The following is a 71,512-nucleotide window of genomic DNA, read 5'->3' on the forward strand; positions in this document are numbered from 1 at the left end:
CTGCTGGGTGGATGGATGGATGGATGGATGCTTGACTAGGTGCTCAGTAATGGTTGTGGAATGGACCCAAAGGTGTCTCCCCTAGACTTCATTATCTGAGTTCCTTAAAGAAATGCCCTCTCTGAGTTATGATTTAATGTTACGCTTTATATCTTCAGAGAACCCTGATGTGAGAAACTGACCAACTTAATGGCATTTCTGTCTTTATGAAAACAGATTTGAATATATGGCCCACTATGTCACTCAGTGTCCTTTATACAAGGACTCATGATAAATTCATGCTTGAGGTTATTTCCAGTAAACATTTTGTCTCCACAGATGAAGATGTGTATTTTCTGCTGTCAGAAAATAAAAACTCTGCCTTCCGACGTGTTTCCATTTTTGCTTTAGCTGACAAATAGGGATACCCAGTTTTCTTATTACCTCAGTACGTTCTGACCAATTCAGGTGCTTGAAAGCAGCAACTCTTTGTTTTCTTTAGATGAAGTCAGTTCTTGCTTTATTCTTCAAAGCTGTAATTTTTACTTTTTTTTTTTTTAAAGATTTTATTTATTTGACAGAGAGAGATCACAAGTAGATGGAGAGGCAGGCGGAGAGAGAGAGGGAAGCAGGATCTCTGCCGAGCAGAGAACCCGATACGGGACTCGATCCCAGGACCCTGAGATCATGACCTGAGCCGAAGGCAGCGGCTTAACCCACTGAGCCACCCAGGCGCCCTAATTTTTACTTTTTAATCTGAAAGCTGCCTCAGATCATCTCAGCAGTCGGCTAGCATAAATCTTAAATGAATGCATACTGGTGACCAACCTCTTGGCATGGAAGTTATGGAAGGAAGGGCAGAACACCAAGCTTCTAGTTGAGAAGGATCCCACATACAGGCTCTCCAGAAATTCTCGGGGCGCCTGTCACAATGAGTCTGGCAGGAAAGCCAGAGCAGGAAGTGAAAGGCCAAATGAGTTCTGACTTTTTTGCTACCTTACTGGGACACCACTGCCAAGTCGTATTCTTTCCTTCCATCAACTATGGCCTTCCTTTTCCCTAACTTAACAATAGACATCTCATAAGCTACCACTTTCACTTTACTAGCTGGTAAGAACAATAATCAGGAATCTGTGCTGGGAACTTTGCATTTTCCTATCTGAACCTCTCCCCCTCTGCGCCCGTCTCTTGTTTCAACCCCTTTGCAGATGATGAAATGCCAGAGGAGTTAAGCACGTGTGAAGCCATCAATAGTAAGTAGCAGAGCAGGAATTCAAATTCAAGTATATCAGCTACCACAGCCTCAACTCTTTTTTTTTTTTTTAAATAAAGATTTTATTTATTTGACAGAGATCACAAGTAGGCAGAGACAGGAAGGCAAGCAGGCTCCCTGCTGAGCAGAGAGCCCATGCGGGCTCGATCCCAGGAGCCTGGGATCATGATCCGAGCCAAAGGCAGAGGCTTTAACCACTGAGCCACCCAGGTGCCCCTACCACAGCCTCAACTCTTAACAATCTCCTCACAGGTGGGCAAGGAATGGGGGCAAGAATAAGAGATGAAATCCCCTGGGCGATGGCGAGGATTGCCGACGGTGTTGCCAGGAGAGAGAAGCCAGAGTCACAGGTTTGTTTCCAGAGCATTCTGGTGTCCTTTTCAAAGTCCTGGAAATGGCTGGCTGCTCTGTGGCTGGGTTCAGTTGCCAGGACAATATCCAGGAAAGCCTGTTCCTGTGACACATGGCTGTACCCTCCTTTTCCTCCAGTTCTGATGGTTTGTCCCTCAGGAAATTTACCTGGGATCTCCCTATGCATGCCCCTCCCAAATCTGGGTAGCCTGACCCATTAGGGCATCATTGGCCTGGGAATGAAGGGGGGTTTTTCTATGGGTTTTCGGGGGCATACAAGAAAGTCTGAGGCCTAAACATGTTTTTATTAGCTCCACAACACAAAGTAGAAAACTGCAACCTTAAAATCAGTAAATATTTAATTAAATGCAAAATGTAACATCATGTCAACTTCATTAATGGTTGAATTTAGTAGTCATAAAAATTTCATTACATTTGATAACAGTCTGTAGGTTGGAGTTTCCTCACTGTGCAAGACATCCCAGGTAGGCACCAAGCACAGTAAGAAATCACAGCTGACCATAAATTAAATTACTCATGGCCAAAAATTTTCAAAAGCAAAATGGCAAAAATCCTTTCAATTTTTCTTTTACAGCCAAAAAGTTATATTTGTGGTGAGAGGTGGGTGTGTTTCAAATATGTTCGATGAGCGATAGGGCCTGCAAGAGGAAGCTGCTTTCCAGCCTGTGAAGGTCTTCCTGGAGCACTGGCTATGCCCACCTGGAGGAGGGTTCCATCCTGGCCATGTTAGTGTCTGTGATGGAAGCCAGGTGAGTGGGGGCTGGGGAAGAGGGAGGGACAGTTGCTTCTTCCTGAGGCTTTCTTGCTTCCAAATAGAAAAGCAAGAACCTCAAAATCCTAAATATGGTAGCTAATATTCACTGGGTCCCTGTCCTAAACTCCGCACCTGCGTTATCTCAGGTGTCACAAAACAACTCTATGAAGTTGGTATTTTATTATCCCTGTTTCACCAGATGAGCAAACCGAGGTATACAGAGGTTAAACAATCTTCCCAGCGTCGTAAGGGCAGTAACAGGTAATTTAAGTATGTGTCCAAACAGATCGAACCCACCGTTCAAGGTGCTGAAGCCAGGCCTGGTCCCTGCCCTTTTCCAATGCTCGAAGTGAAGCATACAGGAGCCACGGACACTATTTCACATGCTGGGCACATAGATACATAGGCACTGGAGGAACCCACTACATATATTGAACAAAACTGGAATAAGTCCAGTTTCCCCTACATCTGCTGTTTACCAGGCACTTATGGAACGCTTTGCTTCCTTCACTTGCCTGTAGCAATGTCTAAGCCAAAGGTTTTTATCATCTCCTCGCCCTTTGCCTTGTACAGTCTTGGCCCATGGCAGGTGCTCAAAAATGCACAAAGCCCAGAAAGGCTTAGTGGATGATTTGAGTCTGTCCCTCCATCACAGACTAATTGCCCCAGGACAGCGAAAGTCCTCCCTCCCTCTACATAGCACAAAAGCTGTTATTTAGAAACTCCAGTAGTCCACATTTCGGTGTAATCAACAAAGGAACTAATACACAGCACTTTTACGGATGTCTTATATGCTCCACATTCTAGCGACTTTTCATGTGTCAATTACCTAGTAATAGTATATCTACAACAATTCTACAAAGCAGGTGTTCTTTACTATCATTCTATTTTACAGATGAGACTAAGTGTTATGAGCTAAATGGTGTCCCTCCAAATTCATATGTTGAAGTCCTAACCCCCCAGGAAGTACCTCCAAATATGACTATAAGTAGAGACAGAACCTTTAAAGAGCGATTAAAGTAAAATGAGATCATTGATTGGGTCCTATTCCAATACGACTGATATCCTTATAAGAAGAGGACAGACACACAGAGTGAAGACCGTATGAAGACACAGGGAGAAGAAAGCCATCCAGGATCCCATGAGAGAGGCATCAGAAGGAAACAACCCTGCGGACACCTTGATCTTGAACTTCCAGCCCCCAGAACTGTGAAGAAATAAATTTCTATGGTTTTTTTCAGCCACCCATTCTGTGGTACTTTGTTATGGCAGCCCTAGAAAACTAGTATCCCCAGGCCAGAATATATGAACTCAGAATTTGCATCCAGGTAGTCTGGTTCTAGAGTCCATGTGTTTCATGACCATGAAAATATTCTCTGTGCAGTCCAAAATGGTAGCCACAAGCCACAAGGAGCACCTGAAATGTGGCTGATATAACGAAGGAACTAAAATTTTAACTTAATTTATGTTAAAATAGAATTAAAATAGCCCCATGTGGTTTAGCAGCTAGCATATTGGACATAGCTTTATACTATTTCGAATTATTTCACTTACATTTTTTGCAGAATCTTCTAGAAACCTCAGCTGTGTACTCCAAGAAATATGCCCCTATCTTTATTCTGTATCCCTGCTGCATCCCCCCACCAAATCCTTTCCAGTTTAGCCCCTGCTGCCTAGTCTCCTGCTACGGGGGGCGGGGCGGGGGAGAACACGAGTGAGTGAGCTGGCCAAGTTTCCAGAATCCTGTGGCCTGGGCAGTGCTGGGTTGTTGGCGTTGTGCTCTAAGCATAGGTGTTAGCCAACCAAATGCCAAGCAGCACAAACACTGAGTGACATTTTCAGAACTATTAATATTTCATCAGAAATGATCACTTCTCCTTTAAATACACTGTCTTAAAAGGTTTTCTACATTCTTAACTATAATTTTATTCAGTCTAGGTCCTCAGAATTTTCCCCAAAGGAGCACATCTTCAATTTTATAATGAAAATCAAAGGGGAATGAAGCTTGGATTTCAAAATTGAGAGTCAACATTTCCAGGAACTCAGGCCTTTTCTAAAGAGCAAGGTTGTGTATTGGACACCTACTGTATGCCAGGTTCTTTACAAATGATATACCATTAATTCATTCCAAGACATATTTTTTGAGTGCCTACTATGTGCTGTAAATGTGGTTTTCTTAAGAATTTTTCAACACCATTTTATAGAAAAGGATTCCTTCTCCTCCTTCTGTCTCATTTTCTGTGTTAACTTAGCTCCTCAAAGAGGCCTACCAGGACATCCCTCTAATGCAGCCACCATTCCCCTCCCCCTGCCCCCTCAGAGCCCTTGTTTCATCTGTATTGAGTGCTTATTTACCTGCTTTGCTAGTTTGTGATCTGTCTCCTTGCCCTAAAATACAGGCTTCAGGAAATCAAGGACCGTGCTATCTCATTCACCTGTGTGCTTCCCCAGCAACTCACCTGGAGGTCCTCAGTTGATCCTGGGGAAGGAAAGAAGGAAGGAAGGAGCGTGGGAGAGGTTTAAAAAGTGGTTGGGGTCCCACAGCTTGGAGATGGCCATGTCGGGATTCAACCTGGCTTGGGTCTGTTCCTATCCAATCTTCTCCCAAGTCATTGAGCTCTCCCTTTTCTGGGAACCCTAGAGGAACGAGGACTGACTCTGAACAGGCAAAGGTGCTGTCAGTTCCAAGTTTAACGAAGCCCATCCAGTGAATGGGGGAGCCCACTGGGCCGCAAACTGCTAATTTAGCCCTTCTCTCTGCACCTGAGCCCTGACCCCACTCTCACCCCTAGGACCCGCTGCACGCAGCTCAGGAGGGAACTCAGGAGGGACGGGTGGATCTCAATGTCTTGAAAGCACAGATCAGGATCAATGTGGGGGGCGGGGCTGGGTTTGTTTCACAGCAGCCCTCTTCCTAGAGGGCCTTGGACATACTGACTCAGGGCCTGGGTTTCCTCAAACGCAGAACAGTCATAAACAATGGTACTAACTACATGAACTTGTTCCTTGAATATAACACAGAAAGCCCAGAGCTTGTCACAAGGTAAGCCCCAATACAGTGGCAGTTTGGGGTAAAGTCAGGCGATTCAGGGCCAGGGGCCCTTGACAGGAGCTGAGGTTTCCCCACCGAGCAGCGGGGTCACGGCGCCCTTGACTTCCAACAGGCGCAAGTGCTCTGGGGTCCTCCGGGTCCCCACCCCCACCCTGCCGGGGCGCCTTGGGCACCGACCGAATTCAGGGCGGCCCGCGCACGGAGCCGTTGCGTTTGAAACCCACAGAGGAATTCCGGCGCTGGACGGGGAGGGTGTGGGAGCCACAGGCAAGCAAATCGGCCCAAGCCGCCACGCCCTGCGCCGCCTGCAGAGACAGAGCCCTGCTCAGGCTTGGGGCCCCCGCCCAGGCCAAGCGCAGCTGGGTGCGGGGGACGCGGCAGGTGTCTGCTGGGGACACCGGGCGGGCTACCGGGGTCCACACTCTCGGGGGGTCTCCCTGCCCAGCCGCCGAGGCAGAGCGGCGCTGGACAGGTGGACAGGGGGCGGGGAGGGGGCCGAGCTAGGCGGGGCTCTGCGGGCCCGTTGGCCCTCGGAGTGCGCGGGGTTCTTTGGGAAGGCCTGACTGAAAACTTGATGGCGGGCCCCCGCCCCCACAGCGCCTAGCACAGTGCCCATCCGCGCGGCTTGGCGAGAGAGAATGGGCTGAGCCACAGTTGCCGCAAGGTGTCACGGGCGCATCACGACGGGGGGAGTGCCAGGGACTGTGGGGAGAGCCCGCCCTCCCCCTCCAGCTGTTCCCAGATGTCATTCTGCCCGCCCAGGCGCCTGGTTCCTGAGCTCAGGGGGATTCCACAGTTACTAAGCTACTGGTTTTTGTTGACTTTCAAATATTTTCTTCTAAGGGAGAGGGGGAGGGGGTCAAAAGTCAGGAAAGAACAAATAAAAACAAATCAAAATAAGCTCCCCCTCCCCAAAAGAAAGCTGTCCCCCGTCCACCACTCACACACAAATCCTAGGCCTCTGCACATAGTAACCTTGCTGAAGCAACAGCCAGATAGAACTGACCTGCTTCTGCCCATCCTCATCTCCCTTTCTGGTGGATGAGGGGTGGTGGTGGATGGTCGCCCTGTCTGCGAGCCCTGGGTGGACAAAGGGGCTTCCGGAAAGAGAGGAGGAGGATGGCCAGTGGGAATGGGCTCCCCTCATCCTCCGCCCTGGTGGCCAAGCGCCCCTCCGCCCTGGGCCCATTCCCCAGACACACCTGGATCCACCAGGACACACCCCAAGACAGCTTAGACAAGACTTGCCATGAAATCTGGAAGAGAGTTCAAGGCCTGCCCGAGGCCTTGCAACCCAGGACCTTGAAGGAACAGCTCTCCACCCCTGTGGCTGGGACTTCAAGAGACAACGGACTCAGCTTCCAGGAAGAGTGAGTGTCCCCCTCTGTGGCTGGCATCAAGGGAAGTGGGAGGAGCTGAGGTCCAACCTTCTGAGGGAATGTTCTTGCCCCTTGTTCAGTCTGGTTAAACCCTAAAGGCTGTATGCTTTTCCTCCACCTGTCTTGGTCCTTTGTCCAATTTTTATAGGGGAGTTGGGAGGGGTCCTGAAGTTACCTGGGTGAAGTGCCAGATCAGGGCTGTATTTCTGCTGTCTCTTTACCAGCCCGCTAAGGGGACAATTTTCCTTTTACTTACGCAACCCAGATGTAGATCTGAGGACCTTGAAAACCCGCACTGGCCTGGGCTGAGGGTCAGATGCCCATGGCTTTCCCTGGCGGCAACTCCGTGATACTTTCCCTTTCCCACCCCAAAGGCTAGGCATTGGCAGAGATGAGTCTGGTAGTTTTAAACCACATCTGGAATTCCCTAATACAGGGAGCAGCTGTCCCATTCAGCCTCCACGGAAGCCTCTGCAAGAGCGCACATCAAAATATTTACTGGGAAGGCATTGACATATTCAGAGGGCACAATAGAAAATTAAAGTGCGGGAAGATGGCTGTAAATAGGCCTTTTCTGGATGGGAAATCCTGTGTCTGGGAAACACAGTTTCATGTTGGGCAGATATTGTTGGGGATGGATATTCTCAAGAAGAGGAAGGAGAGAGCTCGTTAGGAAAAGCCTCTAAAGCACCTTGGTCATCAGTGCCACCGCTGAGCCCCTGTTCAATGTCGGGCATCCTCCGAGTGGGCCACGAACATTAATTACTCCTCCCAGGGTCCCTATGAGCCAGGTATTAGTGTCCCCATTTTACAGATGGATTAAGTGTTAATAATTAAATGCTAATTAAAGACTAAGTGATAATTAAGTGTCACCTGTTCCAACACATGCTCCAGTTCAGCTCAGAGATGCTAGAGTAGGGAGGCCATGTAGGCAATTATCCATTGTGTCTGGTTTCAGGGATTTCCATGAAAGAGCTAGGAGGAGAGGGGAAGCAGAACTGCTGCCCAGGTGTGCCCTACCTGCTGTCCCCTCTTGGGCTGCAGACGAAGGTGGAAGGCACTTTGGCTGTGATTGCTTATCCTGTCCTGTGCTCAGCACGACATGGCTGGGCTGGGAATGGCCCGTCTACTGCCCAAATCCTGCTGTCCAGCCCTCCAGTGGCACTGAGCACCCCTCCCCTGCCTGTTGCCATCTGTTCTGGGACAGGGCCTTGGCAGGGGGCCCTTGGGGCTGTGCTCAGCTCTCAGTGGCCAAGAAGCTGATTGTCCACTTTGTGGACCAAGGGTCAGTGGCAATTTCCAGTAGATGGCACTCTCTCTGCCAGGTCCCACTGAGTTAATAGAGACAGACACTACTTCCAGTCTGCACTTGGCCCAGAAGTGAACTGGTGCACCTTTGGCCTTGATGTTTTTCCTCTGCAAATTGAGGACGATATGGCCTGCTTGTTCCACCTCAGAGTTGATAAGGAGAATCACATGCAGTGGACCCAGGACCCTCCCCCACCCCCGAAAGCTGCATTATGCAGAGGAGGCTGTCCTTTAATGGGATTCTCAGAGTTCAGGGGGTTTTTCTTGTTACTGCTGCTGGCTTCAATCGGGGTTTTCATACTCTGCTCAAAGACCCGCAGGTGCTTCAAGGGGCCATCCTAGAATCAAGGGGCCTGGTTGCTGGGCCCTCATCCCCACTTCAGCCAGAAGGCTCTTTGGTGTTTTGGGGTGTTGCTTCCTGGAGTTCTCCATAAGCTACATTTGGGGAAAACAAACAAAAAAACAATGGTTTTGCTGCTGAGAAGGGAGCCAGAGAAACACCCCGTAAGATGAGTAACCAGTGTCAAAACAGTGTAGACACCAACTAAATAGAACCCGAGAAACTCTTCTTGCAGTCAAGGCGGCTGCAATGGCAGAGTCCGATCTCTGGCTTTAGACCGCGTGCCGCACTGCTTGGGCTGTGGGATCTGTTTAACTTCTGTGATCTTGAGTTTCCTCATCTGCCAAGGGGAGACGTTTACCGCCATCCCAGAAGGCTGGTGGGATGATTCAATGGGATATTTAAGTATTCCTGGTAATAACGGTAATGACTAGGATTTGTATCGATGTTATATCAATAACATCGATAACATTATGGACCACTGGAGCATCTTCCAGAGGTCTTCCTACCTCCTCTCTCAGGCCCACACATCCTGTCTGCGCAGCAGCTAGAGAGGTCTTTAAAAAACAGTGAATCTGCTCATGCTACTCTCCCTTCAAGCCTTTGAGCGTGTCGATAACAGTGATGATATCGATGTTATTACCTTGTAATAATAATGATGGTGATGATCTCTTTAAGCCCTGCAATTATTCCATGAGGTTGGTACTATTTTAAACTCCCCCTCTTTTTGACTTTGTATTATGCTGATGTTCCCGGGCATAAAATAGAATAGGATGATGAATGTCTGTCTGGGTGTCTGTCACCGAGGTTCCGGTTTGTTGACTACCACACTTGTGCCATTCTTGGTTCAAGTCCTCCCTCCCTGGTTTTTATTTTTATTTTTTTTAAGATTTTTATTTATTTATTTGACAGAGAGAGATCACAAGCAGGCAGATAGGCAGGCAGAGAGAGAGGAGGAAGCAGGCTCCCCGCTGAGCAGAGAGCCCGATGCGGGGCTCGATCCCAGGACCCTGAGACCACGACCTGAGCCGAAGGCAGTGGCCTAACCCACTGAGCCACCCAGGCGCCCCCCTCCCTGGTTTTTAAATGGAATCCCTTTTTGCAGATGAGGTCATGGGTTGGAGGGGTCCCTTTCTCTGCCCGAGGCCTGACAGTTAGAAAGTGGTGGAATTTCAGAAAGCAAACTCAGGTTCATCTCAGCTACTATGCGATAGATAGTGTGGGCTCTGTTCCTCTGGAAATGGAAGCATCTTTTTGGACCATTATAATATTGGGCAGCCCCATGTTCTGAATGGTCACACATAGACAATGGATTGCAAATCCTGTGTGCTGTATGTACGGCATGCCTGTGGGATGGCTTCAGGCTCATGAGATACCTCTCAGCTAATCTTCCCACTGCTTCATCTGTAAACCTAGTTTGGGTGATATTTTCTGCTATTAGGGTGGCTAGATAAGTAAATTCTAAAGCTCTTGCTAGCCAGAAATTATTTTCTTGACTCAATCCCTCTATATCACAAAACCCCAGACATCTCGAGGCTGAAAGGGATCCTGGAGGCCACCTTCTGCTGTTTGAATCTCTTCCTCAAGATCCTTGCCAAGTGGTTACCCACTTGTACACTTGCTTAGATGGAGAAGCTCACCACCTCCTAAGGCAGCCCCTTCCCTTGCTATGAATGCTGGCTATCAAAAGACCATTTTCTTCCTATATTGCGTCTATCTCTGTCAAACTCATACCCATTGAGCTGGGTTCAGATCAGTGGATTTAGGGCTCCAAACTTAATCAATCCCCTCATTCTTTCCATAGCCCTTTAGATATTAAATGATGGTGAACTATATTCTTCCTAGGATTTCTTATTTCTGTAGCTGATCATCTCTGGTTTTCTAAGATTTCCCTCATGTGTGCTGGTCCCCTTGGCAGTGAGGTAACCAGAACTAAGTACAGGAAACCAGGTATGATCTAGTTTGTGCAAACTGGATCTTCCCTGTTTTTATTTTGTATTCGTGGTAATGGTGGTTAATGCTGCATTCACTTTTCCCCATGAGCCAGCTTCATTCTGTGGGCACATTTGGAATTTATTCATCCATCCATCCATCCATTCATTTATTCATTTAGCAGATATTTAATAAGCATCAACTGTGTGCCTGGCACAGTGCTAAGAGAGAGCAGGGTAGGGCTGTGACCTGGATAAGGCTCTCCTTGGAGCTTACAGTAAAGGAGGGGACAGAAACCAAAAACAAGTAAATAAAAGACCGTGATAGTTTTAGAACATGAAAAAGACTGGTATTCTAGTTGGAGGAAACCAAGCATAAAAATCAACCAGATAATTTCAGATCACAATGAGCACTCTGATGGAAATAAAACCGTGTCAGGGCAAAGCAGTCTTCAGTAGAGGGTGGTCAGGGAAGGGCTATCCAGAGAGATGTGGTCATGTGATCTGAAACCAGGATCCCAAGAAGGAGCCAGTCAGGGGAAATCCAGGGAAGGATGTCCAGGCAGAGGGGAGAGTGACCATGAAGGGCCCAACATAGGAATAAGCACAGAGAGGGACTGAGGGACCACAGGGCTGGGGCAGAGGTGTCATGGCATGGGACAAGGTGATATCAAAGGCAGGCCGGTAAGGTATAGATGGCCTGGGGGAATCACTGTACTTAGTGTGGATTTGATTCTCGGTGTGATGGGACATGCTCAAAGGCTTGAAGGGAGAGTAGCATGAGCAGATTCACTGTTTTTTTTAAAGACCTCTCTAGCTGCTGTGCAGACAGGATGTGTGGGCCTGAGAGAGGAGGTAGGAAGACCTCTGGAAGATGCTCCAGTGGTCCAGCTGAGGCACCATGGCAGGGTGGCTGGATCCGTGCAACTGCAGGGACACAGAAGAAACAGGAGAGTCAGAGGCTATTCTGGGAGGAGCCAGCAGGCATGCTGATGTTTGGGGCCTACAAACAAAGACAGCAAGGCTCTGCTGAGGTTTTCTGCCTGAGCCACCACCAGCTGGACTGGGGGGCATTTCCTGAGGTGGGGAAGAAACTGGAGAAATGGGCTTTTGGGGAGAAAACACTAATTCTGTCTAGTATTCATTAAACTCCAGAATCTTACTCAGCTATCTTTTAAGTAGACTTAAATTAGGGCTTAGAGCATTGTGGCAAGCCTCCAGACTCACAGCCTAGAACCATGTGTTCCCTCGTTACCCCTGTCACTGACCCTTTTCACAGTCTGAGAATCGGGTTTTGGATTTATGGTTAACTCCTTTGCCCTGACTGGGACGTGGCATCTGTTCATTCCTTTATAGATTCATTCAATTAACGCTCACAGTTGCCTTCTGGGTGCCAGACCCTATGCTGGGCCCCAAGATCTACACTGGGTCCCTCAATACAGAGATAAGTAGGACAGGAGCCCTTCTCTCAAAGAGCTCCACCTCTAGTGGCTGGGATGGACCCAGAAACAGCAATGACATTCAACAGTATTTATTGGGCACCTACAGCATGCCTGATAAAGTATGCAAACAAATACAATGGTGGGAAAGATGGGACAGTCTCTGACCTTCACGGACCTTCAGTGTCTTGAGGAAGGCAGATGACAGCATATTACCATTACCATGCTGATGAAGTCGTGGTGCTGTGAGAGCTTACTGAGGGGGACACAGAGGCTGTCCTTGGGGCTCAGGGAAAGCTTGCTGGAGAAGGCGGTAGGAGGCCGTTTGGAAGGTCAAGAGAAAAGACCCCTGCATTGTGCGTGTGATGAAGGGTACAGAGATGGCCCCTTGGGAGCAGAAGATGGCAGGATTATCACCGCAAAGGGGATCCATGGTTGTGTCTCCTGGGCCGGGTCTTGAGAAGAGATAAGAGCCTACAGAAAGCATCCCTCAGGTGCACAGAAGGACAGGTAGCTCCCTGGAGATGGCATGTCATGCCTGGGGGTGGATGAGAGTGGAGAGGTGGCCTGGGGCTTGCTGGGTACCGCTACCTTCTCTGGAGGCTTCTGGGTGCTCCGGCAGCGCTAGAGAAACTTCCCACATCCCTAAGTCAGACAGAACTCGGTCTGCAGCGTCAGAAGGCTTTGGTAGGTGTTACCCTGAGCCAGACCTAAGGAGGAAGATAACTCTACCCAAAGAAAGGAAATCCACTTGAGTTTTTAAAAAATGGAAATGATTTCCTGATTAACAGCCTTCTGAAGTATCTGTCTCAAGAAGGGAGAGGGCTGTTCTGCCCTTACTTTAGGAAATCCTTACTGTTTATGCCCATTGACCCCATCCTCCAGTCTGGTGGGGCCCCTGGGACTTGAACCAAGGTGCCACCTTACTGAAGCTGTTCTCCCAACAAACCAATCTTTTGTGCTATGGTTATTTGAACATTTGAGTGAATCCTTCTTTTCTGGAAAAGTTGCTTGGGAGATATGCTCACTTTTATTTATTTATTTATTTATTTATTTTTTAAAAGCTTGGACCCTAGTGATGGGTGTGATTAGGGCAAGACTCACACATGGATATGCAGACGGTGTCCTAGAGCAGAAGCCAGCTCCGAAGACCTTTGGAGTCTGATGCTCTAGGCTAGAGTTTTCTTCTCTCTAAGAAGTCAAATGTTTCAGAATCCAAGGAAAGCTGCTGTGCACTCTTTTGCTTAAAACACATCCTTCTATCCCTTCACATTTTGTAAATGGCAGAGACCTCCCCCACCCACCGGGCAGGGACCTCAGGTTGGAATCCATTTCTCCTAGACACTAAGTGTCTCCCTCCCTTATGCTTCCTGGGGGTGGGTCTCTGCCACTGCTGTGACCCCAGTCACGTTGATATCCCCCATCTTGGTTATCAGGTGAATTAGTACACAAAATGGCAGACAGAGGTTTAAGACCTCCCAATCTTTCTCTCCTCCACTCACCTTCAGGATGGTCTTGGATTCCTTGCCTCCCTGCCACTCTCTTTTCTGCCATTTTCAGAACATCTCATCTGGCTGTGTCTGGTTCTTTTTCTTCCTGGATGTGCTTTGCCCTTCACTTGCTTCATATTCCTGAAATATGTCAACAGTGCTGCTCAGGATTCTCCCATGGCTCCTTCATTGTCTTCTGAACCCCTTGATCTGGTCTACAAGGGTCTTTGTGTTGGCCTTGCCTATGTGCCTAGGTGCATCCTTGCTGCTCTTCTCCAAACTCTCTGTAAGCCGAGATGAACCACCAGCAGGTGTACAGCTCCTTGCTTTTGCTTGGGGTACTCCACTGCCAGGAATGCCTCTCTTCCATATCTGTGCCTATTGAAATCCTATCTATCCTTAAAAACATAGAATAAGTGTGTCACCCCTTGAATGTTTCATGTCTCACCCATTCAATATTTTTTTTCTTCCTCCCTCTTCCATGTTCTTCCTTTCAATTTAAATACATAATTATAACTTTCTCTTTTTCCTAAGAGTTTCAAGGTGGCTCAGCAAACAATAAAATAAGGAGACAGGTGGATTAGAATCCCAACACACTTCCTAGCTCTAACCAAGCTGCTCAGACTTTCTGTGCCCCATTTTCCTCATCTGAAAAATGGAAAATATTGCAGTGACCAACCACCTTAAAGGATGATTGTGGAGGTTAATGAAGGAATGCGCACAGAGCTCACACAGCACCTTGCATAAGATAAGGACTCTGAGTTATTCTCCAGCATCATCATCACCATTATTGTTTTGATCAAGGATAAAATAACAGGGTTTCAGTCATCAAGAATCATACAAGGGGAGGAAACTTATATTCCTGAAAACCTAAGCTAATGGAAACCACTCAACCAAGGCTAGCATTTTGCTCTGAGTTTCTTGGCAGCCAGGGCAAACAGTGGGGACAAAGCAGTTGGTTTCTATAATTTATATCATCTAATAAGAGAAAACAGGAGAGATCATCAGGAGAGACCAGTGCTTCCCTAGCTCTAAGGACTGTGAGATAGGGGTCTTTCCATGAGGGTGACAGAATGGAAAAGTTGGTTCAGGCCCAACTCTCATGTTGACCGTTGGCCAAAGGGGAGGACACAGCATCCCATGGAATCTATTGTTATGGTTCAGGCATGAGATTTCTGATCATTAGGCACATATTGTACAGTGCCTTGTGGCAACAATCCTTCCTCCCCCACTTGACCATGGCTCCTTAAGGGCAAGGTCTGTGTCTTACTCATCTTTGTCTCCTGGTGCCCAGCGGAGTTCCTGGCACTTGGTGGCTGCTATGCAGTGTGTATGAATGAATGAGGAAGTGAATGATGGATGGACCATAAAAATGACACTGCAAAGAGGGTGAGGACCGGAGGTGGCCAGGATCCAAGAAAGGGGTCACAGTCATCAGAGGAAGCCTTGAGTGACCCAAGGACAGAATAACAATAAGGCAAGACATTGCAGGGTTTTTTCCTCCTTCTGTGTAAGCTGCAGAGAGGGGAACTAACATTTTCTTGTACATCTGATATATGCCAGGCTCTACATTTTAATTTTCTGTTTATCTCATTGTCTTAGCAATCCTTCCTAGTAGATGGTCGATATTATTCCCATTTTACAGATGATGAAACCAAGGCTCAACCTCTAGGTAACTTGCCCAGAGTCCTCCTGCTAGGAGGGGCCAGAGCAGAGATAGGAGTCCCGTGAGGCTTCAAGGCCTGAGCTCCTTCCTGGACACCAGGAGCCCATCACAATAGCCCTTCTGTGTCTGCTTAGTACCAGGAGCCATGAGAGGCCGAGGGAAGATGAAGCATGATTAACGTCCCATGTCCCGTGTCCCCCTTTTTAATTTAATTTTATGGTTTCGGGAGCTGTGTCGCAGGTTGTGGGAGCCTGCAGAGATGGGCCACCGGTGGTTTGGTTTAATCCCCTTTTTAATATCTTTGTTGCAACGTTCTTTCCAATTCAGCTCCCAAGTCACATTAAAAAAAATACCTCTTCCTTAGGGTAAGCCTTCTCTTATTAAACAGATTCAAATGAAAAGTTTTCAAGATAATTTGAACAATACGAATCACACTGAAGCTCCTCTGATGCCGCAGAATCTCCTTTACTCTGTACTCATTCCTCAGCAGGTCCGGACTCAGTCTCCAGCTCCCTGAGTCCCCCACCCCAAAACCTGGCTGGTCTGGGGACCCAGCCCTCAGCAGTTTCCTGAGGGAAGCTGAGGGACAAGGGTCAGGGAGGGGCTGGGGGGCTGGGGAAGGTGTCCCAATTCCCTGTGCTGTTCTGCCTTCTCTGTCCCACCTGCCCCGAGGGAAATTCACACCTGGCTGTCTGTCTCCTGTGCATCAAAGGCATCATTTGTGTCAACACCCACTAGGGGGTGGGAGGAGGGCTACCTATTCAGAATGCAGATACCCAGGCCCTGTTCTTGACCAATGGAGTGGCCATCTCCTCAAGAGTGCCTGGGAATCTGCATTCGGAATCATTGCCCCACGTGACTCCTGTGCATTTGTATGGAAGTTCTCTGGGTACTTTGGGGGTCAAAGATGACAGAGCCTCAGGTTTAAAAGGGACACACAGCTTTGAGAAGGTGTTCCAAAGAAGCGCAAGAAGGAAGGAGACAGAGCTTTCTGGCTGTGTTTGCCAAGGACGGACACCGTAAAAAATGGGCTCGATCAGTGTGAAGGCCTTTGCTGAGAAGTGAGAGGAACGCCAAGTCCAGGCTTGGTGCTGGGGCAGCTGAGGCATTTCACGGGGTTACCTCCTTTAAGCCCGAGTGGCGTCACTATCCCCACGGTGCAGATGACAAGACTGAGGTTCCAAGATGTCTCCCCCCACTCCCACCCTCAGCCAGCTGGGCCCCAGGAAGCGGTGAGGGGTCAGCAGCTCTCTCCTCGGAGCTGCTAACATTTGCATAGCGTTCCTTACAGTTTACCGAGTGCTTCACTTCCTGGTTTCACTTAATCCTCCCCAGCCTGCAGGGTGGAGGAGGGGCGGGAGTTGCAGCCGTCTGAAGGCCCCCTACCCCTCTGCCCACTGAGATGTCCCTGCAGACAGAGCTCAGGGGGCTCCCAGGTACCTTTGGGAGCCAGGTGTGCGGGGCCTGGGGTGGCGAGTGAATCTACCTATTCTCTCAAGTGCCCCCTCGCCCCTAAACTGAGCCCCTCAGAGCCTGGCCCGTCACAGCTGGGACAGGTGGAATCCACCCTCCTCATTCCTTTCCTTTCTGCTGGTTTTCCACAAGCCTGTGGTAGTGTGTGTGTCTGTGTGCGCTGTGTGTGTTGGGTGTATGTGTGTATGGCTGTGTGGGATGTGGGTGAGGTATGGATGTGGGTGTGCATGGCTGTGTGTATGTGTGTGCACCTGGGTGGGGGGTATGATTGTGGTACATGTGTGCATGGGTGTGGCATGTGTGCATGGCTGTGGGGTGTGTGTGTGTGTGTGTGTGTGTGTGCATGGCTGTGGTATGTGTGTGCATGGGTGTGGCATGTGTGTACGGGGAGGGAGACCCAGGGCGATTCAGTGAATCCCACATGTGGAGGAGAGGGAAGATGGAAGAGACAAGGTAGCTTTGACCAAGACGGCTGTGTCCTTTCCTTCCACACTGGGCAGGGCACCCTGGGTGCTGTGACTAATGCACCAGGGTTTCTGCTCCTCATGCAGACAGGAAGACTTAGAAATGTCCACTACTTTGGTCAAGCAGGGGTGGGCGCCGGACTGGACAGCAGAGCCTCTGCCTCCGTGATGAAGACTTCTCCTTACATGGGGCTTTTTGGGGTCTCCTCCCCACCCCCACTCACAACCACTCACCTGCCCACCAAGTTCTGCCTTCTGCCGCCTCCTCCTCAGTCCTGGCTGGTTCCCTGGCCTCTGGCCTCCTGCGCCCAGGATCAGAGAAAGGAAGTGAATTGCAGGTCACCTCGTCAGAAAGGACAGAGCTGGAGTTCGAGTGCAGGCGTCCCGACGGCAAAGACCCGGCTCCTTCTCCCACTTCTGCTGTTTGGGGCAATGTAGGTCAGTGGTTATGGGCAGAGGCTTGGAGCCAAGTAGCCTTGGATCCAACCCTGATCTTGGGTGAACTTGAAGTTACCTTTCAGACTTCCTGAGTCTCCATTTCTTCTTTCTAAATTGGGAATGAAGGTGCTGCTCACCCTTCCTAGTTGTTGGAAGGACAAGTGCTGAGCATATACCTGGCACCCAGTAGACACAGTACAGATGGTGGGTCAGGCCCCAGACCCCTCCTGTCACTCCTCTGGGCTGTTCCCTGGAGAGAAAATACCTAAGCCTGGTGCTTCCTTGCTGAAATCTCTCCACTGCTTCTCTGCCCCTTTGGAATCTAATCCCCTCTCATCACTCAGAGTCCTGGCACATACCACCTCCTGCTTTTATCTCTTTATAAATTCACCTGGCGTGACCCCATCCTTCATGTGCCCCACGCACTCGAGCATCAGTCATGCCAATGCACCAAGCCCTTTTCTGCGTCATGGCCTTCGTATGTGCTATTCCCTATGTCTGGAAAGCTTTTCCTTGCATTCTTTACCTAAATACATACTTCTTTCTTTTCTCCCCCAGCTTAAATGAAACTTCCTCAATGAGGCTTTTTTCACTCTCCTAACTTGGGTGTGTGCACCTACTATTCTCCCACGCAACTTCTCACTTTGTGTTTGCAGAACAATGTGGTCCAGCATTTGAAAAATGTAGCACGTGAATAAGATTGCCTCCACTCATTCCCATTGTTACCTCTCAATTCTGGGACCTTGGGAAAATTACCTAACTTCTCTGTCTCTTTGCTTCTTCATTTTTAAAAACTGGGAAAATTCTCTCTGTGTCAGTTATCTTTTGATCTATGACAAACCACCCCGAAGCTTGGTGACTCAAAACCATCACTAACCACTTAGCTTCCCTTTCTGTGGGTCAGCAGTCTGGCCCGGGCTCAGCAGAGTGGTTCTTCTGGGAGGGGCTGACTGCACGGGGCTCCCATTCACCCACGTCTGCGGTCAGCTGGGGGTGGCAATGGGTGGCCCGGGGGCCTTGGGGTTTCCCCTCCATGGGCTGTGTCATCCTCTGGTAAGCTTTCCTACTCCCGTGCCCATGGGGGTTGCTAAGTCCTAAGACAAACATGGGATGAGGTCCTAATGTCCAAGCACTTTGAGTCTCCACTCATTGTTCTTTTCTGTATGAAATGTATTTTGTTTTTAATTTGGATTCTATTTCTATTGAAATATAGTTGACATATTATATTAGTTTCAGGTGTACAACATAGGGATTCAACATTTATATACATTACAAAAAGCTTACCATAAGTCTTGTCACCATCTGTCGCCAAGTGAAATTATTACAGTACAATGTTATTGACTATATTCCCTATGCTGTACTTTCCATCCCTGTGGCTCGTGTATTTTACAACAGGAAGTTCGTACCTCTTAATTCCTTTCACCTGTGTTGCCCATTCCATCTTCCCCCTCTGGCAACCACCGGTTTGTTCTCGCTATTTCTGAGTCTGTTTCCATTTTGTTTTGGTTGTTCATTTGTTTTCATTTTCAGATTTCACATGTAAGTGAAATCATACAGCATTGGTCTTTCTCCATCTGCCTTATTTGTCTTAGCAGAATACCCTTTAGGTCCATCCATGTTGTCACAAATGGCAAGATTTCATTCTTTTTGATGGCTGAATAATATTCCCGTGTGTGAGTGTGTGTGTATGCGTGTGCGCTCGCGTGCACGCACGCCACATCTTCTTTATTCTTCTCTTGATGGACACTTATGTTTCTTCCCGATCTTGGCTATTGTAAATAATGCTGCAGTGAACATAGGGATGCTTATGTCTTTCCAAATTAGCGTTTTAATTTTATTTGGGAAAATACCCAGAAGCAGAATTGCTGGACTGGATGGTATTTTTATTTTTATTTCTTGAGGAGCCTCTGTACTATTCTGCAGAGTGGCTGCACCAATTTACATTTCCAGCAATGGTGCCTGATGGTCCCCTCTTCCCCATATCCTCGCCAATACTTGGTATTTTTTATCTGCTCGATAGTGACCATTCTGACAGGTGTGTAGTGAGACCTCATTATGGTTTGGCTTGAATTTCCCTACTAATGAGTGATGTTGAGCATCTTTTCATGTGTCTGTTGGCCGTCTGTATTCTTCTTTGGAAAAGTGTCTGTTAGGTTCTCTGCCCATTTTAATCAGATTATTTGTTTTTTTTCCTTTTTTTTTTTTTGGTGTTGAGTTTTATGAGTTCTTTATAGATTTTGGACATTAGCCCCTTATCAGGGCTAATAGCCTTTATTTTTACATGACTCCGAACACTGCAAATGCAGAAATCATGCATAGCGCTTACGTCTAGAGCCGCTGGCAGACACCTGTCACTCCTGGAGGTGGGCAACGCAGAGGTGGTGGCGGCCGCTGGAACCACAGCACCAATCCTGACTTCTTTCTTTGTCAGCACCTGGGAACTGGGTTAACCTTCCTGAATGATTCACTGTGATAGAGTCTGTGGCAGATTTGATGGTTTTTACCAACTCAAAGGAGAAAGCAAATAGCATGGGACAGGTGCCAGGATCGGCAAAACTTCTTAGGAGGAGAAAAGAAAAGATAGATTCCAGGAAATGCAGGGGAGCAGACTCGACATTGAACCCAGGGAAGTCGTGGGAAGAATGAAAAATCTTCCTGGGATCCCCAAGGTGCTTGCAAAGGTCAGGTAGGCTTTCTGTGGGGTCTGCCGTGGGACCGCTGTGTAGAGGTGGGGCGTTCTTAGGACTGGGCTGAACAGGTGGCTTGTGTCATCTGACCAGCTTAGGGATGTCAGGCCAGATGTGGGGGCCAGAAAATGGAACCAAAGCCACAGAGTTTGCAACCTGTGGGGAGGAGCTGAGCAGTCTTTGGCAACAGAGCTTTCGATGTCAAGAGCTCCAAGAGATGGACAAGGGTAAAGATAAGTTCATGAGCTAGTTTCCTCATTGATTTAACAAACTCTCCCTGAGCTGGAGTCAGATGTCAGGCACTGCTCTAAACCCTGAAGTTCTGTGCTGAACAAGATATAGTCCCTGCCCTCGGGGAAGTTATGTTGTTGTGGGGAGTAAAGACAAAAAGATGCTGTGGATGGTGGTTAATACCATGAAGAAAATATGCAGATTGGTGGGTCAGAGAGTGCCTAGTAAGGGGGGGGGCACTTTAAAAATGGGCAGAAAAGGCTACTTTGGGAGTAGGAAACATGAGCTGAGGCTTAAATGATGAGAAGAAGCAGTCAGGGGATGATCTAGCATTTCATAGGAAATGCAAAGGCCCTGGGGCTGGAATGAACTTGGCATGTCAAGGAATATTTTTAAGGCCAGAAGGGCTTGGATGAAGGAGTCAAAGCAGAAGGGGCCACTTTGTATCTGCCCTGAAGGTCAGGAAGGAGTTTAAATTTCATCCTATAAGTAATGAGATTCCACATGAGGGTTTAAGCAGAGAGATGGATTGATCTGAGTTCTGAGAACATCCTAACACTGCAGGCAGGCAGTTTTCTAGAACAAACAAGAACAAATGAATCTTGTTTTCTTGGGGGTTGGAGAGAAGGCAGGTAGGGACATCCTTGATCAGGGACTTGTAACTGTGTGATGAATCTTGATTGCAGAGAGGTGTTTGATAAAGGCTGTCTTAGAGAAGAAGAGATTGGATGATAGTGACTGGATTGATTTATTCCCCCCAAAGTGTTGATCCAGGATTACTGTCAGGCTGTGGGGAGGGTCTCTGGCACTGTCTCCAAGGCTCAGCCCTGGACTCATTCCCTTCAACATTTCTATCTGTAAATTGGCAGAAGACCCAGGAGACATGCTCATCAGACATGCAGCTGACATGAACCTGTCAGGGACAGCTAATGGCACAGATGACAGACTCAGGACTCACCATGATGATCTGCCCCAGGCTGGAGTGATGGAATGAAACCAGCAATAGACCTGATTGCTCTCTGATTGGGGAACAGAGCTCAGCATGAAGCAGGGAGTCCTTGCTGGATAGCTATCCCTGGAAAGGAAGCTGGATGGGGTAAGGGGAGGTCGTGAAGGCAGCTGAACCCACCCGCGTTCCCACACTTTCTAGGTGACAAGGTCCTTGGCCTCAACCAGGCTCATTTTTCCCCATCAGTAAAGTGGGGATGATGCTATCTCTTGCTCACGAGTGTGAAGAAGATTAAATTCAAGCATGTATAGGAATGCATGGCTTCCTGTCTGGCCTGTAGTGGATTTGTGACAGAAGCAAGGGAAGTACGAGTTTGTGGAGACTGGCTCAAGGGAGGGCTGGGAGGTTGGCGGCAGCATTTCAGGGGTGCATAGAGGGCCCACAGCCAGAGTGGACCCTGTATCCTTGGCACTGCGCTGCCCCTGCTGGGAGTGCCAACTTCCTAAGGGAACCCTGCTTGCTGTAATGTGCCAGAGGAGTAAGAACAGGCGTTCATGAGATGCCCTTCAACAGACCAATGGGTAGAGAGGATGTGGTCCATATATACAATGGAATATGATTCAGCCATCAGAAAGGATGAATACCCACCATTTGCATCAACATGGATAGAACTGGAGGGGATTATGCTAAGTGAAGTAAGTCAAGCAGAGAAAGACAATTATCATATGGTTTCACTCATATGTGGAACATAAAGAATAGAGTAGAGAACCATAGGGGAAGGGAGGGAAAACTGAGTGGGAAGAAATCAGAGAGGGAGATAAACCATGAGAGACTCTGGACTCTGGGAAACAAACTGAAGGTTACAGAAGGGAGGGAGCTGGGGAATGGGGTGACAGGGTAAGGGGTATTAAGGAGGGCACGTGTTGGGATGAGTACTGGGTGTTACAGGCAACTAATGAATCGTTGAATGCTACAACAAGAACTTACGATGTACTCTATGTTGGCTGAACTGTTGACTGAACTATGTTGACTGAACAGAATGGAAAGAAAAAAAAAAAAAGAACAGGGGTTCATCCTCAGTGTCTGCCTGTGTCCCAGGTTGGGAAGGGGACACAAGGGTCCTCTTGAGTGCTGAGAAAGGACGGTCTGTGGGTGGTTTTTGATACAGGGACCCCAGGGTCCTGAGGGTCTTTTAAAATCTGCTTTGACTTCTCCTGGAATTGGTACTTGAGAGGATTCAAGTGGTGAGACTTTTTCTGTGTGCATCTATTGTGCAACATTTTTATTAAAAAAAAAAAATTCCGCCAAAAGCAGAGCCAATAGTACATGATGAACCCATGTACTGATCAATCACACAGTTTTAGTGATGGTCAACCCATGGTCACCTTGTTTCATCTATGTCCTCCTCTTCCCTCTACCCTGCTAGATTAAGTTTAAAGCAAATCTTAGACATAATTTTATCTACCTCTAAGAGATAAGGACTCATTTTTTTGTTAATTATAAACCACAATACTGTTATCACAATGTTTTAAAATTGACATAATTGTAGTAGGTCTTCCTAAAAAAAAAAGAAAAAATCTATTGGTGTATAGCTTGCTTTGCAAGTTTTTTTTTTTTTTTTTTTTTTTTTCAAATGTCTGGTTTCTGTAACTCGAGATTCACCTGTTCCCTTTGAGGATGATGATGAAGAGGAAGAAGGGGGATCTCTTTATTCTGATTGTTCGCAGGGACATAGCCATGAGAATGGGTCCTATTTATAGCCGAAGTCTAGACATGGAACAGAGGAAAGGAAGGGAGTGGGAGAGGGCAGAGGGGAGGGGGAAGGGGAAGGGGAAGAGGTGAGAATGGAAGGAACGAGAGAACCAGAGTGGAAGACAGCCCCATGTCCCTGCAGCAATGCCGCCTTCGGGAGCTCCCAGAGGACGCGTGCCAAGCTCAAACCCGGGTTGCCTCCCAAGGTTCTCACCCCATCATCACAATCTTGGTTCAGGTGTCATGCCCAGGCTACAGAGGAGGCCCTGAGGTTCCAGGGTCTGACATGAAATAGGCATTAGTGCCCGATGGAGACCCAGGTCTGCTTGGCTGGAATCTGCTTTCTCCTGGCCCGTCTCTGCTTCTAAGTCTGCCGAGGCCACCTGCGGGGCTGGTGGTCAGTTGGTTAAGTGGAGACATGCTCTTGCCTGTGTTTCCTGAGGGCTCTGGCCACCCAGCTCCTTTCCCAGGTCCCCCTGGACCTCACGAGAACCCAGCAACTAAGGGGGTAATGCCTGGTGCAGCTGGGAGAACCTGGGACTGTCTGCTGTGCCCGCTCTGAGTGGTTGTCAAGTATAGTGACTTTTCCCTGGCTCCGTGTGTGCTCACGTGGGAGTTGTTTTGTACCGGTACGTGTGTGTGCTCATCAAACACATCCACAAGTGTGCGCATCTGTTCTTTTGCACAGGCGAAGCATGTGCTCACACACGAAGAGCATTACAAGGAAGGCACATCCCGGCTGGCAGGATTCATGGTCCCTGCTTGAGGGACTCACTGAGCCCTGGGGAAGAACCGTCAGGGTAGGGGTGTGTTCCTGGCCTCCCCCATGGCTAAGCTCCCCTCGTGGGCACTTTCATCTTCCCCCTGCCCCTTCCTCATTGCCTTCACCACCCTCCCCCAGGGGCACTGAGTGGTTTCCAGAATGCTCTTTGTAGACCACCTCAGCCACTTTTTCTGGGAGCCCATCACATATGGAAAGCAGATGGTTTTAAGCTAGGTTGCCATGATCCTTCTGACCGTGTCAGGGAGGAAGGTGCCCCCTGGCTAAAGACGCCAAGCCGGCATGATTGACATCCTCTCCCCCATCTGGAAAGAGCGAGCAAGCAAGTTCCTAGAGTCCCTGGGCCCCATCGGGCCCATCAGGCTGTTGTTGACCGTCAGGGGTCCAGCTGGGGCCCAGTGTTGGAGGTGTGGGTAGAGGCCAGTGTGGGAGTTCAGGGAGATGCCTGTGAATCCGTGCGGGGACCAAGCGACTCCTGGGCTCCCAAGAGGTGACGCTTAGTCCAGATGCTGTGATCTGGTCAGAGGGCCGTGCCAGCCTGCGGGGAGCCACAGGTCTCCACCCACAGGGACCACAGTGCGGTCTCCAGGATCCAACCAGGCTGACACACCTTGGGTCAGCCTCACCCTATGCCAAAGTGCTTTGCCATCTCTGATATTCTTGTTGACCAGATGAGGAGACAGGGCATGGAGATGCTGAGCGACCTGCCCAGGGTCATAGCGGGGTAATGAGGGAGGCAGGGCACCGGTCCAGCCCTCTACTCCCAGGGCTCAGCCCCACACTCTGGCCTCTGTGCTCAGGGCTGTTGACTCATTCCCAACCCCAACGTGGCTGGTCTTTCATTGCTTCAGGTCCCAGGCACAACTGAACAGGGAGGGAGGGACTGAAATTGAGGCTCAGGTTACTCAGCAAGACAGAGCATCTGGAGAGGACCCCGATGTCCTGATTCCCAGAACTGTGCTCTTGGTGCCAGGCCTGCTGGGGGCCTAGAAATGTCTTGGGAATCTGCTGTTTGCATTTTCCCTCTTGAGAAAGCAGTGGGTTTCTCTTACCTGGAGATGTGTTCTCTCTGCCCCCTTTCCCTGTGGCCTGGGGCCTGCTACAGGGACCCCCCCCCCCAACCCCTGAGTGAGCTGACACTAAAGCAACCTCTTTCTGAACTGTTTGCAGAGCTCTGGAGCTCAGCCATGACAAAGATGAGATATCCCTGTTGGTGGAGCAGGAATTCTTGAGCCTGACCAAAGAGCACCTCATCTTAGTCACAGAGACCTCTGGGGAGCTGGAAGTACCCAGCACTTCCCCTGAGGGGCCCAGACAGCCGGCTCCCTGCCTTCTCGCACCTCCCCCACTGGCAGACAGCAGTGAGTACCCAGGAGCCACCATCCTTGCCGCCGACACCCTTCTGGATCCGAAGGTGGCCATGTCCGTGATCAGCAGCCGGCAGGACTGCGATTCTGTCATGTCTACAGTCACGGGCATTCTGCGTGCTGCCAAGGTCAAGAGTGTTAAGGGGACAGAAGACGGGGGCCACATCCTGGGCGCCTCCAACTCGGAAATCAACAAGCTCCTGGCGCAGTTCCCCCTGAGGTCCACAGAGGCAGCTAAGGCTCCTGACAACAAGGTGGTGCTGGAGGAGACCAGGGCCATCAAAGACTTCCTGCAGAACAGCATGTTCCGTGGCCTGGGACCCAGGGAACCCACAGGGCTGGGCCCCTTCCTCCTGCTGCCTCCCCCACCTCCCGCACCCCCTGACAAGCTTCCTGAGCTCTCTGCTCAGAAGAGGCAGCTCCCAGTGTTTGCCAAGATCTGCTCCAAGCCCGAGGCTGAGTCCACCGTGGAGGGGCACCTCTTAATGGGTGAGTGTGGCTGGGGGCCGGGCTAGTGAGCGGGCCTTCAGGGAGGAACCTGCCAGAGAGCCCGTTAGGGCTGCAGCAGGTGCACTCAGCATCTTTGAACAGAGTTAGACACGGTGGCCTCTCTGATGCACACAGTCCCCAAGTGCAAGTGGTTTTCAGCACCCACAGGCCCCCTCTGCTGGATGCCCATGTATGGGGACACGGCTTGTGGAAACAAACACAGTGGCCTTGATCCCAACACACTTTGAGAGGAGATAGAGGCACATGTGGTAACTGGCTCGTTTTTTGAATCCAGGCATGCAGAATACATTGACGGAGGCGTTTACCCCAGCTGAAACTGCAGCATAGGGACTTTAAGATGGATAGGAGGGAAGTGTGATTAGCAGCTGGGGTCATCTGGCTTCCAATGGAGGCACCTGTTCTGACCACGAGGACTGGTCTTCACTCTGGGGCCAGGATGGGGGGAGGCATGCAAATTCTCCACGTACCATTCAGACTGCCCCAAACTTGTTCTCTGGGACTCCTGAGCCCTAGAACAGTGTCTTTCCTCCTGCTAACTGAGGAGTCCACACCCTTTCCTGAAAGCCCAGCCACCTTCCAAGTTCCCCCCACTCCACCTCCAGGTTCTGCATGTTGTGATCCAGCCACTCAGACTGAATGGTTCCAAGGCAGACTGATGGCAGAGGCATTTGCTTACAGTCTGCAGTCTTTAGGAGAGTTGATCATATGTCAACCAAAAGAAAGATCACCCCCAGGCTGTAAGCATGGATTGATAACTGAGATGCTGTGTTGGGAGGGCCCGAATCCATCTCCTTAAGAGAAGTGGTGCATGTTCTGTGTTATGGAACGTTCTGGGAAGGCCGAGGAATCAGAGCTGGGGACAGCAAGCTGGACTCTGGGTCCTGGGAAGGCCTCTGGGACTCAGAGGGCTTTTTGCGAGTTCTGCATGTGACAGTTGAGCCCTGCCCAGAGCGTGAGACCTTCCCACTACCTCCTTCTCCAGGAAGGACACCTGGATAGCTCTCTGTGGGATGGGGCTGCCGGCTTGGAGGTCGTCCTGTCCCACCCACCCTCCCCACTGTGTGTGTGTGCGTGTGTGTGTGTGTGTGTGTGTGTATCTATGTATAGATATGTGGGCAAAGGTGTGCCAAAGGACGTTTTATAGATGTGGGTGTGTTAGAGAAAAGGTGGGTGTGGGGGCATCTGAGTGTGTCTCGAGTGTATATCTCTGTGTATCCATCTTATGTGCATCGTTGTGCACACATAAGTGAGGCAGAGGAACAACAGGCAAGAATGTGTGTGTGTCTGTCTTCTGTCTGCCTGTGTACACAGACGTTGAAGGAGGGAGCTTTGGAGCTGAGTGAGTGGCAGGCCCGTTCAAGGCAACGGGAGGTGTGTGAGAGACGGCAGGTGTGTGGGTCTCTGGGGAAAAGGCTATTATTAGTGGGTACTGTTATTTCAGCACACTGGCTGGGGGCTAAACTTGGCAACCAGAGAAACTCCTGGAAGAGACTCCAGGGACATGTTTTGCTAAAAATGTCATTTTCTTCTAAATTGGCTCAGGCTAAAGCACTCTTTCCTTCTCTGGGATGGTGCTAGGAGGGCAGGCCCGGTCCTATCCAGACTTAGCCACAAGACCACTGGCCTGCAGTGGGGGCACGAGCTGGAAGGATCCAATCCATTTCCAACAGGTGACACTGGGCACAGGTCCTCTGATCCAGCCGCACCGGGAACAATCTGAGGTCCTTGCTGGGTGTCCGGCGCTCTTTCCCAGACAAGCTCCATGGAGACATGCAAAGCCTCCAGGCTGGGAAAGGAGTGGAGAGCACTACTTCAGCCAGACATTGCCTTAAAAACAAACAAACCCACATAAATACAATTTTGCCCATAGTTAATTTTGATTGAAGAATGAGTCCCTTTGCTCGAAAGGAAATCTAGGTGAAAAAATCACTGCTGTGGAGGGTCCTGGGATGGTCCAGGCAGCATCCCACACCAGGGGACCGCTCTGTCTGTTTGCAGAGGGACCCGGGCCTGGCCCCAATGGCACGCACTGTGTGGACATGCACTTGCTGTGTCTCTCTGATGCCCGCCCCTGCCATGCCATCTCCCTGTACTCCTGGACAGAAGGCCTCCTGGAAGGCCCACTTCCTTCTGGAAACCCTCTGACCCTCACTGAGAGAAGCCGTCTCAAACACCCTCTTCTCCCACTGTGTCCCTCTGTCACCTCACAGTTCCCATCTGCCTTGTCCTGGAGCTATTTCTGGGTCTGTCTCTCTCTCTCCCTCCTTGTTGTGAGCTCCTGCAGGCCTGAGTCTGGCTCTGACTCATCGGTGTCCTCAGTACTCAGGTCAGGGCCTGGTGCTGACAAATGGGCTGGATCACCCGTGAGCACCAAAACAGGAGTAGAGTCCACAGGGGCCGGACCTCAGCTAGGCTACGTGTTCTATAGAAGCTGCGGGTCTTCCCTACGGAGCCAGGAGGCGGGGCTGAAGGCAGCTCCGTATCCCAAGCTTGACACTGTGGATGAATAGAGGGAATGGAGAAACAAAAGAGGGAGAGAAGAGAGAAAAAAGGTAGAAAGGAGAGAAAGCAGAGAAAAGGGGAGGGAGGAGAGAAAGAGAGAGAAGAAAAGAAAGGTAATTGGAAGGACGGAAGTTTGGATGGAAGGAAGAGAGGATGGATGGACAGACGGATCCACGTTTGCACGCATGAGAGGGGAAGGCTGTGATGGGCAGTGGTCCATGAAGGCTTCAGGGAGGAGACTAGGACTGGCTTGGGCTGGAAGGGAGACCCCAGAGCAGTCTGAGCCACAGGTGTGTGATAGGGAGGACCTGTCACTTTGTCCACAAGAAAGTGCTCCCTGCATCCAGCCCGTGGCCTCCCAGACCCATTGACTCAGTTTCCCCTCCCCTGCCATAGAATGGAACTCTGGCATCAAGGAGCCGACCAAGGGTCGAGAGAGCCTCTTTCTCAGTCAGTGGCCCCAGAGCCGGAAGGACACCTGTGGTGAAGAGGGGTGTAGTGACTCAGTGGGCTCCGTGACCACGGCCCTACCAGCCAAGAAGCCTGCGTGGCCGGCCGAGAAGAACCTGCTCTATGAGTTTCTTGGGGCCACCAAAAACCCAAGCATGCAGCTAAAGCTTCGCAGCAAAGTGGAGGTGGACGGGCTGGAGTTGAAACGTAAGCTGGTCCTGCGGGGGGAGGGGCTGGAGAGGAAGGGGATTCCAGACACTCTTTTTTTTTTTTTTTTTTTTTTAAGATTTTATGTATTTACTTGACAGACAGAGATCACAAGTAGGCAGAGAGGCAGGCAGAGAGAGAGGGTGAAGCAGGCTCCCCGCTGAATAGAGAGCCCGGTGCAGGGCTCGATCCCAGGACCCTAGGATCATGACCTGAACCGAAGGCAGAGGCTTTAACCCACTGAGCCACCCCGGCGCCCCTTCCAGACATTCTCATAGCCCCGTGACGGCTCCATCGTCACCAAATGGCTGCCTCATCCAAGGGCCAGTCACTGGCTTTCTCTGGGCGTGTGTTTTTAAGCTCATAGAATGGGGGAATGACTCTCTCCCATGTCCCTTATCAGGACTACCACTGCTAGAGGAATGCAGGTGAATTTCAGGGTCCCAGGGGGTCCACGAGGGGTCAGTTTGAATATAGCCCTGAGCCTGCATACCTCTGTGCCCTCAAGTTGTTCAAGCCAAGGAAAAATCCATGCTTCAGATGATTCCTACACTGAGGTTATCCATGTCCCTCCTTTCTCTCCCTACATCTGTCTCCGTCAAACCTCCTTTCCCCCAAAAGATGTTCTAAGGGGAAGTTGAGGCCCCATCTTTGACTCTAGAAGCCCACAGGACAGAGGGAGAGAATCAAGGATTCGTATCCTAGAAAAACCCAACCAGATCTCATCCATTCAGACTAATTTGGGGTCATACCGTGTCAGTTATATATAACCTGGGTAAGGTCCTCAGTGTGGCCAAGTGTATGTCCTCAGGGGGCTGCTTTAATAATTTGGTTAGTATGAATTCCAACAGCATAGCAATTGTTGGTATAAAACTGGATTTTTGTAAAGCACTGAGAAGCATTTGGTTTTCTACATGGATGAACTATGGCCCTAGCAACCTGGTGTATTGTTTTCTCTTGCTAAACCACCTCCTTTACTAGCAAATAGTGGAGAAAGAGCTCTAAGCCAGACCATGCTGGGATTCGCACCACTTCCAAATTGGCCAGGTGTGTGCGAACGACGTTTTCCCGTAGTTGGAAAGTCCCCCACACTTTGAGGAACTCTCTTGGAGCTTAAAGGACCTGAGAACATGAACCCCGAGGTGGCCCTGGTGCTGCGGGTGTGTTGGCCTCCTCCTTCTGCAGTCCCTGAGACACTCTCCTTCTCCTGTGACTCACAGTTAACCCACCTGTGACGGTGGCCGACAAGAGCAACCTCAAGTACACAGGGAATGTTTTCACCCCACGCTTTGCTACAGCCTTGACCTCAGCCACCCTGAACCAGCCACTCTGGCTCAACCTGAACTACCCGCCTCCTCCTGTGTTCACAAATCACTCTACCTTCCCGCAGTATCAGGTGAGTATCAGGTGAGTGAGAGGGTCCCTCACCTCTGCTTTGCTAGTGTTGGCCTGTGAAGTGCTTGGGCTCCCAGCATGGGATGAGGGCATAGTCCTTGTTTCCCACCCACCTGCTGTGACTTCCTTTAGAGTTGGATGACATGTGTCCTAGAGTACTTGGGACAGTCCCGGCTTTGGTCTTTTTTCCCAACATAATTATTCTAAGCACCCCCTTTTTACTCCCAAGTGTCCTGGGGTGGGTGCCAATCTATATGACCACCTTATTTAAAGGACATCTGAGTAGTCTTAGCTTGTACCAGCTCCCGTGGCCTGGCATGCATTCACAGTCTGGGGCTCCTAGCCTAAAGGGAGTTCGTGACCAGATACAAAGGGACAGTGAAACACAAGGAGCAGGGCTCCTGGAAATTTTACTCATGGAACTTATTTCTGCAGGAAAATGTAGTTTCTTTAGTCTGTCTATTAAGTCAATCTCCCTTAAGAGCTGCCGCCCACTGGACAGAAGGAGGAAAAAAAATCAAATCAATGTCCACTCTGGTTTAAACCTTAGTTCAATTCAGCAGCTTCAACAGTCCCTTTAGGTTGTGCTCAGTTTCTCCAGGAAAGGTGCTCAGCATCTAGGATTTCTTGGTCTACTGGCCTCTGCCCCAGCCTCTCCAGAATGGCACGTAGATGTATGGGCAGGATACACCAACTTGTACACCCAGGTCCCTGGGGGCCTGCTGCCCTGGGCTGGGCCAGGAAAGCATGGAGAGGGCACACAGAGAAGGCAATACACCTGCAAATTATCTCACCCAGTCTCTGTGTCCCTTCTGCTCCCACGACTCCTTGGTTCCCTGTGTCATCTCCTTTACAACAGAGCGGCAAGCCTTGGGCTTAGGTGTCCCCTGTGCAGAAGGCAGATCTTCTCTACCCCACATAGAGCCTCTCTGAGCGGGACCACCAGACTCAGCCCCAGAAGCTTAAACAGAAGCTCACAGAGTTCAGCGAAGTGTCTGTCTTTCTCTCTGATGTTTTGTTTTCAAGCCTTTTTGTTTGTTTGTTTGTTTGCTAAAGGGGACAAGTGCCCACCCCCTCCCCCTGCAGGATGGAGAGCCTTGAGCTGGGGCTGCCATGAAGCATGATGGAGGGGGAGGCTAGCGTGAGTCAGTCCCGTATCTGTCTCGTCCTTTCTTAGGTCTTGAGAGAACTGCCCTGTTCGCACCCTCATCTGTCCCCAGACCTCTTCTCCAGTGCTCCCCATCCTGGCGTTTCTGTGTTTGCTCCTTCACTCTTCAGTCCTTTACTTACCTACTGAGCGACCTGTTCCTTTTTATTTGTGTTTACTTGTTCATTGAAGTAATTTAAAAGCCTTGGCTCCACCCTAACCACCGGTTGGGCGTCGGCCAGGCGAGGGTGTTCACAGATGACTGCGATGCCCAGAGTCCAGCACAGGTCAGGCACAAGTCGCAGACCAGCACTATGACTTCACCCCCAACCCAGGAAGAGAAGAAACCGCATCATTTTATACATTGTAAACTGATTCGCTCTAAGTGCACTCAGGGCTCAGCGTATAAAGCAGGTGCACGCTGGCTCACGTTATAAAGAGTGGCTAAGAGCTCCTTGCTATGTCCATTGTCTCTGGCTTGGCTTTTTGGAGGGAGTGAGATTCGAAAGTATTATCTGAGCATGAAGGTCCTTTGTTTTCAGAGATGCCAGTGTTTGCAGCGCATAGCTGCCTCTAAGGCTTCCTGGCCTCGGCTGAAGAAACTGACCCTCCCAGGTAGCAAGGGAGAACAGGGCCATTTACCTTCTCACAGCTTCTCAGCATTTCATAATGCGGTCTAACTTCAAGACGGCTCATCAAGGGGCCTGACATAATAAAAAGAAGGCAGGTTCTGGAACTGGAAGACTTGGCGTTTAAAGAAACCTGCTGCTTTCAAGCTGTGTGGCTCTGGGCAAGCTCAAGTTAGCTAAATGCTCTGAGCCCTGGTCTCCTCACTTGTGAAATGGGCTCGTAGCAATTAGCAGCAGCGACGGTGGCAGTGGCATGGACTCAGTTGTAAGGTTAATTGAGTCCACGGGTGAGAAAGGGCTTTGAAAAGTCTAAAGTATGATACAGATGTTGGTTTTTATTATTATTCAGCCCTGATTTTCCTAGGAAACAGGGTCAGGGAGCTCCACAGACCTTGAGGAGACAGAGAGGAGAAACAGGGAACGGTCTATCCTCGTCTCTTCTCCTGCGTGGCGTTAGGAATAAAGATGAGGTCCCAAATCCAATTTACTCAGAGCTCCACTGTGGAGCGATGCAGAGCCATGGAAGACTAAGTCCGCAGCACCAAGGAGCTCTGGAGGCTCCTAGGCTGCTTCTTGGCATAAAGGAACTCTGTTCCCAGTTAAGGAAGGAAGGTAGAAAGGGGCCGTGACCTCAAGCAAAGAAGAATGAATGTTTATTTACCCTTGCTTGTGATTTTACAGAATTGCAGAATTGCAATTTGAGCAACTAGAAATGTCCTGAAGGTCAGAGAGTGTGCCGCTTGTACTGATGCATGTGGTCCTGACTCCTGCAAATGCATCCAGGATGGAGCAGGGATGGGCGGCTCTTTGTCTTGCATGGGCCCCAGGAGCAGCCCAGCCCAGGTGTGGGGAGGACGGAGGCCCTGGGAGTTGGCTATGCACGCAGAGCCCAGGCTGACCAGGAGGGAGGTGGGCACATGGAACCTGGTCTCGGAGCTCGCCGTGCACCAGAACAGCTGCAGGGAACCTGCCTGTCTGACTGTCTGACTGCTCAGGTTTAGGCCCTGGTGGGGGGCGCAGACACCAGGCTATGGTCATGGTGGTGAGCAGGGCTGCCCTGGGGCCGCAGGGCTTGCAGAGAAGGGGAGCTGGTGCTCTGGCCGCAGGTAAAGGGGCTGGTGGCAGTGGGAGCAGCCAGACCACGGCCTGTGTCAGTCACCTGGGAGCAGAGAGCCAGGGCAGGCTCTGGAGGTTGTGTATACTCGGGGACCTGGACGATGGGCCCCATGTCAGCCCATGGGTGCTGAAGAAGTCATCAAGGACACAGTGTCGGCCATCAACACTTTGATAATTGGCACAGGCTGGCCCAGAATGGGGGCACCATCTTGGGGTTTGGAATCTTCTGGAAAGACATACTGGCCTGAAGACTGCTTTGAGCCGCGTCTTCGGAGGTAACTCTGAATTGTCAGGTAGAGGCAGTCTGAGCCTGGAGGGACTATGATCTGACCCCACCCACTGTAGCCAACTCTGTGTGTGTGTGTGTGTGTGTGTGTGTGTGTGTGTGTGTGTGTACACATGGGCGCCCAGGGCCGCCCCAGATGGAGTTCTGAATAAAGGTTCTACTTCCCATTCGGCTGAACTGGCCCGACCGCCTCTTCAAGGTGGGGGAGCAGTGAGCGATGCTGAAAATACCGAACATTCACAGAACCCTTGCTATGCGCTGGGCACGGTTCTAAGCTGTTGGAGGCACTAACTCATTTATCTTCCTGCCGGTCCTTGCCATAAGGAGCAGACACGGGTGAATGTGTGGGTGTGCAGACACACAGCTGCAGAGACCCAGCCTAATACTCCTGAAACACACAGCGGCGGACACAAGTGGAAGCACCCATGTCGACATGCCGAAACAAACATGGAGGCAAACCAGCACACACACACACGCAGAGGCTCATCGATGCCTCATGTCTTGGGGCAGGACTGCAGTCTTGGGAAAGGCACTTAGAAAAAGGGTATAGATAACAACAGAGATAATTTGGCTACCTTCACAGGCTCTATCTGTTTGAATACATGTAATTTTATGAACAAGCGAAAAGAGGCTCAGAGAAGTGAAGTGACTTTCCCAAGGTTACACAGCTACCAAGGGGGCGGATCTGGGATTCAAGAGACCATCAGATCCCTCTCCCCTTAAACACTCCCCTGAAAGGCTATGAAGCCTGCTCAGCAGGGGCTTCCTGTGTGGTGTGAGCTGTGCCTGCTCAGTCTGGTGGCTGGACAGACGATGGAAGGGTCTGGCTAGCAGTGCGGTGGGATGGACTCGAGCAGGCTGGCAATCCAGGCATTGTGAGCGGGAAGCTGGGCCAAGTGGCTGCTGCTCTCTGGTGGGGAGCCCTTTGCCCCCACTGCGCTGAGCCTCCCCCTTCTCCCCGCAGGGCCTATACCCGCAGCGAGCAGCCAGGATGCCCTATCAGCAGACCCTGCATCCCCAAATGGGCTGTTACTCCCGACAGGTGAGTACACAACCTCCTCACCTCTGTTCCAGTGCCATGAAGGTCAGAAGGACATCTGTTTCCTCATCTTGGTCCAGCAGGTCACTAGTCAGATTTTCTGGCCTGCCCTTGGCCCCAGAGAATAGACACGAAGGCCAGCATGCACTTGGAATCAAACCTGTGTCCCTAGGTGCTAGATGCTGGTGCTTCCATGGCCCTCACTGCATCCCAGCCCTTCTCCAAGGGCTTTATCTGCATAAACTTCACAGCCACCCTGTGGAATAGGTTAGAGATGAAGAAACTGAGGCACAGAGAGATTAAGTAACGTGTGCAAGGTCATAAAGTTAACATACTAGTTAGCTTTTGCTGTGGCGATAGACAGCCTCAATATCCCAGAGACTTTCAACAATAAATACTTATTTTTCCTTCACAGGTCTGTGGGTTGGTTGAGCTGGGCTGGGATTGGGTTCAAGCCCATTTCACGGGTCTCCCTTTGGGGACCATGCTGAAGATAGAGTAGCTTTTGCTCCTGCCTCGGGTGGGCGACAGGAGAGCGGGAGAGGTGATCAGCAACACCCACTGCTTCTGGGAGCATCACCTTGGAGCTAGCACATGGCAGCGTGCACCTGCCTTCTGCTGGACAAAGAAAACCACATGGTTTTGCCCAGCATCGGTGGGGCCGAGGACTCCTCTCCCTCTGGGTCAGTTTGTTAGTTAAAATAGAAGACATCCAGTTAAATGGTGAATAAAGTTTTGGTATAAGGAAGCCCCCAACATTGTATGGGTCCTTGTTATATGAAAAAAATGATTGCTGTTTATCTAAAATTCACACCTAACTGGATGTCTTTTTTGTTTGTTTGTTTGCTAAATCTGGCACCCCCCACTTCCACGGGTAAGCCAGGAGAGGATATCCGCTTGAAAATTACACGAGGACAGAATCGGGGTCTGACCTCGGGCAGCCTAACTTCAGAGTCCATGCTGCCAACGACCGTGGCTTGTTGCCTCTTGGACACACATACACAAAAACACAGAATCAGAATAAAGCCGCAGAGACAGACACACACAGATACAGAGACACAAAGGAAGACGTAGGTCTATGCCTGCTGCTAAGCGGCACACACGTGTATTCAGAGACAGTGAAAGTCTTGGGGCAGATATGGGGGTGTGAGGGGAGAGGCTGACACTGCACTGCGTGTCCAGGCCGGTCTTGCCCCCGCTCACACACAGGTAGACAGAAGCCACGCTCAGACTCACACCCCTACGCCTCTTTTCTCCCCTCAGGGAGCAAACTGTACCTCTGACCTGAAGTATGTTGGAATGTTCCAGAGGGTAGAGAAGAGCCCACAGATACAGGTTACTTTATTAAGTGAGCCAGAGCTACTTTTCTAACAGTAGGGGCTGTGTGGCGTCAAGAAAAATAGAGACGAGAGACAGCCTGGCTCCCAGGGTCTCCCCAGTTACTCCCATTCCACAAACAACAATACGTCCCCTTAGCTCCAGAGGGAGCATGTTGAGACAACCTTACATTTGTGCGTATATCTGAAAAAGTAATATAAGAACATGGTCCAAAGTTAAAAAATAAAAAAAAAGTCTCAGAGGCAGCTGCTGTTGCTGGTTCCTTCAGGACCCTTCCAGGGACATCTCTTTACACCAACCTTTTGTACAGATGTGGCTTTCTGGGCACGCTATTCTGTCATTGCTTTTGCCAGCAAAATATATCCCGGACATGGTTCCAGAGGGGCATTTTTTATGGTGTTTACCAGTTCCACGGAGTTAAGGACACATCCCTCCAGAAGGCTTGTGTGAGCTCCAGGACCTGCTTCTCTTTCTTGTCAATCCCCTCCCAGGCCCGGACCTCCGCCAGCCCCCCATTTTCTGCCATTTCTGCGTCTGTCCTGGGAGGTGCCTTCCTGGGTTCTGTCTGTGAGGTCTTGGCTCTTTCGGACCTTTAGCTCGTCATCTTGGGGTTTGGGAGCCCACATCCAGCATCACTAGGTCCTATCTGTCCCCTGGGGAGACATGAGGAGGGCCCAGAGGGAGGGGCTTGGGCTTTTGAAGGGAACAGGTGTCGAGGTGCGGTTCAGGGCACGGGTACCAGTCTCATGCCTTGGGGGTTCCGACCGCAACTCAGACACTTGGAGCACGCACTATGCAAGGTCAACTTAATTAGATAAGGACATGCATGGTGAGAGAAGGCTGTCAGTGTGCTGAATGCCTCGGCAGCTTGGACCCCAGACTCTGGCTTTTAAAGAGGAATCTCAGAACTTTCCCCAGTTTTGTTGGAAACTCCCTTCAGCATCCAGGAGGATGGATGTCAGCTCCATACACGAGAGGGTTTTCTGACATTTGGAGCTGTCAGGAGTAGAATACAGTGCCTGAGATGTAATGAGCTCTCCATCATTTAGGGTATGCCCTTTCTCCTAGACTCACACTGTACAATACTGCAACCACTAGCCACATGTGGCTATTTACATTTGAATCAAGTAAAATGTATAATTCAGTTCCTCGGGTCCACAGCAGCCACAGCTCAAGTGGTCAACCAGTAGACTTGTGGGCCTGGCGGCCACCCTACCACACCAGACAGATGCAGAATATCCCCATCACCTGGCACAGGCATTTCCACTGAGCTGGGCTGTCTTGGACTTGGGAGTCTGTTGAGATCCTGAGGTAGAAGCCAGGGACATAGAAATCTCAACAGCCTTTTTTTTTTTTTTTTTTTTTTTTAGATAGTAAAAGACTTAAAAATGAACAAGGGCTTTTTGGATGGTTATTGACAGAGTAAGAGGTAGGGAGGCAGGCCAGAGAATGGAAATAAAATTTATTTGCTCTTTGTTATGCACCAGTCTCTGCTTTTATCAACCGACTCAATCTCCATACAGTGAAGGGAATGTTTGCTCATTCTATAGATGATGAAACTGAGGCCCAGACAAATTAAGTATCTTGCCATTCAGATAGGAATCTGAGCCTTGGGCTTTTGCCATCCCAACAGGGTGCCTTATAGACACCTACAGTGACTGAGGGGCACAGGGGCTGAGGGGGGGTGCCAGGATTGGGTTTGGGGCTAAAGCCAGGAACTGGAGGTTTGGAAGCAATGGGCTCTGCTCGACCCAGCCCCTCTCTCGTCTCTGACCTGCAGGTGACACCGTACAATCCACAGCAGATGGGACAGCAGATTTTCCGCTCTTCCTACACTCCCCTGCTGAGCTACATTCCCTTCATCCAGCCCAACTATCCATACCCCCAGAGGACACCTCCAAAGCTGTCCACCAATCCCCGAGACCCTTCCCCCATGGCAGGAGATGGGCCGCAGTACCTCGTCCCCCAGGCATACGGGTGAGTCCTCAACTCACACTGTAAGTCCACCCTGGACCCCGAAGTCTGCCGGGGAGGTAGGAGAGGGGAGCATGCCAGGTGGGCCTCACTGGTGCGTTCTCTGTGCGTATGTTCCGTGGCTGAGGGGTGGGAGGAGACCTGTGCCGGTCGGAGGCTCTGTGTGTCCAGAAGAGACCTGGTATGGAGGTGAGGCTGGCCCAGGGTTTGCTGGGCCCCTGTTGTAGGCCCACGATGGGGCTGGGGCCTCACAGTCTGGCTGCAGAAACGTAGGCACACTAGTTGGCCGTGGAGAGCAGGTACACTCTCTAGCAGGTGGCAGGTGATGGAGCATGAACCATCTGCCTTTGTCCGTTTGATTGGTTTACAACAGGACACGGCTGAGTAATCTTCTTACAGCTCCCTCCCCTGGCCCTTCTTACTGCACCCTGAGCTCCTTCCCAGGCTAATCTCTCCAACATCCCATTGACTTTGTAACAGGCCCTGAGGAAGGGGCTTCCTGGGCTTATCATGGCTGCTCATGCTTTCCCACCAAAGGGCCCCAAACAGCAGAGGATAGGGACTTCACAGCAAGCAGCCAACACAAACTCAGCATTTTAGCTGAAAATTCCACACAAATTTTACATGCTGGTCAGCCATAAATTAATGTTCCTTGTCTCGATAGAAGAGCACACGGTCGCTCATTCGCACCCACCCAATCTTCAGCTTGTATTCATGCTCCGAGAGGCAGGCCGCGTCCCTCCTGAAGACCTGAGCCTCACACACCCTGGGGAAGCTGTGCCCCAGTTTGAGGAACTGAGCTGATAGAGTGAGGGACAAATTCCCCAGCCTGACATGGATTCCCTTCCTGTCCACCTCCCCGTCACAGACCCTCATTGTGATGTCACCTAGGTCTCCTCAAACTCTCATCTTTTCAGTGTTTCCCCTGAATGCCTTGTAAGAGGATTACATGTTAAAAAAAGGTTTCCAGAGTCGGATCTGTTTGGGCAAAGCTGTGAGAAACAAAGATAAACAGGTTTCTTAACCACTGGAATTCTCAGACTATTTAATTTCTCAAAGTTGATAGAAAATGTTCACGGGGTTGATCGATAGTGTTATTTGAACATGAAATCCATGACCCCTTTTCTTTCCTTTTTTTCCTTTTCTTCCCTCCCCCTCCTTCCTTCTTTCTTTTCTCCTTCCCCCTCCTTTCTTCCCTTTTCCTGTACAGGTTATCAGGGTGCATTTCATCCAACCCCCCCGGAAAGCTCTGTGTTAGTTCATGTGGTTAATATGAATGTAGCCTGCGGGGACCCACAGATGCCTAGGACACAGTCATTCCCTTCAGAGACTGAGAGGGGATGAGATGTGGGCACAACCTTGTTCTGGGAGAAAGAATAGAGACGACAGAGAGCCTGGCTCCCAGGACCTCCCCCAGTCATCCCATCCCACAAACAGCAATATGTCCCCATCCCCCTAGCTCCAGAGCGAGCATGGCCCAAGTCAGAGGGAGCACCCCTGCTGGGTGGTGTGCAGGGGCTCTGCATGGCGGGGAGGTTTCAGGGAGCAGCGGCTGGAGGAGGGTCCATCCCTCAGATGGGAAAGTGTGCAGCACGCTTAAGGCCTGGGGAACAAAGGCATCTTCTGCTTGAAGTATTCGATTTATCCCCAGAAAAGGTGGAAAATAGGATTAGAAAGGGAGGTTGGGCTTGGATATTAAGGACTGACTGGTGGGCCTGGGATCCCATGCAGATGAGTGCAGCCTGGAGTGCATGGATGGGCTGGAGGGGAGGAAATAGGAGGCAAGACAGGGTGCAGCCTGGAGGGGACTGGAGGGTCTGTAGCAGAGGTTCTCACCTCCCTTGGGGGTGCGACTATACAAGACAGCAGTGGAATCAAGACCTGTCCCCAACAAGTCCCATTCCACAGCATGACACCGGGCCTGAGGGAGGCGAGACTGCAGAAGCCAGAACTGTTTGTGCCGGGGAGGGGGTGTGGACACAAGTCTCATCAGTCAGCAGGTGCGAAGCACTGGGGGGGGGCTGAGGGGGGGGGGGGGGAGGCACACCTGTCTCTGGCTGCCTGCAGAGGGGCAGGGAGAGGAAAAGCGTGGCAAAGGGCTGAGAAAGGAGCTGTTTGGGGAGTGGGAGAGAGCCTGGGGTCTACCGGAGACAAAATGGGCACAGGAGGTCAGTGACATGGGGGAGGAGTGGTCAGCAGGGTGGGCTTGTGGCCCAAGAGGTTGAGAAGGTCAGGAAATCAGAAAAGTGAGGCAAGGGGGGCGTTGCAGGCCATGTCCCCACAAAGGATTATTTGTTCTAGGCAGCGTTTCCTGAAGGGAAGGAACAAGGCAAAGAACTTCCTTCTCTCATTCCAGGGAAAGAAATACACAGTAAGGAAATAAACAAACCACACACATGTCAGGTGTGGGGGGTAAGGGAGTGAGAGAATGAAGGGATGTCTCCTGAGCTGAGATCTGAATGAAAGGAGACGACAGATTTGTGTGAGGAGCACTCTGGGCAGTGTCCCCGAGGTGGAGAATGTAGCCAGAGCACGGTGAGTAGGAGAGGGAGTGGGTGGAATTGAAATCAGAGAGGAAGCAGGGCCAAACTAGATAGGACCTGGTGGGCATGGTGAGGAGTTTTCTTTTAAGCACAGTGGGGAGCTATTATAGCTTTTACACTGCTGAGGACATGTTCTAATTCTTTGTCTAAAGAAGGTGACGTTGGCCAATGTACAGAGCCTGGACCACAGGGCAAGAGCTGATGCAGGGACGCAGGATAGGAGCCCTGACAGCTATGGGATAAAGAGGTGCTGGTGGAGGGCCCCCGGGGGGCACAGTCAGCCAAGCATCCAACTCTTGGTTTCAGCTCAGGTCTCAGGTCCTGATCTCAGGGTGGTGGGATTGAGCCCTGTGTTGAGTCCTGCATTAGGCTCCCTGTTTGGTGCAGAGTCTGCTTGTCCCTCTCCCTCCCCCTTTGCCCTTCTCCTCCTCCCCCTACTTCTCCCTAACAGAAACAAGTAAATAAATCTTAAAGAGGTGCTGGCGGAGACTGTGGGAAGGAGATAAGTGAAAAAATCTGGAGTATTTATTTTCTTGGTCAAATTGACAGGACTTGATGGTGGGAAAGGGAGAAAAGTCAAGCATGATTCTTCAATGTTTTATTTGAACAAGTGGCAATGCCAAATACTAAGGTCAAGGGCACCTAGGGACTCAGTTGGTTAAGAGTCTGCCTTCAGCTCAGGTCATGATCCTGGAGTCCAGGGTTTGAGCCCCGAGTCGGGCTCCCTGCTTGGCGCGGAGTCTGCTTCCCCCTCTGCCTCTAATCCCGCTTGTGCTCGCTCCTGCTCACTCTCTCGCTCACTCTCTCAAATAAATAAATAAACTCTTTAAAGTAAAAAAAAATAAACAAAATACTAAGGTCAAGATGACTAGCGAAGGGTCTGTTGATGGGGTTTGGTTTTGGATATGCAAAGTTGGAGATGCCCATTAAACATATGAGTGGGGTTGCTGCGAGGCAGGTGGATATGTGAGTCTGGGGCTCAGAGGAGAGGCTGGGGCTGGCAATGTACATTTGGGAGTCATTAGCATATAGATGATATTTAAAGGCACGGGATGGAATGAGATGGCCCAGGGAGCATGCGTGCTTGGAGAACAGATGAAGACCCAAGACTGAGCCCTGGGGCTCCTACATGTAGGGAGCTTGGGGAAATGTGGAGGACCCAGCACAGGATCCAAAAGGGAGTGTTAGTGAGGTGAGAGAAGAAATAGGCGAGTGTGGGGAGGGATCATAGAGCGATGTGGGCACCACTGGCTGCGACCCAGTGAGTATGGAGTACAGCAGTGGTGTCCAGGGTTCCCAGTTCTGTGGGTGGAGCAGGTCTAGCAGAGGCTGCACTGGGGAGGAAGCATGCAAGGGCACTGAGGGTGAGTGTAGCCTTGGAGACAAGCAGGATCAGGAGCAAAGAGCAAACCAAGAAACTAAACTATACGAAGAGGAGAGGAAGGAGCCTGTGGCTCTGAGGGAAGGGGGGGGGTCCCAAACCCGCCCCCCCGGCCCCCGCCGAATCAATTGTGTATATTCATGGGGCAGGATAATCATATGCAGTTTATCAGGCCAACCAGGCCAGTTTGCCATGCTCAAGTGAGTTCCAGCTTTTCCTCTTCCTCCAGGAAGCATTCCTTGATAACTCTAGTCCATGGAGTTGCCTCTCCTCCTGGCCCTCTAGTGGACATCCTGTCTAGACCATGCCCTTGGCAGGTGAACCCGTCAGGAATTCCCAACCTGAATGGCCTAGATGCGTGGGGCATGGCAATCAAATATGAGGTGTGTCTTGAGTAATTTGTTACCAAAAAGTATTAAATGCTGAAGTATGGGTTCTGGTTTTTATTTTGTAAATCAGACCCGAATCCAGGGTATCCCTGTATTAACATGACTTTCAATCAGTTCTTTTCCAATATGAGTTCCAGAAGAGGGAAGAAGAGATGGGATTACAGCCAGGATACTTGTTTACAAGGGACCTGCCTTGTGCCAGGTCCTGAGCTGGGCCCTGGGCATAAAGCGGCAAACAGTCCAGATAATGTCCCTACTCTCCTGGAATTTATTTAATGAGAAGGGAAGCAAATCAACCCAAAGCCTAGCTTGCCCATGACACTTAGAGTGAGCGACGGATACCATACCAGCTGAGGCATTACAAATTAATGCGGTGGTTTCCCTCCCTCACCCCCTCCCTTTTTTTGTTTCATTAATTCATGGAAGGGTGTGGTAAACATGAACATCTTCTGTAATATGCATCTGCCCAGCTGAAAAGGGGCTGAGAATCCCTGGATTAGACTAAATCTAGCCATTTGCCCTGTTGCAATTTGTGCTGAGCTCTGTTCCCATTCATTCAAAACATCCTAACAGATGGGTGAAGAAATTGCTGTAGGATCCCAGAAGTGTGAGTAAATGATTCCATCTGGAGAGGTCAGGGAAGAGGTCACAGAGGAGACGGCTTTTGAACTCTCTTTTGAAGTATGAACAGCAGTGGTGCCAGGGGTAAAAAGCAGAAGTGTACACATTTCTATGCTTAGAAGGTGAGGCTCAAATGCTCTCAGCTTTTCCTTCCTTGAGGATCTAAGCAAAGTTCCAGGCATGCAGTGATGTCTCAATGCTTATTCCTCGCACTGGTATTTAAATGGGGAACCTGACTTAGCTGATAAGGGGAGAGGGAGCCCTGGAATTGTCTAGACTCTGGGATCTCACACTGGGACATGGCCCTGGGTTCTGTGATGTTGTGGAATTCCTGAAAGACATACCTGGCCTTCCCAGGCAGGTAGAATGGCTTTAGGCCCATAGGTAAGGGGCTAAGATCCAGAGAGGCTCCCTGCTGTGTGGTCCTGGAGATGGAGAGAACACTGGGCCCGTAGAGGCAGTCCCTAAAGGCTGCCAAGGGCTCCTTTTCCTAAGGAAGTGACAGAAGAAGATCTTTATTGTCCTCCAATTGTATCATTTTAATATTTTATTTTTCCAGAGGCAAATCTTTTTTTATTATGCTAAAACATTTAGCCTCCACGCCTGTCATGATCTTTCTAGTCCGTGACAGCCACAAAATTAACATAGTACTTTCCCTAATATCTCTGCTAACATCAGGAGTTCCATCACAGCATCTGTCTTCTTTCTCTTCCAGGTTTGGCTCGACAGCTGGCGGGCCCGTGATGAACAGCCCATATTTTTCCTCCAGTGGGAATGGCATAAATTTTTAGATGATCTTCTCCCTCCTCCTACCTTAGCCCTTGGGTGAGGGCTAAGTGCTCTGGAACTCTGGATTCTGTAATAACGTGGCCTGAGGTTTGGAAAGCCAAGGTTCCAACCAGGTCACAGACAGAAAACAGCAAGACCAGACTCAACTATTGACCAACTTTCTCACACACACAGGCCCTCTCACACACACCACATGCTGCACACCTCACACGCACCTCCCTCATAGACATACTCTCCTGCTCAACCACATATGCACCTGTAGTTAGCTGACATGAGTGATTTTTGTTTTTGTTGTTGTTGGTAAAGTAGAAGTAAGACACTTAATTTTAGAAAGTTTGTATTTTATGATAAAAGTGTGAGCTGCTTGAAATGGAGTGTGCCTGCTTATTTTTGTCATGCTCTGTGTCATCTTCACTGCTCATTTCCCCTATGCATGAGATACAGCATTGTGTCTCATGTTGATGGGAGACAACAGGCTGGAGTCCTCAAGCAGTGCTGCATAAATACGGGACCCTAGGGGTCATAAATGTAAGGGCTAACCTCTTTTCTTTTGTCACCTGCTCACTTCTCAGCATCCCAGTTCCTGTATCACAGGAGTGGACATAAAAGGAAAGCACCCTCCTTGGGGGCTGCTTTATAGGGAAAAAAAATCTCTCTTGGACACAAGTTGGGAAAATGTGACCTGGGAATCAATTCCAAAAACAATCTGGAATGGGGTAGACTATATCCAAAGATTATATATCAATGCCAAGCTCCAGGCCAATCTCAAAACTGTGAGTGATAACACTGCCCTTGGATCTATCTCAACCAACTTTTATCAGTGACTTGAATAAGGCTGTTGAAAGCATCCTGACCACATGTGTGGAGGACACAAATCTGGGGGGAGGAGATTTTATCAACTGGTAATAGCATGTGGTAAGCTCTCTTACACCCATGGCAGGCGTCACTAAGCTGCGGTTCCCTGAGCCTGTACAAAGCCATAGAATTGTTCTCTCCATGGTGGTCCAGGCAGCCATCACTGATCCGGGATGGTCTGTGACATGAAACCCATGTGTCAGCCTTTGACAGATTCTAACAAGATGAAACTAAACAGCAAGTTAATGTAAGACCTACTCTTGGGTCAAAAAAATAAGTTATGCACATAAAAGATGGACTAACACTATCAGTTCTAAGTTGCTCTATTACCAATCCTATTAGTTATCTGAAAGCTCAACCCCACCCTGACTAGTCCAGTCCTGATACCAATGACAGCCTGGAGTCTAGAAATCACTGATGTCTCAGGACCAGCTTTAGTCCTGTGCCCACAGGAGCATTTCTCCTGCCCTCACAGTATGACACCATTGGCCTCACTGATCTTTCCTTCTGGGAACCTGGAAATCAATTTCTCCTCCAAATTCTCTTAGGACTTAGGCCCTCTCTCTTTCTCCGTGGTCTGAGTCAGGGATTCTCCCCAAATTCTTTAGCCCCTGCCCCCAAGGCTATACCCAATTTCTAGTATATTTTATTTATTTTTGATTTCCTTGGCCAAGAGTCTAGATTCTCCATGGTCTCTGGGAGAGCCATTAATCACCTAGGAATTCTGACAAATTCAAGAGCCCTTTTCTTTCCTGAAAGCCTTCCTCATATTGTCTCTCCAGGTATTAGCCACAGGCTGGACCATAGTTTACTACCCTCTCTTGATCTCAGACTGTTTGGAGGCAGGAGGGAGTAAGAGAAAAAGCATTAACTTGCCCTTGGCAAGACCTGGGTTCTAAGCCACATTCTAATGTTGACCTTGAGCAGAGAATTCAATCTCGCTAAGCCTCAGCTTTATTAATGACAATGTTAATAGTTGTGGGGATTAAAAGATAATGTAGACTTAATATAGATTTAATGTCTACTTAATTCAGACTTGTGGTTTTACAATGGTGAAGATGTTTCTGTCCCTCTTCTCTTGAAATTGCCCCCCAAATAGGAGAGAGAGCAAAAAAACCTATACAAACTCCATTCTCAGTGAAACTAGGAGAAGCCAACAATCCCATCCACTATCTACAAAGTTGGAAATGGGATAGGAGAATGGTAAACACCTCAGTGGAGCAAGGGAAGATCGTGTTGAGATGCCTGCTGAAGGAGACAAGAAGCAAACAATTCCTCCTGTAGAGTCCTGAAGGTCTCAGGAGGTGCTGGGTGCTGGACACCATGGAAGGAAGTGGGGCTGGAGAGGGATGAAAGTGAGGAGGTGATGTAGGAGGTAGCCTCTATCCCAGCCTCACAAAGCCAGGGGCCATGGACAGTTATGTAGAAGACTGAGGCATTTTCTCTGGGGAAACTTGGAGACCATACATAAGGATTGTGGAGCTGAGAGTCCAGATGGAAAATAGTTAATAGGAATGGACAATCTCCAACAAGAAAGAAATGAATCAAAACACAGGTAAAGTGAAACCAAAAAGAGAGAGACCATAATATTCTCAGGGAGATAAGATAGTACATTAAAAAAAAAAAGACAATATGCCATATACTTATTTTTAAAAATCAGAACAAGAAAGTGCTTTTGAAATTAAAACAGTGATAGTTGATGTTTTTTAGTGAAGAGAGTTGGAAGCTAACAACAGAAAGATCTCATGGAAAAAAGAACTAAAAAAAGACACAAGGATGGATTATAGGAGATAAAACATGGGAAAATGAGAGGATCAGTCCAGGACACGAGATATCTGCCTAACAAGAGTTCTACGCAGAATAACGAAGATAGAGGGGAGGGTGGTACTAACAGAAAGACACAAGAAAATTTCCCAGATAAAATGGTCCAGACTGGCGCTGAGCAAAATGAATAAAAAAGAAATATCCCAAGTCATATCACTGTAAAATTTCAGAATACCAGTGATAAAGGCAGGATTGTAATAATTTCAGAAAAGCCCAATCACATACACATGTGCAAGAATCAGAATGGCATTGGATTCCTCAACAGTAGCATGGTGAACCTAGAAGATCCCAGGACAAAGTTGTCATCACTTTGATTGGAAATGATTTTTGACCTAGAATTTTAAAACTCAGTTTTTATCATACAGGTAGAAAGGAGTTGGTTTTAGACATGCAAAGTCTCAAAAATATTACCTCTTTCCACACTTGTCAATAAATTAAGGGAGGATGTGCTCCACTAGACAAGTGGGTAAGCCAAAAAAGAGGATCCAGAATCTGGGAAGCAGGTAGCCAATGGAATGTGAGCAGGAGGGAGGCTAAGGAGGCATCTGAGGTGGTGAGAGAGGAAGGTCTCAGCTAAGAACCATGCAGCAGAGCCTGGGAAACCACCGCTACCTGTCCAGACAGCAGCAGGAAGCTGGAGACCTCTAAGAGAGGAGGTATGTCCATGAGGGGTCTGAGGGGCTGGGGAAAAAGAGAACACCAGATTATCCTGACAGAGTTGACCATGTGGAACATTATACTGAGAATTGTTTTATAGCGGTTGGGGGGCTGGGGTGGGGAGACTTAGCTGTAGAGTGAAAAATGAAACAATTTTAACTTGGGAGTGGACAATATTTATGTGGTCATAATAATAAAAAGCTCAATTATAGACTTCACCAAAAATTGTGTTATAACTGTAGTGGAAGGATGGAGGAGAAAAGAGAAGTGTGAATAAAGCTAAAATCCTCACTTAACCATAAGAGGAAGTCACTATGTAATACCTAAAATGGATGATTCCAGAGAGTAGAATTCCCATAATTATCTAGAAATGTGGAGGAAAATCCCAAAATGAAGTCTCAGCCTTGAAACTCCAGGACTTCAGGTTCCCCAAGGCTCCCTCGTGGGGAAGGCACCCCATGGTGCCTTTGTGTTATTCATTCCTCTGTATGACAAGATTTCCATTTGGCACCAACCCCACATCTCCCCCTTCTTCCTTAGTAATAGAATATCTCTTTTCAGATTAGCACATGGCCACCCAGAATATGTGACTTCGTTCTAGCCAAAGGAGATGTAGGCAAAGTGTTTTGTGTGATTTCTGGAGGTCAAAGCTATAGGATGAAGTGGGTAGGTAGAGCAAGAAGATGGAAGGAGAGAGCCTTTAATAGTGGAGGTGCCAGGCCAGCCCTGGCATGAGACACGCCATGTGAGAGGAAAATGCTTATGTGAGACGAAAATGAACACCTTTTAAAAACCACCATTATTTAGGTTTCTTTCCTACATAGCCAAACCTAAACCTAATTCACATACTAAAAAACCACCATTATTTAGGTTTCTTTTCTACATAGCCAAACCTAATCCTAATTCACATACTCAAAAATGAAGTAACACCATTTCTTCAAAAGGGATTTTTTTTTGTCCTACTATTAAGTGTTTTTGAGTTCAGTTAATGTCAACTTTCCACCCATCTACCCACCCATCTATTCCCCATCCATCCATCCATCCATCTATCCATCCATTTACTCAATCACCACTTAGAATTTATTGACTACCTCCCTAGTACATTGGGCATGATCCAGGTGCTGAGATACGTAGTTGGACAATCATATTCTCTGCCATCACAGAGCTAGCTGGCTATAAAGAAAGAAAAATTTCCATCAAGAAGGTTTTCCTTGTCACAGTCATACAACCTAGCAGTTCCCAGAAAGAGGAGAAAATTGACTTAGTGTGGTCAGTCTCATACATGAAATGTATTCACCAGTTGTTCCACTTTACAAGGAGAAAACCAGGCCTAGAGAATGCAAAAGTAGTTGATGTACATTTTAGGGGATTGCATCTTTTTATCAAATGAATGAGACCAAATTTTCACCATCAAGTTAGGGCCCAGCCCAGACAGGAGACAGACACACTTCAGGTATATATTTTTTTAAAGATTTTATTTATTTATTTGACAGACACAGATCACAAGTAGGCAGAGAGGCAGGCAGAGAGAGAGAGAGAGGAGAAAGCAGGTTCCCTGCCGAGCAGAGAGCCCGATGTGGGGCTCGATCCCAGGACCCCAGGACCATGACCTGAGCCGAAGGCAGAGGCTTTAACCCACTGAGCCACCCAGGTGCCCTGACACTTCAGTTATTTTAATAGAATTTGATATAAGTAAATAATTATTAACTATTTAAAAACTTTTTTAAAAAAGAAGGAAAAAAGATTGAAGGTTAACACAGAAATAGCAATTGCAGAAAGCAGAGTGTGGAATTATTAAAACTTGGAAGCCCAGAGGAGCAGCCCTGGAGTTGAAACTCAGACATGTGGGTCTGGGGACCAGGAACTGTTTGGCCAGCATTGGTGTCTGAGTTCAGAGGAAGAGCTCCTTGAGGCAGAAATGCAGACCTCGCAGGAGGAGGCATCAGCTTACTGGTATTGATGTTCTAAGAAGGCACAGCGAGGCTTGTTCTGTAAGTGTTGGGAAAATGGCAACCTAAGTACGTGGTTGCTAATGGAAAACATTGGCATTGCTGGGTGATGTTGACCAGAATTGGAGCCAAACAAGAATGAACAGGCCCTTCTACCTCCTCCAGCCTTGGGGGTCCCTCTATTACTCCTTCTCATAGAGTCTAAGAGATAACTGGCATGCAAAGCAGAAAAGTGGTTTGCAGATCTTCAGGATCTTTTGGAATGTGTTTTGAAGCCAAATAATGACTTAATAACTCAACACCCTGTTATGGACTAAATGTTTGTGACCCCCACAAATTCATATGTTGAAGCCCCAACCCCCAGTGTGATGCTATTTAGAAATAAAGCCTTAGGGAGGTAATTAGGGTTAGTTAGGTAAGGTCATGAAGGGGAGGCTGTCATGATGGGATTAGTGCCTGTCCTTGACACCAGAGAACTTGCTCTTTTTCTCCACATGCACACAAAGAAGAGGTCATATGAGCCCACAGTGAGACTGCAGCTTCCAACCACCCAAAGGAAGAGGCCTCAGAATGAAACCCACCTTGATGGTACCATGAAATTAGGCTTCCCAACCTCTGGATGTCTGAGAAATAGAGATCTGTCATTTAAGCCACCCAGTCTCTAGTGTTTTGTCATGGCAGCCTGAGCAGACTCAGACGTTCCCCAGTGATCTTGACATTGATGAAATGCTCTGAAGTGGTCAGATATATGAGTGACAACCTTAAGATTTAGCTTCTGGGACTCACCTCAACCAGCTCCTTAACACCCTGAGTCCTAGAGAAGGGCATATGGGTGTTCCAAGAGATTAAACTTCCTTGAATAAGACATTTTTGTACACCATTTCTCCAAATCTCCACTCCTCAGAAATCACCCGTTGTCCTTCAGGAATCACCCCAGGAGGCAGGGGGGGTTGGGTGGGGGATGATCAGAAACTATTAATCAACAGACAAGTCGTCTTCTTGCTGCATCATAAAGTCTCAAGGCTTAGCTTCAGCAGTTTATTAAATTACCAGAACACCAAGAAAAATAGCTTTAATAACACATTTCTGACTATCTATTATTTTTTTATAACCCAGAGTGGAGAATTAAAAGGCTCCCTACCATTTAAAATAGCATTTTTAAAATTAAAATGAACATGTTAGAGGGCTCTCTCTCTCTCTCTTTTTTAAACTCAGAACAGAAGCCATTGATTCAGGATGTGATTACTCTAAACCGAAATTTTATGGCTAAGTCTTTGTTTGGTGTAAAGGAAGGAGGCGAAATGGTTTTTCTTGAGAGGTTTAAAACTGTATTAATAAGAATAGGTGGGGGCGCCTGGGTGGCTCAGTGGGTTAAAGCCTCTGCCTTCGGCTCAGGTCATGATCCCAGGGTCCTGGGATTGAGCCCCGCATCGGGCTCTCTGCTCAGCGGGGAGCCTGCTTCCCCCTCTCTCTCTGCCTGCCTCTCTGCCTACTTGTGATCTCTCTCTCTGTCAAATAAATAAATAAAATATTTTAAAAAAATAAGAATAGATGGATGGGCAGGTCACTTTGTCCTTTTACGTGGTTTAGTATTACAAACAACAGTTTTGAGAATTTTGGTGCTAAAGAAGGTGAGAGAGACACCATCTAGGGGACCAGCTGGCCACCCAGCTGGGGCCTCGTGAATGCCCACAGGTTAGGCTGAGCTTTTGAGCTTTGGAAAGTCAAGAGCACTATGAGGGTACTTAGATCTGACCAGATTCATAGGTTGATGTATAAACCCAACTGCAATTTATTTCTAATGAGGGACTTCTCAATAATTTTTTAAACATAATAATGAGTATCTTTTTTATTTTAGAAAAGAAAGGATATAATGGTCTCTTAATTTTATATATTAGGTTCTCCATGTACTTATATCACCATCAATCCACCTCTGGCCTCATCTCACAGACTTTGGGTTGCCCATGGATATGTAGCACTCTGTGTACCAAACCTTCCAGAATCCAACTTGTTTTGTTTTGTTTTGTTTTGTTTTATTAACATATAATGTATTATTTGCTTCAGGGGTACAGGTCAGTGAATCATCAGTCAGTCTTACACAATTCACAGCATTCACCATAACACATACCCTCCCCAATGTCTATCACCAAGTCACTCTATCCCTCCCCTCTATCCCCCAGCAACCCTGTTTGTTTCCTGAGATTAAGAATATCTTATGATTTGTCTCCCTCCCTGATCCCATCTTGTTTCATTTTCTCCCTCCATACCACCCACAACCCCCTGCCCTGTCTCTCAAATTCCCCATATGAGAGATCATATGAAAATTATCTTTCTCTCACTGACTTATTTTGCTTAGCATAATACCCTCTAGTTCCACCCATGTCATTGCAAATGGCAAGATTTTGTGGTTTTTTTATGGCTGCATAGTATTCCATTGTATATATATACCACTCTTCTTTATCCATTCATCTGTTGATGGACATCTAGGTTCTTTCCATAGTTTGGCTATTGTGGACATTGCTGCTATAAATATTTGGGTGCATGCGCCCCCTTCAGATCACTACGTTTGCATCTATAGGTTAAACACCCAATAATGGGGTTACTGTGTTGTAGGGTAGCTCTATTTTCAACTTTTTGAGGAACCTCCATACTGTTCTCCAGAGTGGCTGCACCAGCTTGCATTCCCATCAAATGTATGAGGGTTCCCCTTTTTCTGCATCCTCGCCAACATCTGTCATTTTCTGACTTGTTAATTTTAGCCATTCTGACTGGTGTGAGATGGTATCTCACTGTGGTTTTGATTTGTATTTCCCTGATGCTGAGTGATGTTGAGCACTTTTTCATGTGTCTGTTGGCCATTTGGATGTCTTCTTCACCAAAATATCTGTTCATGTCTTCTGCCCATTTCTTGATTGGATTCTTTGTTATTTGGGTGTTGAGTTTAATAAATTCTTTATAGATTTTGGATACTAGCCCTTTATCTTATGTGTCATTTGCAGATATCTTCTCCCATTCTGTCTGCTGTCTTTTAGTTTTGTTGACTGTTTAATTTGCTGTGCAAAAGCTTTTTTCTTGATGAAGTCCCAATAGTTCATTTTTGACCTTGTTTCCCTCGCCTTTGGTGATGCTTCTAGGAAGAAGTTGCTGCAGCTGAGGTCGAAGAGGTTGCTGCCTGTGCTCTCCTCAAGGATTTTGATGGATTCCTGTCTCACATTGAGGTCTTTCATCCATTTTGAGTCTATTTTTGTGTGTGGAAATGGTCCAGTTTCATTCTTCTGCATGTGTCTGTCCAATTTTCCCAACACCATTTGTTGAAGAGGCTGTCTTTTTTCCATTGGACATTCTTTCCTGCTTTGCTGAAGATCAGTTGACCATAGAGTTGAGGGTCCATTTCTGGGCTTTCTATTCTAGTCCATTGATCTATGTTTCTGTTTTTGTGCTAGTACCATACTGTCTTGATGATGAAAGCTTTGTAATAGAGCTTGAAGTCTGGAATTTTGATGCTGCCACCTTTTTTTTTTTTTTCAACATTTCTCTGGATATCTGAGGTCTTTTCTGGTTCCATAAACATTTTTAGATTGTTTGTTCCATTTCTTTGAAAAAAATTGATGGTATTTTGATAGGGATTGCTTTAAATGTGTAGATTGCTTTAGGTAGCATAGACATTTTCACAATATTTGTTCTTCCAATCCATGAGCATGGAACATTTTTCCATTTCTTTGTGTCTTCTTCAATTTCTTTCATGGGTACTTTATAGTTTTCTGAGTACAGATTCTTTGCCTCTTTGGTTAGGTGTATTCCTAGGTATCTAATGGGTTTTGGTGCAGTTGTAAATGGGATTGACTCTTTAATTTCTCTTTCTTCTATCTTGTTCTCGGTATAGAGAAATGCAACTGATTTCTGTGCATTGATTTTATATCCTGACACTTTACTGAATTCCTGTACAAGTTCTAGCAGATTTGGAGTGGAGTCTTTTGAGTTTTCCACATAAAGTATCATATCATGCAAAGAAGGATAGTTTGACTTCTTCTTTGCCAATTCGGATGCCTTTTATTTCATTTTGTTGTCTGATTGCTGAAGCTAGGACTTCTAATACTATGTTGAACAGCAATGGTGATAGTGGACAGCTCTGCCATGTTCCTGACCTTAGGGGAAAAGCTCTCAGTTTTTACCCATTGAGAATGATATTTGCTGTGGGTTTTTCATAGATGGCTTTGTTGATATTGAGGTATGTATTCTCTATCCCCACACTGTGAAGAGTTTTGGTCAAGAAAGGATGCTGTACTTTGTCAAATGCCTTTTCAGCATATGTTGAGAGTATCATATGGTTCTTGTTCTTTCTTTTATTAATGTATTGTATCACATTGATTGATTTGCAGATGTTGAACCAAGCTCACAGCCCAGAAATAAATCCCACTTGGTCATGGTGAATAATCCTTTTAATGTACTGTTGTATCCTAATGGCTAGTATTTTGGTGAGAATTTTTGCATCCGTATTCATCATACATACATACAGACCATAAAGGTCTGTAATTCTCTTTTTTGATGGGATCTTTGTCTGGTTTTGGGTAAGGTAATGCTGGCTTCATAAAATGAGTTTGGAAGTTTTTCTTCCATTTCTATTTTTTGGAACAGTTTCAGGAGAATAGGTATTAATTCTTCTTTAAATGTTTGGTAGAATTCCCCTGGGAAGCCCATCTGGCCCTGGGCTCTTATTTATTGGGAGATTTTTGATGACTGCTTCAATCTCCTTACTGGTTATGGGTCTGTTGAGGTTTTCTATTTCTTCCTGGTTCAGTTTTGGTAGTTTATATGTCTCTAGGAATGCATCCATTTCTTCCAGATTGTCAACTTTGCTGGTGTATAGTTGCTCATACTATGTTCTTATAGTTGTTTGTATTTCTTTGGTGTTGGTTGTGATCTCTCCTTTTTCATTCATGATTTTATTAATTTGGGTCCTTTCTCTTTTCTTTTTGAGAAGTCTGGCCAGGATGTTATCAATCTTATTAATTCTTTCAAAGAACCAGCTCCTAGTTTCATTGATTTATCCTACTGTTCTCTTTGTCTCTATTTCATTGATTTCTGCTTTGATCTTTATTATTTCTCTTCTGCTGGGTTTAGGCTTTCTCTGCTATTTTTTCTCCAGCTCCTTTAGGTGTATGGTTAGGTTGTGTATTTGAAATCTTGTTTCTTGAGAAAGGTTTGTATTGCTATATACTTTCCTCTCAGGTCTGCCTTTGCTGTGTTCCAAAGATTTTGAACAGTTGTGTTTTCATTTTCATTTGTTTCCATGAATTTTTTTTAAAGATTTTATTTATTTACTTGTCAGAGAGAGAGAGGGAGAGAGAGCAAGCACAGGCAGACAGAATGGCAGGCAGAGGCAGAGGGAGAAGCAGGTTCCCTGATGAGCAAGGAGCCCGACACGGGACTCGATCCCAGGACGCTGGGATCATGACCTGAGCCGAAGGCAGCTGCTTAACCAACTGAGCCACCCAGGCGTCCCTGTTTCCATGAATTTTTTAAATTCTTATTTAACTTCCTGGTTGACCCATTCATTCTTTAGTGGGATGCTCTTTAGCCTCCGTGTATTTGAGTTCTTTCCAACTTTTCTCTTGTGGTTGAGTTCTAGTTTCAAAGCATTGTGATCTGTAAATATTCAGGGAATGATCCCAATCTTCTGGTACTGGTTGAGAGCTAATTTTGACCCAGGATGTGATCTACTCTGGAGAAAGTTCCATGTGCACTAGAAAAGGATGTGTATTCTGTTGCTTTGGGATGGAATGTTCTGAATAGATCTGTGATGTCCATCTGGTCCAGTGTGTCATTTAAAGCCTTTATTTCCTTGTTGATCTTTTGTTTAGATGATCTGTCCATTTTTGTGAAGGGTGTGTTAAAGTCCCCTACTATTATTGTCAATGTGTTTCTTTGATTTTGTTATTAAGTGGTTTATATAATTTGCTGCTCCCATGTTAGGGGCATAGATACTTAAAATTGTTAGGTTTTATTGTTGGATAGACCCTTTAAGTATGATATAGTGTCCTTCCTCATCTCTTATTATAGTTTTGGGTTAAAATCTAACTTATCTGATATAAGCATTGCCACCCCAGCTTTCTTTTGATGTCCATTAGCATGGTATACTGTTTTCCACCTCCTCACTTTAAGTCTGGAGGTGTCTTTGGGTCTAAAATGAATTTCATGCAAACAGCATATCGATGGGTCTTGTTTTTTTTTTTTCTTTTTTTTAATCCATTCTGATACCCTGTGTCTTTTGATTGAGGCATTTAGCCCATTTACATTCAGGGTAACTATTGAAAGATATGAATTTAGTGTCATTGTATTGACTGTAAGGTGACTATTACTGTATACTGTCTCTGTTCCTTTCTGGTCTGTTACTTCTAGGCTCTCTCTTTGCTTAGAGGACCCCTTTCAATATTTCCTGTAGGGCTGTTTTGGTGTTTGCAAATTCTTTTAGTTTTTGTTTGTCCAGGAAGCTTTTTATCTCTCCTTCTATTTTCAATGACAGCCTAGATGGATATAATATTCTTGGCTGCATATTTTTCTCGTTTAGTATTCTGAATATAGCACACCAGTCATTTCTGGCCTTCCGGGTCTCTGTGGATAGATCTGCTCGCAATCTAATATTTCTACCATTATATGTTATCGACCTTTTGTCCTGAGCTGCTTTCAGGATTTTCTCTTTGTCACTGAGACTTGTAAGTTTTACTATTAGATGATAGGGTGTTGACCTATTTTTATTGATTTTTGAGGGGGTTCTCTGTGCCTCCTGGATTTTGATGCTTGTTCCCATTGCTGAATTAGGGAAATTTTCTGCTATAATTTGCTCCAATATACCTTATTCCCCTATCTTTTTTCTTCTTCTTCTGAGATCCTAACCACTCTAATATTATTTTGTCTTATGGTATCACTTTTCTCTTGAATTCTCCCCTTGGGTTCCAGTAGTTGTTTATCTCTTTTTTTCTCAGCTTCTTTATTTGCCATGATTTGGCTTTCTATATCACTAATTCTCTCTTCTGTCTCATTTATCCTAGCAGTAAGAGCCTCCATTTTTTATTGCACCTCATTAATAGCTTTTTTATTTCAACTTGGTTAGATTTTAGTTGTTTTGTTTCCCCAGAAAGGGATTCTCTAGTATCTTCCATGCTTTTGCAAGCCCAGCTAGCACCTTGATAATCATCATTCTAAACTCTAGTTCTGACATCTTACTAATGTCTGTATTGATTAGGTCCCTAGGCATCAGTACTGCCTCTTGTTCTTTTTTTTTTTTTTTTTGAGGTGAGTTTTCCCACCTTGTCATTTTATGCAGATAAGAATAGATGAATGAGAGAACAAAATACTAAAAGGGTAGAAATGACTCCAGAAAAATGTACACTAATCAAATCAGAAGAGACCCAAAACTGGGGGGGAGAAGAAAGTAGGAAAAAAATTATTAAAAAAAATCTGTATCTATATCTTTATATATAGATGTATATATTGGACTGGTGACTAGAGAAGAGCCACACACTTGACTTTGGGTGTATTTTGGTCTACTAAAAGAAACTGCCTCCCAAAACTTTAAAGGAAAAAAAACTTATATATACAAAAATAAGGATAAACATGATAAAGGGATGGAATATGACTGTAAAGATGAAAATTAGAAAAGATTCTAAAAATCTTTGATAAAATAAGTTGGTTGAAAAAAGAAAAAAAAAGAGGAAAGAATGTGATCAGACTGGAGGCTAGAACAAAGCCATTCACTAGATTTAGGGTATATTTTGATCTGTTGGAAGAAACTGTATCCCAAAATTTTAAAGAAAGAAAAACCTATATGTATACAAAAAATAAAGTTAAATACAATGAAAGGACAGAATATGACTATTAACAATGAAAATCTAAAAAAGATTTTTTAAAAGGCATTGCTAAGATAAAAAAATTAAAATAAGAAAGAAGAAAAATTTTTTTAAAAGTATAAGAAAAAATAGATTTAAAAAATTTAACTTTTAAAGACTAAAGAATCATGAATTCTATGTGATATATTCCCATAGCTCTGAAGTTTTGCAGTTCTCATTGATTGGTGAACTTGGTCTTGGCTGGATGTTCTTGCTGATCTTCTGGGGGTTGGGCCTGTTGCAGTGATTCTCAAATGTCTTTGTCCGAGGCAGAATTGCACCACCCTTGTCAGGGGCCAGGCTGAGTAGTCTGCACAGTTTTGGTCTCAGTGGCTTTTGTTCCCTGAACGCTTTCTGTAGAGTTTTGGAGGACAGGAATGAAGATGGTGACCTCCCAATCACTGGCCATAGAAGCTGAGAGCTTGGAGCCCCTTCCTCAGTGTGCCCTCAGAGAGAAGCAGTCAATATCTCCCATCTTCCTGGTCTGTAGCTATGCTCCATGCTCACCCAGGCTGTGACTGAGGATTTCTATTTCTGGCACACAGTCCGTTTGGAGTCTCTAAACCCATCCAATTCCTGCTGTGTGCTCCTGCATCCCCCTTCCCAGAGAAGGAAGGTGAGTATCCCCGAATCTGACACTTGTGGGGAAACTGCTTAAAGAGCAGTGGCCCAACTGTGCCCTGGATCATGGTTTAAGGTAACCCCAAGCTGAGAGTCCCCTCCTTAGCTCCGTCTCTGCAGCTGGCTTCCCTGCTCTGATGCCTGGGGGCCCTGCCACAGTCAGATACCCCTAGTCTTTCTGTGAGCTCACGGGTCCTGAGACCACACTGTCCCTGCAAGGGCTCCACCCCCGGCTTAGCCTCTGGAGCAACATCCCTCAGTGGAGCAGACTTCTAAAAGTTCTGATTTTGTGCTCTGCTGCTCCACTGCTGCCAGGAGCCCCCCCCCCCCATAGTCTATCTTCCTATTCTTTCAGATTCACTTCTCCCCAATTCCTACCTTATGGAAAATGGTTGCTTTTCTGTTTCTAGAATTGCTGCTCTTCTTCTCTTTGATCTCCTGTTGAGTTTGTAGGTGTTCAGAATGGTTTGATAAGTATCTAGCTGAGCTCCTAGGACACGATGATGTTTAGGTCTCCTACTCGTCTACCATCTTGCTCCTCCAACTCTTCTCAGTAATTTTTGATAATCATTTATTGAGCTCCAAGTATGAAACAGGCAATGTGCTATGAAGCAAAGATAAAATTATAAACTAGCCACAGTCCACCCACTCAAAGAGCTTATAGGGTGGGTCCTGGGAGGGTGGAAAATACAGATAAGTATCATACAACCTGCTTCTGCAATAGTAGAACATAGCAGTGTAGATACGGAAGCCTGTACTGTTAGTTTTCCATTGCTGTGTAAGAAATTACTCCAAAATGTAGTGGCTTAAAAACAATACTTAATGATTCATAGTTTCTGTGGGTCAGGCTCTTGGGGGTGGTTCAGCTAGTTCTCTGCTTCAGGGTCTCTGATAGCCTGCAGTCCAAGTGTCTGCTGGGGTAACTGCCATCGAAGGCCCAACTGGGGAGGGGGATCCACTTGCAAAGTGAATACTCATGCGTTTGTGGCAAGACTGGCTATTGGTTAGAGGCCCTTCTTTGGTTTCTTGCCACATGGGCCTCTCTATAGATCATCACAATATGGCATCAAACAAGCAAAAATGCAAGACAAAGTGACAGAAAAATTGCAAACTTTTTACAATGAACTTGACCATGGAAGTGGCATCCCATCACTTCAGCCATATTTTCTTCATTAGAAGTGAGTTACAAGGTCCAGGCCACACCCAAGAGTAAGGGGTTCACAGAGGCCAGGGATCTTCCTAGAACAATGAAGCCAATAAAGCAGAGTAGTTAATAGTTATTCTAGAATCACTTTGCCTGAATTCAAAGCCTGGATTCAGCACCTACTATCTTTTCTAAAGAGACTTTTCTAAAGAGACTCTTCTTTTAAATAAAGGTGTTCCATTGAACACATATTTATTGAATACCTACTATGTGTCAACTATTGTTGAAGGAGATGAAGATGAGTAACAAAACAGAAGTCCCTGCTCTCATGGGATTTTTAGTTTAGTGAAGGAAGAAATTAACATTGCTGCCTACACCAGTGACACCTGAGTGGAGGCCAGAAGGAGGGGAGGGAATGACCTGCAGAGACCTGGGGAAGAGGGCATTGCAGACAGAGAGGGTGATGGAAGCAAGGAATAATAACAGTACCTACCTCATATAGTGTTGTCAAAGTAGGGTAAAGTACACGCTCTAGCCAGGGGTGGTAAGGGCTATGCAGAAAAGTAAAGCAGATTAAGGCATGAAGAATGGGACAGTGAGCTATTCTTACTATATATTTTTTTCTTTTGGTAAATTTTACTTTGAAATGATTTCAAATATACAGAAAAGTTGTAAAAAGAGTACAAGGGGCTCCCATAGCCTTTCACTCAGGTCCTCTAGCAGTTAACATTTTACTACTTTTACTCCTTCCTTCCTTCCTTCCTTCCCTCCCTCCCTCCCTCCTTCCTTCCTCTTTCTTTCTTTCTTTCATTCCTTCCTTCTTTCCTTCATTCTTCCTTCCTTCTTTCCTCCTTCCCTCCCTTTCTTTCTTTTTTCTTTCTTTCTTTCTTTCTTTCTTTCTTTCTTTCTTTCTTTCTTTCTTTCTTTCCTTCTTTCCTTTCTCCATCCCTACCTTCCTTCCTCCTTTCTTTCCTTCTTTCTGAGAGAGCGAGAGAGAGAGAGAGAGAGAGATGTACAGAGCCCAACACAGGGCTCAATCTCTCAACCCTGAGATCATGACCTGAGCCAAAATCAGGAGTCTGACGTTTAATGGACTGAGCCACCCAGAGGCTCCTGCTCCATCATTATTATTTTTTAATTTATTTCCAGAACCATTCAGAATAGTAAGTTGCAGATATGATGCCTCTTTACCCCTAACCACTTCAATATATAGTTTCTAAGAGCAAGATTATATTTTTTTTTACACAGCCACAGTACAATGATCAAAATCAGGAAATTAACTTAATACTGTTATCTATTCCATAGGTCTTATTAAAAGTTTAACATTTGTAGCAATAATGTCCTTTATACTTAAAAAAAAAAAAAAAGAAAAGAAAAGAAGAAAAGCAAGCTTCTCTTTTCTAGTCCAGGACCCAATCCAGGATCACATGTCCCACTTAGTTGTCACGTCTCTTTAATCTCCTTTAATCAAGAATAGCTGCTCAGGTTTTCTGGTTTTGACATTTTTGGAGAATACAGCCTAGTTATTTTGTAGTCTGACTCCTCAATTTGGGCAAATCTGGCACAGAAGTAACTTGCTCTCAGTGCATCATATTAAGAGGCACAAGAGGTAGCTTTGTGCCATTACTGGTGATATTAACTCAATCATTTAGTTAAGGTGGTGTTTGTCAGCTTTGTCCATCATAAAGTCACTAATTTTTCTTCTATTTTTTTCCTTTTTTTCTTTTTTTAAAATTTCTCTTCAGCATAACAGAATTCATTGTTTATTCACCACACCCAGTGCTCCATGCAAGACGTGCCCTCCATAATACTCACCACCTGGCTCCCCCCAACATCCCACCCCCAGCCCCTTCAAAACCCTCAGATTGTTTTTCAGAGTCCATAGTCTCCCATGGTTCATCTCCCCCTCCAATTTCCCTCAACTCCCTTCTCCTCTCCATCTCCCTATGTCCTCTTTGTTATTTGTTATGCTCCACAAATAAGTGAAACCATATGATAATTGGCTCTCTCTGCTTGACTTATTTCACTCAGCATAATCTCTTCCAGTCCTGTCCATGTTGCTACAAAAGTTGGGTATTCATCCTTTCTGATGGAGGCATAATACTCCATGGTGTATATGGACCACATCTTCCTTATCCATTTGTCCATTGAAGGGCATCTTGGTTTTTCCACAGTTTGGCGACTGTGGCCATTGCTGCTATAAACATTGGGGTACAGATGGCCCTTCTTTTCACTCCATCTGTATCTTTGGGGTAAATACCCAGTAGTGCCATTGCAGGGTCATAGGGAAGCTCTATTTTTAATTTCTTTAAGGAATCTCCACACTGTTCTCCAAAGTGGCTGCACCAACTTGCATTCCCACCAACAGTGCAAGAGGGTTCCCCTTTCTCCACATTCTCTCCAACACACGTTGTTTCCTGTCTTGCTAATTTTGGCCATTCTAACTGGTGTAAGGTGGTATCTCAATGTGGTTTTAATTTGAATCTCCCTAATGGCTAGTGATGATGAACATTTTTTCATGTGTCTGATAGCCATTCGTATGTCTTCACTCAAGAAGTGTTTGTTCATGGGACGCCTGGGTGGCTCAGTTGGTTAAGCAGCTGCCTTCGGCTCAGGTCATGATCCCAGCATCCTGGGATCGAGTCCCACGTCGGGCTCCTTGCTTGTCAGGGAGCCTGCTTCTCCCTCTGCCTCTGCCTGCCATTCTGTCTGCCTGTGCTTGCTCTCTCTCCCTCTCTCTCTCTGACAAATAAATAAATAAAATCTTTAAAAAAAAAAAAAAAGAAGTGTTTGTTCATGTCTTCTGCCCATTTTTTGACATGATTATCTGTTTTGTGTGTGTTGAGTTTGAGAAGTTCTTTATAGAGCTTGGATATCAGTCCTTTGTCTGTACTGTCATTTGCAAGTATCTTCTCCCATTCCAGGGGTTGCCTCTTTGTTTTGTTGACTGTTTCCTTTGCTGTGCAGAAGCTTTTGATTTTGATGGAGTCCCAAAAGTTCATTTTAGCTTTTGTTTCCTTTGCCTTTGGAGACATATCTTGAAAGAAGTTGTTGTGGCTGATATCGAAGAGGTTACTGCCTATGTTCTCCTCTAGGATTCTGATGGATTCCTGTCTCACATTGAGGTCTTTTATCCATTTCAAGTTTATCTTTGTGTACAGTGAAAGAGAATGGTTGAGTTTCATTCTTCTACATATAGCTGTCCAATTTTCCCAGCACCATTTATTGAAGAGACTGTCTTTTTTCCACTGTATATTTTTTCCTGCTTTGTTGAAGATTTTTTGACCATATAGTTGAGGGTCCATATCTGGGCTCTCTACTCTGTTCCACTGGTCTATGTGTCTGTTTTTGTGCCAGTACCATGCCGTCTTGGTGATCACAGCTTTGTAGTAAAGCTTGAAATCAGGTAATATGATGCCCCCGGTTTTGTTTTTCTTTTTCAACATTTCTTTAGCAATTCAGGGGTTTCTTCTGATTCCATACAAATTTTAGGATTATTTGCTCCAGCTCTTTGAAAAATACTGGTGGAATTTTTATTGGAATGGCATTGAAAGTATAGATTGCTCTAGGCAGTATAGACATTTTTAACAAAGTTTATTCTTCTATAATTTATAAATATTTTGTGGGAAGATATCCTGAGCCTATGGAATTATCTTGCTCCTCATTGAGATCTACTCACAAGTTTTAGCATCACTGATGATTCTTACCCAAATCAATCACTAATATGATGGTTGCCAAGTGGTAGTTTTCTCATTCCACCATTTCTTCTGCATTCATTAGTGATTATTCCACTGTGAACTGTTTTTAGATGGGGTCATCAGGAAAGGCTTCTCTGAGGAGGTGACATTTGAGTGGAGACCAGAAAGAAGTGAAGGAATGAACAGGAAGTTTATCTGGAAGATCTTAGACAGATGGAAATCTAAGTGCAAAGCATAAAAACAATGCCAACCTCAGACAGCTGTTGTGAAAAGCAAATACAACTCTGAATGTAAAGTGTGGTGCACAGTTTTTAGAAATTACTCATTAAGAGGAAAATATTGTCATTTGACACCTAAGCTGAGACCTAACAGTAAGAGGGCTGGGGTAGCCAAGTTTAAAGGGGGTTGGGGAGAGTGGGGACACCCACACGTAATGGGCAGAATTCTAAGATGATCCCCCAAGGATCCCCACCCTTGTGTAAACCTCTCTCTCTCTCATGGTGGGAGGTACCTATGAATATGATGGGACACTACTTCCATGATTAGTTTATATTACACAACACCCATGAGGAAGGAAGGGAGATGATCTTTGGTGAGCCTGACATATTCACCTGGGCCCTTAAAAGGCATGAGACCCTTCCTGGAGAAAGAGATCAAAGTCAGAGAGATTCAAAGTATGTGGGGGATCTGATGTGTGACAAGTTCTTGACTACTGGCTTCGAAGATGGTTCACATGACAAGGACAGGAGACAGGTTTCTCACTGCCAAACGTGCACCCCAATCCCCCAGACAATCAGCAAGGATCTTAAATGTGCTAACAACGCAAATGAACTTGGAAGAGGAGCCCTGAGGTCCCGATGAGCATGCAGTCAGCTGACTCCTTGATTATGGACTCATGAGAATCTAAGCAGAGAATCCAGGCATGGTGTGCCTAGACTTCTGACCTGTGGAAATCATGAGATAATAAATGGGTGTTGTTCTAAGTTGCTGTGTTTGTAGTGAGTTGTTACACATCGACAAAAACTAACCCACCCAGGAGGGGGTGATGTTAAGAGAGATCTTGAAGAGGCAGAGGTGAGACATTGGTGAGACATTGGTGAACTGCACCAGCTCAGAGCAGCTGAAGCTCAGTGGTGGATAAAGGGGTGTGGTTGTAGAGCTAGGTAGTGTGTTCACCCAGCCGAGGTTTTCAGGTCACCCTAGCTCAACATTTACTGAGGACCTGGGTGCCACACCTTGTGCTGAAACAAGTTGGTGACCTGGAGACACAATTTCTGTTCTCAAGGAGCTCACAGCACAGTGGAGACAATCAATTCAGTGGGTCATCAAAGGCATGTAACTTGGCAGTCCATGAGAACAAGCAAGCCTCCTTCTTGGCTTTGTTCACTTCTGTATCCTGAGCACCTGGAACAGTGCCTCTCGCACATAACAAGTGATAATATCTATTTGTTGAGTTGACTGGAATGGTGGTGATATTTCATCAAAGCCCATGATTTTCAAACAGGGGCAGTTTTACCTCCTGGGCCAAGGTCTGCAGACGTTTTTGGTGACCACAACTGGGGAGGTGCTACCAGAATCTAGGAGGTAGAGGTGGGTGATGCTGCTGAATGCCGTGCAACATACAGGACAGCCCTTCACAACTAAGAGTCTTCTGGCTTAAAATAGCACCAAGGTTGAGAAAACGTGATGTAGACTGAGATCTGAGGAAGCTTTTGTTCTCCCAGCAGAAAAAAACATGTCTCTGTGTGTCCTCTCACTTGGGCAGGATTGGATAAAGAGTGGAATTCCCCTTTGCAGCATCCTCTTGGGATTTGTGAAGTTCAACTTCCTTACATTGCCATGTCTTCCTGTAATAATATCAAGGTCATTGATTTAGACCCAGTGACTTCTTGTGCTCATTCTTCTGCTTTGGTTTGGGAGATAACAAGCCATGTGCTGGTCCGTGTTCAATAACCAGCTCTCAAAAAGATATGGACATACTGTACATATACACATACATTTGCTTAAATTCTACTGACAAAGGATGTGTAGGGCGCAGTTTGCAAATAATACAATATGCAACACTATTTCTTGTAAATTCTCGTAGAACGCTTTCATCGATTGTTGCTGAACAATTGTATCTACAGCCAGCCTAAGGAAGGAACTGGTGAATGGTGACGTGGATATTGGCCCATATTTTCTTTCACGTTAACAAGGAAGATGGAAGTAAAACAGCAAGAGCATGAGGAACTCCATTTGTTCATCAGTGATGTGAGTGACTGCTTTGCTAAACCAGACAATAGTTTTCAAATATTGGAAGAATATTTCCTCAATTTTTGTGCCATTCCCCATGTGACATTTACAGACACGGCAGGCTTTTAAGTTTTATTTGCGTTATTAACTTTCTCCGCATCACTTTCTTACATCTAGACAATCAACAAAACAATAAATCAAGTTGTAATTTGTAATATTTTCTGACTTCCATGGTAAAAACACTCCCACTTTGGCCAATTGCAAGCCACCAGCATGATGTCACTAAACCCTGAGTGGGGAGGAGACAGTAAGTACACCATGCTGAAGTATTTCCACCATACAGACATAATAGAAGCAAATAACCCCAAGAGCAGATTCAGTTCAATCTGTCAGACTTCACTAGGCGGGCGTACAGCACAAATTATATCGAGACCCTAAGAGTGCAGATTCATGCAAACTGTCGCATCCAATGGGTTTAATTCTCAGACAGACTCTACTCAGAAGATGAACTGCCAGCAGAGTTCAAACTATCTCCCAGTTCAGAACAAAGCAAAGCAGTAACTGGAATGCAACTCAAGGGATAGCCCTGGACATGGCTCTTAGTTTAAAAAAGAAACTGTCTGGAGGACAATGCAAAAATATATATATATATTTCTATTAGTTTACTGTGCTGTGGTTCTTTTATCTATTACTTGGTGTCCCCTGTTGTGGACACCAGTGACCATGCCATAATGCCATAATTGCATTGTAAGTACAGTGAGGAATAAGCCGTCCTTTGGAACATGAATGGTGGAGTTTATCTTGCTGCCTGCCTCAGTGTGTGGGGAGATACACTTACCACGAACTTACAGATTTAAAGATGTCCCGTAAGGCAACTTCAGACCAATATTTCTTCCTACGGTTTATTCATTGTTTTATATATTATCTAAATATATGTATATGCTGTGTAATAATCATAATCCAGAAATGAATAAAATACTATATTCTTGGTTTGTTAAAAAAAAAATAACCCCAAGAGCACAGATAGTAGTAAAGTGTAAAATAATTAAGAAGTCAGAGTTCTGAGTATTTGTTATCTTTGTAATAAAATTTATTTAATTCAAAGGTGAGAGAATTTAATTTTTAACAATGTCTGTGCTTAACAACCAGTTTGCAAAATCCAGGAAATTTACCAGTTGACATTTGAGAGTTGGTCTGATCTGGCTCCAACATACCTCTGGTTTACTTAGGGCCTTGTGCTAACAGTCAAATTCACCCGCATTGATACTTCTAACAGATCTACTCACAAAGAGTGATCTTCTTTTCTTTTCTTTTCTTTTAGTTTTTATTTTTTCAGTGTGCCAAGATTCATTGTTACGCACTACACCCATTGCTCCATGCAATACGTGCCCTCCTTAATATCCACCACCAGACTCACGCATCCCCCCACCCCTCCTCCCTCCAAAACCCTCAGTTTGTTTTGCAGAGTCCACAGTCTCTCATGCTTCATCCCCCCTCCAATTTACCCCAGTTCACTTTTTCTTTCTTTCTCCTAATGCTGTCCATGTTATTCCTTATGCTCCACAAGTAGTGAAACCATATGATAATTGACTTTCTATGCTTGACTTATTTCACTCAGCATAATCTCCTCCAGTCCTGTCCATGTTGATACAAAAGTTGGGAGTGTGATCTTCTTTCTAAATTCTGAGGATAGTATGGTGACTACACACACACTGTTGATGTACTGACCACATCATCACAGCCCATCCTGTCTACACCTCATGTCCTATGGCCCTACTGGCCTTATCAGCATAATGGGAAGAAGATATTTGACTTTTAAAAGCTGGTGGAGACTATTGACTTTTCCTTGCCCTGCTTCCTGTGGGGGTTCCCTTCTAAGCAGCAGCAGTGGTGACTAGGACAGGGGTGAGGAGGGGGAATGTACAAATCCCTAATATCTTTTTTTTTAATTTTTTTCAAATCCCTAATTTCTTAACACTGGCGGCCACATGCTTGCGGGAGAGATGTACCTTGCTCAAGACGTTCTCATGCACAGAACCTCAGTATGTTTTTTAAATTAATTACCCCTCAGTGTCATCCCCATATGATGCCATAATCCCTCCAAGCCCCTCCTATTTCTATCCTGTTCCTCTCTGAGGGAGAGCTAGCTTGACTCCAAGTTGTACCACTGTATTTGTAGGGGAATTTTCCACTTCTGGTGTAATTAGCAGGAGGAACAGGGTAGGTCGAGTGGTGGCCACATAGATTAGTCTTTGTGAGGTCCTTTTTTCTGCTTATTTGGAATCTAGCCATGTCCATGCTCAATTCAAACCTGTGGTCTCAAGGAGGTGAACACTTAGCATCCTCTGAGTTGTCCTGCCTACTTTGTCCAATGTCTTAATGAGCTCTTCAGGTTTTCTTGAATTCCCCAACAGAACAGATTTTTTAAATTTTTCAGCTAAACATAAAACAGAAATCATCCCTGAACATACTTAGCGACATAATTATACCTTATCCACTATCAAACCTCTTACCAAATACGTCCAATACCCTTAATTCTTAATCTACAAATTCCCCTCTTCTAACGCAATGCATTTCCCTCTTAGCCAATTTTAGACATTAAGGACATTATTTGCTTTATGGAAAGTATTTATTTATGCTTTTCAACAAACATGAATGAGTGCCAGGCTCTAGGCTAATGGTTGGGGATGTATCAGTGAATAAGAAAGATAAATTTCTTCCCTCCTCTTAGGGAGCTTTTAGTCAGATGGAGGAGAACGACACTGAGCAAACACAGGCAAATACATATGGTTAAAGCAGTGAGAAGTGCCATACAGGCCAAGAATGGGGTCCTATGATAGGGGATATATTTTGTGGAGGGGGGTGAAGGAAGGCATTCCTGAAGGATTAGAAGGATCAAGCCAGAAGAAGAGCTAGGGCACAGTGCAGGCACTGAGGACTGGGAGCCAACACACTGTAGGAAGGAGAATGGGGCCCCAGTGCAGAGGTGGGCTTTATGCTTTGTGGGTGCAGTGTGGTGAGGTGTAAGACTGAGGCAGGGCCAGATGGCAGATGGCACAGTTGGGTAGTCCTAGCTATTACTTTTATTCTAACCCCAATAAACTATTGAAGTCTTTTTTTTTTTTTTTTTTTAAGAGAGGGAAAGAGGAGAGAAGAAGAGGGAGAGAATCTTAAGCAGGTTCCATGCCCAGTACAGAACCTGATGCTGGGCTCCATCTCACAACCCTGAGATCATGACCTGAGCCAAAATCAAGAGTCTGACGCTCAACAAACTGAGCCACCGAGGAACCTCTAAATCATTGAAGTCTTAATGAAAGGCAGTGAGGGCTCCAATCCACTTGTTTAAAAAAATCACTCTGGATGATAGGTGGAAAATGGATCAAGGAACAAGGGCAAACAGGGAGGTGGAATGATAAGAGGCACTTGCAGGTGTGCAGAGGGCAGATAATGGTCCTGTGAACTGTGGCTATTGCAGTGGAGAGGGACAGAAAGGGACAGATTTGAGAAAATATTTAGACAATGGAAATGGTTGAATATGCCAGGGAAATTGACATGTGAGGGGGATGAGTGAATAGTGGGTATTGAGGTTGGAGGTCAGGTCCCTAGCTGGGCAGAAGGAGAGATCAGTCACTGGAAAGACTGCATAGACACCAGCCTGGAAGGACAATGTGTGACACAGAGGAGGAGCAACTGGCCAGAAGTAAGGAGAGAAACAAAACAACCTTTCATAACTCATCAAAAAGTTCCAATTAGACAAAGAGGTAATTTCCTGTTGTTAAAATGTGCCGACTGTTTTGCTTCCCACCCTCCCTGATAACCAACTAGTCCTCAGGTTCACCATCTTTGGTCATTCATTCAATAATTTTGACCAAGTTCAAATACTCCAAGACAGTATTCCCTAAAGTGTCTGTCAGGTAGCCCTGGTGGGTACCCAGTGATTGCGAGTGGCGTGGAAAATGACTTTTCAATGCTGCATGGATACGGCTTCACATCACATCGAATCACACAGTGAGAAAGTAATTTCCTTTTCAATTCTTTCTTAGGCCTTCTGATTACATCAGGGAGAAAGGCTCAGTTTGGTGTTAGTATGTCTTTACGCCTCTCTAACACTTGATAATCTCTCTTTTTAACAAAGAGAGAACAAGGCCACAATCCCAGAGCATTTTTAGCAGGCCACCGTCTCCAGCTAGAATTTAATAACATTGTTTTGTTTTCACTGGAAAAAACTATGTAAGATTACCTCCTCTTTATGGCAAGCAAGATTTGCTTTTCATGGACAGTGCTGATGTAAATATATTTATTTTAAAATGAGACTCTAAGTACCAAAAAAGAGGGGTGGAAAATGAAATAAAAGGAATAAAGCAAGTATCACAGAGGGAGCACAGTGGTCATAGTCTGGAAAACACAGGACCACAGCAAAGTGGACATTTGTCATTCCTGCATCTGCTCGCCCGTCTTGGGGCAACATTTCCTGATGTGCCTTGGTGAATCACTGGCCCCAATTATAAGCCAGGTGCTCACAATAAAGTTGATTTCACTCCTGGACCCTGGGGGCAGCCCTGGGTATCCTATCACCTTGGCCAGCACTTGGATTATTGATGGGCACCTGATCCAACCAGACCAGCTAGGCCCAGAGCTGGGATTTGAACCTAAATAGTTTGGATAGAAGACCTGAAACCACTGCACTCCTCTTCTTCCCATATACTCTGGTTTCGGAGCTGAGTTCTGAGGATGAGTAGCAGAGTTCAGGTAGCGATCGAAGGAGAAGGGGGTGATGTAGTCAGGGACCAGACTGCAGCCAGCCTTGTAGCTTGTGGCAAGAACTCCACTTTGAACTCCATCCTAAGAGCAGTGGGCAACCCTTGAATGGTTTATAGCAGGAAGATGGCAGGGTTTGATTTATATTTTTAAAAGCTCCTGTAGTTTTGGTAAAGTACTTAGCATGGAGTCCATTAGCTAGTAAATGTGACTATTAAACTGGAGAATGTCTAGTGTTTGCTGGGTACAAAACTGGGGCTCAGTAAATATGCATCCCCACCCCCACCCCTCTGCATGTTCCTGAGGCTACTTCTATTAGACAGACCTCCGGGGAAAGTAGAGTCTTAAGTAGGATGTAGCCTTGCCCAAGGGCACTGAAGTTTGGATGGAGCCTGTTAGCAGTGTCCAAAGGCAGGAAGGAAAGGTTAGTGCTCCTGGTACTTTTTAAACTCAGATAATCACTGAATTTCTACAACTGAAAAAAAAAAAAAGTGGGATGTGGCAAATAGAATTTTTAAAAAAGGGGCACCTGGGTGGCTCAGTGGGTTGAAGCCTCTGCCTTCGGCTCATGTCATGATCTCGGTGTCCTGGGATCGAGCCCCACATCGGGCTCTCTGCTCAGCGGGGAGCCTGCTTCCTCTTCTCTCTCTCTGCCTGCCTCTCTGCCTACTTGTGATCTCTCTCTCTGTCAAATAAATAAATAAAAACTGTAAAAAAAAGAATTTTTAAAAAAGAAAGAACATACAGAACCAGTTATTGCTGGTTAAGGAAGAAGGTCTGCCTTCACATAGGTTCCAAGACTCAGAAAAGCACTCCTTTTCTGGGTCAAGGCCAACAGGAAGACAACACACTTGGCCTCCAGGAAACAAGGCTTTTCGGCTTGCCTTCACTGTTTGCACATGGGAATGAATGCACGACTGCTGGAGGAAGATGAGAGTGTAATTGGGAGATAGAAGTAGTCAAAGGAATTCAACTGAGAAATAACATCCTGGCACAAACTTAAGACATAAAAATAAAATCAATTCTATAAGATCCAGAAAGCCTGATTCTTGTGAAGTATCCTCACAGAATCTCAACATAGTTCTGCCCCTCTACCACCCCCACCCCAGTTTTCTAACCCCTCCCCGGACCACACCTATGCTTCAGTCTGGATGGAAAACTGCAGCCTTTCCATCTTTCGCCTGCCTTTGTCCAGAGTGGGCTGCAGCCACCCATCTTGCCACTGCTGGTCCCCTGGACCCAGAGGCCCGCGCGGACCCACCTCACTGAGCAAAGTTGTCCCCGGGTGCCCCCCTCTTCCAGGCCTCACTACCCTGAACTTGGACTGGTTTAACCACCTCCCCTTACACCTGGACTCCCTCTTATGTTAGGGCAATGTGGCTCTCTTTTTAAGAATAGAATCTCAGTTAGTTTCAAAGATGGACAGACAGACTTAGGGTGTTGAGTAGGGGCCAACCAAGCAAGCTTTGGTTCCAGGTTGCTGGGATCTAATTCCTAGCTTCCTGCACTTACCACATGTGCTTTCTTGGATACTTATTTAACCTCTGTGGGCTTTAGTTTTCTCATTCTGGGAATGAATGAATGAATGAATGGAAGAAATAAGAATAATACTACAATGCTACGTCACAGAACTAGGATGTTTATTCAAAGAATTCATGCATGTCGTGAGCTGAGGACAGTTCTTGACTGTTAGCGATCCTCAAGCGTTTGATATTATTTGAAACCTCTTTGCTTACCAGCTGTGAACCCTTGTGCACATGATTTAATGGAGGCCCCAGCTTCAGAAGTACCCTCCTCATCATCCTGCAGCAATGCATTCGTTCCCAGGAGCAGCTGGAGCAGATAACAGGTAGGCCTTGTCACCCTTTGGCCTCAGAATGTTTTTAGTTTTCTTGGCCATGACTCTGGCAATGACCACTCCCCTGTATATAGTGACTTGTGTCATTCATTCTCTTTTCCCCTGTAGGGATCCATCAGTAGTTACACATTCTCACTTCATTTCTTTTGCCTCTTTACATCTTAAACAGGTGGTCAAGTTTCCATGCCTTCCTCCTCCTCTTCCTCCCCCTCCTCCTCCCCCTTCTCCTGCTCCTTCTTCCTCCTCCTCCACTTCCTCCTCCTCCTCCTCCTGCTTCTTCTTCCTCTTCTGATTCTTGTGAAGTCTTCCTCAATACTGAGTTTAGTGTATTCTTCTTCTTCTTCAATACTGAGTTTAGTGTTTAGTGTAAACTTCTTCTTCCTCTTCTTCAATACCGAGTTTAGTGATTTCCGAATGCAAAGCCCAGGACATTTCAAGGATGGGGTTAAGCATAGGATTACAGGAGATAGTCCAGATAGTCTTGAGAATGGCCTCAGTAAATGTCAGAGCTGGAAACCTGGAGCCCTCCTGGACTCCTTCCTCTGGTTCACTTCCGACATCCACTTGTTTTCTACCAATCCTGACTTTT

At 46.7% G+C, this 71,512-nt stretch overlaps 1 protein-coding gene across 1 annotated transcript; it reads left to right on the forward strand.

The window, feature by feature from the left end:
- The first annotated feature begins 6,471 nt into the window (after nt 1–6,471).
- Nucleotides 6,472–43,443, forward strand: LOC111143722 (chromosome unknown C1orf94 homolog). The gene is made up of 7 exons (XM_022497550.1): nt 6,472–6,800; nt 24,929–25,614; nt 28,534–28,794; nt 30,015–30,190; nt 34,332–34,409; nt 37,525–37,721; nt 43,368–43,443. The coding sequence occupies exons 1-7, from the start codon at nt 6,472–6,474 to the stop codon at nt 43,441–43,443; spliced, it is 1,803 nt and encodes a 600-aa protein (XP_022353258.1).
- The last annotated feature ends 28,069 nt before the right edge of the window (nt 43,444–71,512 follow it).

This window comes from Enhydra lutris, unplaced genomic scaffold (assembly GCF_002288905.1).
Source record: "Enhydra lutris kenyoni isolate GAN:26980312 unplaced genomic scaffold, ASM228890v2 scaffoldscaffold9, whole genome shotgun sequence".
NCBI lineage: Eukaryota > Metazoa > Chordata > Mammalia > Carnivora > Mustelidae > Enhydra > Enhydra lutris.

Coding starts and splice junctions, on each gene's coding strand:
- LOC111143722 (XM_022497550.1), top strand. CDS start 6,472: ATGAGGGGTGGTGGTGGATGGTCGCCCTGTCTGCGAGCCCTGGGTGGA. Junction 30,191..34,331: donor CTACCTTCCCGCAGTATCAG/GTGAGTATCAGG, acceptor TTCTCCCCGCAG/GGCCTATACCCGCAGCGAGC. Junction 34,410..37,524: donor TGGGCTGTTACTCCCGACAG/GTGAGTACACAA, acceptor TCTGACCTGCAG/GTGACACCGTACAATCCACA.